Raw genomic sequence first — 72,089 nt, 5'->3', positions numbered from 1 at the left:
AATAACGTCATCGACTCGGATACAATTCGAACACAACAATGACTATGCATATGTATGTGGTACCAACAGGGCTTCAGCCCTCATCACTAATTGCCAATTATTGGAGGCACAAGGCATAAGCCTTCATCACAAATCGCCAATACAGGCCATCACAGAGTATGCAGATGCTATGCGACTCAAAAGGACGTATACATCTCATAATCATCACTTCAACATGAGGCATTGCGCCTATATCACTACATCACTAACATCGCTTAAAACAACACAATTCAGCACACATGCATTTTTATCAACTATTCAATTACCCAGACATCTTAGGCAATTTTGGCACCAAATCAATGAAACAACTCACTTAAGCATGCAATCATGGAAGAAGCTATCACATATGGTAAATAAATTATGGATTTCATGCTAAAGGTGTTCAGCCACATGCATCATCCTCATAGCTAATACATGGCACATAAAGACATTAACTTTCATACAACATGTAAGCTAAATCTAATTATATTTCCAAAACAATCAGAATTTCCGTAATCTGGAAAAACTGCAGGAACACCAGCCACTAAAAGCGGTCTCCTGAATTCGTTACTGAACCAAAAATCATGTATTTTATATGCCTAGAAAGCTAACTTAAAGTCCTACAATTTCTTAGTTGATCACATCTTCATTTGAGCACTCTAACTGGGCGAAAACAGGTCTCGAAGTGTACTGTCCAGCCCAGGAAATTTTGGACAGCAGCACAACATCATCAAATCCGTGCATAAATCATATAGCAGTTCAGGAATTACGCTCACAGCAGAAACATATTTCAGTAGAGATAACCTACAGGATTCGTTACTTGTTCAAAAATTACAAATGACCTCAATTTGAAAAGCTAACAGAAAACTCTACCACTTTCTTGTTCATCAAAGAATTTTCTGGGCACATTAACAAGGTGAAAAATCACGTTGAAGTTCACTGACAGAGATAGCAGATACAGAGCGCAGAAAAACATGGTTTACTAAACTGAACTTACAGACCTCGTCTCTCAAAAAAAAATTATGTACCATATCATTCCAGAAAGCTCTTTCAAAGGGCTACACTTTCTCAGTTCAACGCAACATTATTCGAGCACTCTAAACAGGCTCTAAAAGGCTTCGAAAGTCACGGTTCATACCAGGAAAATGACCAGTCCGTTTTATGTTCCAAAATAAGTGATTAAAGTTGTTTCTCATCAAACAAGACACAAAACCTAACAAGCATGCTACCTAACAGTCCTTATGTGCGTGATCATAAAGAAAATCAAAAGGGAACCTCAACCCAAAACTCCTAGCATACTAAGGTTCTGCCCTCACCCCGTTCAATCACACAAAAGAAAATCCCAAAATCAATGGATTTCAAATCAGATTTCCAGAATATCATTAACAGAAACAATTCTACATCTCCCAAATCCCTAATATCATTCACCATAATTCCATTAGAAACTCAAAATCCCACCCTTACCTTTGGATTGAGTGCAGCTCCCCGTTCCCGATCGAATTCTCCGAAGCCGATCCCCTCTCCCTCTCTTCCTGCTATTTCACGCACAGCCTTCTTCTTCTTTTTTTCTCCTTCTTTCACGCGTCCTCTTCTTTCTTATCTTTTTTTTCTTTAGCTGCTTCCCCATCCTTATTAAACCATCTAAACCTAATTCCTCAAGGGCTAAACTAAAAATCCTAAAATCTCTCCTAGTCCTTGTCTCTATTTTTAATCGTAACTTTCACCCCCTAGCTCTCTTCCATTTCATAAAACACACCCAACATCACAAAAAAAATATTTTATTTCATTAAAGTATTATTATATCACCTATTAAACCACCATACAATAGAATCTTAATTAAATTAAAATACCAACCTTATTTTAATTAAAAACAGGGTGTTTCAACTCTCCCCCACTTAAGAATTTTCGCCCTCGAAAATTTCCTTAAACGAACAATTCGGGGTAGGACTCCCTCATCTGACTCTCAAGCTCCAATGAAATAAAGAATGCATCACACCCATAATAATAATGGCAATCAAAGATGTAAATTTAATAAAGCACGTACTTCGAATTAGTCTATCCTCAGCAGTAGTCTCAGCACCAGATAAAGCAAACACCTTCCCCCTTGCAGGATCCTTCTTGGGTTTGTCACAATTAGTACTGATGTGACCTTGCTCTCCACATCTGTAGCATGCCACAGTTTTACCTTCTAGGCACTCAAAGGATTTGTGGCCCAGCTTGCCACACTTAAATCATGTTGCTTCTGAATTGGGACATTCAGGAGAACGATGTCCTTCAACACCACACTTGTAGCACCTAACCGGATTAGGAGCTCCTCCCCCACTCGGCTTCTTGTCATGACCAGCTTCTTGTTTACCCTTATCAGCAGGATTCCCATACGGTTTCCCTTTGAATTGCCCCTTTTCTTTCTTCTCTTTCAAAGACTTCTAGTGAGCAGCACTTTCCCTGCTATCCTCATCATATATCCTACTCCTGTTAACCAGGTCAGAAAATCGGATAATCTGTTGATATCCCACAACCTTCTTGATCTCAGGTCTCAAACCATTCACAAACTTGTTACACTTAGATCTCTCAGATTCGGCAGTATTGTAGTGGGGACAAAACTTAATCAATTCCTCAAACTTTGTAGCATACTCCGCCACGGTTCCATTACCCTGCTTCAGTTCAAGAAACTCAATTTCCTTCTTTCCACACACATCTTCTGGATAGTACTTCTCCAGAAATGCACCCTTGAAAAGATCCCAAGTAATCACCATCCCATCACCTTCAAACCTCTGAACAGTGTTGTCCCACCAATCTTCAGCTTCTTTCTCAAGCATATGGGTGCCAAACTGCACCTTCTGCGTGTCAGTACAATTCATGACTCGAAAGATCTTCTCAATTGCTTTCAGCCATGCCTGTGCTTTGTCAGGGTCGTATGCTCCTTCAAAGGTTGGCGGATTGTTCCTCTGAAACTTTCCCAAAGCACAAAATTCATCCTGATTACGGTTCCCAAGGTTCGCTTGCTGACCTTGCCCAATGGCGCTAGCCATCATTGCCAATGCCTCAGCGATAGCTTCATCATTCCTTCCGGCAACCATTTTCCTGAATCTCCAAACAACCAACAACTCTTATCAAACAACAGCTCGATAATGCTACTTACACATATCGAGTATCAGTAAGTATTAGAATATATATTATACTAAAAACTTGGTCACTGACCAACCATTGCTCTGATACCACTAATGTAACACCCCAATTCTAAACGGCATATGTATTGCAAATATCAGAGTGATAAAAATTTTAACACTCATGAGGCATTACATAATCACTTAAAACATTAACATAATGCTCTTGTAACAGATACATAGCACATAAACTTTGAGATGAACTCATAAATAAACTTAAATGCTCTTGTGACAGTTAATTAGTCTTTGAACTAGTTCACTTTGACAAATAGTTATGCAGCGAATCCAATGTCTTTAAAACTTAAAGAAAACATAGTATCTTGCCCACAACTTAAAACAGAAACAACTTCTCAAATAACAACTTAATTCAAATTATAACAGAAGGAAAACAAGCGTCCATTTCCCCCCCGAGTGCTACGTATCAGAGCAAGGACTCCAACTCGAAATAAAGGCTATAGACTACTCCTCCTGATTACCTGCACGTTACCAACAAGGGTAACATTCAAACAGAAGGGGTGAGATATCGAGTATCATAAATATAAGAATGGCAATAAATATGCTAGATTAATGTCACACCACTTCTTTTTATATTCATATAGCTCAGTTACTAAAACAGTCACAAATAACGTCATCGACTCGGATACAATTCGAACACAACAATGACTATGCATATGTATGTGGTACCAACAGGGCTTCAGCCCTCATCACTAATTGTCAATTATTGGAGGCACAAGGCATAAGCCTTCATCACAAATCGCCAATACAGGCCATCACAGAGTATGCAGATGCTATGCGACTCAAAAGGACGTATACATCTCATAATCATCACTTCAACATGAGGCATTGCGCCTATATCACTACATCACTAACATCGCTTAAAACAACACAATTCAGCACACATGCATTTTTATCAACTATTCAATTACCCAGACATCTTAGGCAATTTTGGCACCAAATCAATGAAACAACTCACTTAAGCATGCAATCATGGAAGAAGCTATCACATATGGTAAATAAATTATGGATTTCATGCTAAAGGTGTTCAGCCACATGCATCATCCTCATAGCTAATACATGGCACATAAAGACATTAACTTTCATACAACATGTAAGCTAAATCTAATTATATTTCCAAAACAATCAGAATTTCCGTAATCTGGAAAAACAGCAGGAACACCAGCCACTAAAAGCGGTCTCCTGAATTCGTTACTGAACCAAAAATCATGTATTTTATATGCCTAGAAAGCTAACGTAAAGTCCTACAGTTTCTTAGTTGATCACATCTTCATTTGAGCACTCTAACTGGGCGAAAACAGGTCTCGAAGTGTACTGTCCAGCCCAGGAAATTTTGGACAGCAGCACAGCATCATCAAATCCGTGCATAAATCATATAGCAGTTCAGGAATTACGCTCACAGCAGAAACATATTTCAGTAGAGATAACCTACAGGATTCGTTACTTGTTCAAAAATTACAAATGACCTCAATTTGAAAAGCTAACAGAAAACTCTACCACTTTCTTGTTCATCAAAGAATTTTCTGGGCACATTAACAAGGTGAAAAATCACGTTGAAGTTCACTGACAGAGATAGCAGATACAGAGCGCAGTAAAACATGGTTTACTAAACTGAACTTACAGACCTTGTCTCTCAAACAAAAATTATGTACCATATCATTCCAGAAAGCTCTTTCAAAGGGCTACACTTTCTCAGTTCAACGCAACATTATTCGAGCACTCTAAACAGGCTCTAAAAGGCTTCGAAAGTCACGGTTCATACCAGGAAAATGACCAGTCCGTTTTATGTTCCAAAATAAGTGATTAAAGTTGTTTCTCATCAAACAAGACACAAAACCTAACAAGCATGCTACCTAACAGTCCTTATGTGCGTGATCATAAAGAAAATCAAAAGGGAACCTCAACCCAAAACTCCTAGCATACTAAGGTTCTGCCCTCACCCCGTTCAATCACACAAAAGAAAATCCCAAAATCAATGGATTTCAAATCAGATTTCCAGAACATCATTCACAGAAACAATTCTACATCTCCCAAATCCCTAATATCATTCACCATAATTCCATTAGAAACTCAAAATCCCACCCTTACGTTTGGATTGAGTGCAGCTCCCCGTTCCCGATCGAATTCTCCGAAGCCGATCCCCTCTCCCTCTCTTCCTGCTATTTCACGCACAGCCTTCTTCTTCTTTTTTTCTCCTTCTTTCACGCGTCCTCTTCTTTCTTATCTTTTTTTTCTTTAGCTGCTTCCCCATCCTTATTAAACCATCTAAACCTAATTCCTCAAGGGCTAAACTAAAAATCCTAAAATCTCTCCTAGTCCTTGTCTCTATTTTTAATCGTAACTTTCACCCCCTAGCTCTCTTCCATTTCATAAAACACACCCAACATCACAAAAAAAATATTTTATTTCATTAAAGTATTATTATATCACCTATTAAACCACCATACAATAGAATCTTAATTAAATTAAAATACCAACCTTATTTTAATTAAAAACAGGGTGTTACAGTAGGTCCCCGACCTTTAGCTTTTTGTGTGGTTCTCTTTACGGGAGTCACAGGGAGTTGGTCGGATTAGGAGGTCTTCGGACTGTTTTGAGCTGACCTATTTTCGTTTGGAGGACTGTATATCAGAATACTGACCTTATATTTTGTCTCTGTACATATTTGCCGACAGGCACTACTTTTCCATCATTGGAGGTTACTCGTGACGTGGCATGTTGTTTACTGTGGGGAGTGTATATATGTTGTATATTAGTCTTGTTTATCTTTCGTCGATACGTCTTTAAATTCGACACGTCTTTTATTTACTTAAAACAAATATCGAAAAAAAATATTCCCGTTTTTCCGTTTTATTTTCTTTTTGGTTACTAAAGTGACGCCACTGAAATCGGGGTGTTACAAAAAAGGAGGAAATACCAAGGGAAATGAGGACAAAGAAAAATGAGCGGGATTGTCAATGTGTAGGGAGGCGATGGAGAGTCCACCCGACCAAAACATGTATCTAGGTCAAGAGTGTTAGAGAGGGAAAGTTTTTAGATAGAAACTATCCTTCTATTTTATTTACCCTTAATTAACATATTGGGTGGCGTTAAGAGAATTAATTACTAGTGATAGTCAAATTTTGGAATTATAAAAGTTTAATAAATGTAAGGATATATATGAAAATGACTAATGAATTTTTCTAAATTTATTAGGGAGTCTTATATAAGGAGACACCAAAAATATCCTTAAAATGTCTTATAATTATGAACATATAGAGTATAGATAACACTTGGAGTTTCTTCCATGCCATCTCTGAGACACTAAAAGACAAAAAATTATGATTTGCAACTTAAAATATAAGTAGAGTAAAAGAATCAACAAAAAATCATCATTAAACTATGAAAACTTAGAATGTCTAATAACTTGCAAGATGGTACCGATGTCATAAAAAATTCCTAGGAATGGAAGAAGCTCCACAATTATCACATGTCATTCCACACAAAAAATCGTACTTGATTATTTAATAATTTTCTATGAAGAAAGAATTAATTACATTAATGGTGTACTTGAAATGATTTATTATGATTGTGTGATTTGACTCCATTATGTTTAAAATAAACAATTTAGGTCCTTAAATTTTTAATTTGTGCAAATTGGGTCCGTCCGTCAATTTATCATTCAATATTAGATAAAATTTTCTATCTGGACTTAGTTTATGACATTGACCTTCTAATTACACCTCTAGCACGTCATATGATACCACTTAATTAAAAAATAAATTAAAAAATATAATTAAATTCAAGAAAATACCCCTTAATTATTATCTTAATAAGATCTGCATATACATTCTTTTTTTTTTCCTGTCACATCACATGTTGGTAGCCTCACAGTTCGCACATTAAGCGTTTAATAGTTGGCTAAAGACTTTTTTCATTTCTAAGAGTTATAAATCAAACTTTTATCACCTGATTAAGGACGAAGTGATGAATCACACTAACACACTTGGTTCATATCTATTATTTAAATTATAGTAAAAAGTTTAAAAAGAAGAAAAAAAAACTATTTCCGTTTATTTTATTTCACAATCGAGTTGAATTATATATAGGTACGTGCGAAATATACTAATATAGTATTACTCCTCAAGTTTTCTGTTCAATTAAACTTCATATTCGCTCCAAATTTACCCACGCCTAGAGGGAAATGAGAAAAAGAAAAAAGAGATGTGATTACTAATATAATAAGATTAAAATAAATATTAAATATAATGAAAGTAAATGAAAATGAGATGAGTGAAAAAATAGAGTGTGAATTAATCAAATCATTTTCTATCACTAAAATCTGAATGATGGAGGAGAGCTGGGCCTTGCTACTTGTTTTTATTGGCGGTTCATGCAGAGTTTGGTTTGTATTTTTATGCTGGTAGGAGAGGAGTGATCAACTTTTCTTCTGCCAAAATCGCATCTGTCTTCTCAATCTCACGTGCTTGCTGAGTGCTGACTAGTCATTATCTGCCATATGCCAACAACCTATACCTAGTCAATTTCTTTGAGTCCGACAAAAGTTTCATTCTATTATTTGTTTCTTATAAGAAAAAAAATTATGATACATACACATTTTCATTTCTTTTCCACTTTATTTTTTATTTATTTCTTTCTTGTGTATCAATCGAATGACCAATCATATTTTTATTTTCTCTTTTTTTTTTCATATATCTTTTCTTCCACCTTTTCACACCTAAAAAATAGGTGTAAAGATATAATTATTCGGAAAAAAAATCAAGATATGCTAATAGAATGAATCTCGTGTCAGCAAAGACTTACTTTTCTCTCTAAATTTCAAATGTAGCAAGTAGCAGCAAATTGTGTCAAAGCTGGCTGATGTTCTGCAATAGGATTATCGAACCTGTGTATAATGTGTATAAGACGTACGTAAATATGCTGAATAGAGTCTTCATCTTCTCCAGTCTAGTGAGGTTAATACTCGAGGTGAGGACATACAAGGCATTTTGAAACTTAAGTCAACAAGTCTAATAAAAAATAAGAATTAGAGTTTAAAAGATAGCTAGTGTGTTTGAAATGTGTTCATTTAGGTAGCGTTTGACAGATAGATGGAAAGAAAAAAGAACATAACATTTAAGTTTTGCTATGTGTTTGTCAGGTTTTTAAGATGGAACATAACATAACATAATGCTTCAGGATCGGGAGACTTTGGCCCCGTGGAAAATTGTGGAATGAAAGTGAACGAAACGCACTTTTAACACTTTTATAAGGTAAAAATACCTCTAATTTATATTTAAAATCTCTAGTATCTAAATAGTTTAAAACCACTCATTAAACTTAAAAGCTCTTATTATATTTATAGAGAAGCATAGATAAATTTCTACTTTTCGAAACATCACTTAAAATATAATCAATTATTTTTAAAAAAACTAAAATCACTTTTTTAAAGCAATGACAAACGAGTCAATGATATTCACTTGAAAAACATTAAAAATAATTGATTATTTCAAAAGTTACAACGAAAATGCGTTTGTTTCAGCTTCTTGTGTTTCATGTAGTGTTTCATGCATTTCCATGCATTTTTATCTTTATTAGTGTTTTTGCATTGCTTTGGTAGTTTCATAGTTTTATAAGGTCTTCAATGGTATTTTAGTAGAGTTTAGGGGTCTCGTTTAATTCCTAGTTCATTTTATACTTTTGTGCAATTTAACCTTTGAGTTTCTTGCTTTTGTTCCTAGTCTTTATATGCAAGTAACCAGGTTGTAACAGCTGAAGGAAGAAGGCCGAGGGGTTTAAAGACTTGAAGGAGGCATTAAAGAGGAGTTAAAATGAAGATTTAAGGTTTTTTAGGCGAGCTGGGGCGCTTGAGCGCCCCACAATGGCGCCTGAGCGCCAGGATGGCAGAAGACACTTTACATTCTGAGTTTCCAGCTCAGATAATCTGATCTTATAGATGTTGTTCCGCCTCTTGCTGTTAAACAGAACTGAGCCATCTTTCTGACTAATAGCCCTACATGACTTTTGATTAAAAATGATGTCATAACCCTTGTCAGCTAATTGGCTTATCGACAATAAATTATGCATCAAACCATCAACCAGAAAAACATTATTAATAGCAGTGTTGTTACCAGTACTAATGGTTCCATAACCAATGATTTTTCCTTTCTGGTTGCCTACAAAGCTCACTTCGCCTCCATACTTAAGTTTTAGCTGTTGGAACATACACCTCTCTCCCGTCATGTGTCGTGAGCATCCACTGTCCAGATACCATGATTGGTGTTTCAGTGGAGCTGTTAAGGATATCTGCAACATATACAATCTTATCCTTAGGTACCCACTTTCTGGGTCCTCTCTTGTTAGTTACCCCAGAAGTTCTGACAACTTTGGATGCTAGTGCAACAGGATAATACGAAGGTATTTGAGCAAGATATTTAGACCTTGAAAACTTCTGTTTCTGGGGTTTTGCAACCTCAAAGTGTTCTGGTTCAGAACTTTATATCACAGTACCAGAAGGTACAAAGTGCTCATAGCGAGCTTTTGGTTTAGGTACATGAGTCATGCCTTTTCTACAAGGTCCAGAATACTCGATACCATCCTTCCCGTTTCTGCCTACACCATAGATCATTGAAGCCATCTTGCTTCTATCTATGCCTTTAGCTAGAAATTTTTAAATGCCTTTTCATACTTGGTTTCATTATCTGAAACAGATGAACTTGAGGCAATTTCTTCTTCTAACTTAGAGATTTTACTTTTAAGAGCAAGGTTAGAATTAATTAAAGCAAAGTTCTTTTAATTTAGCTCAGAAATGATTTTCTCATGTTTAGCAGAGACTTTTGAAGTGGTTGAGAATTTCTTTTTCAGACACTTATGTTTACTCATAAGAGAATCATATTTTTCCATTATCTCAAATTAGACAGTTTTAAGTTTAGAAGGAGAAAATGATGCGAATACCTCATTTTCTTCCTCAGAGTCTGGCTCAACTTCTGGTTCTGCTTCCTTGTCATTTGTTGTAGCCATGAATGCTGCAACTTCTGGTTCATCATCAGAATCTTCTTCTGAATCTGAGTCATCAAAAGTCACCATGAGCCCTTTCTTAGCCTTGTAAGTCTTCTTAGGCTTTTTGTCTCTTTTCAGCTTTGGACATTTATTCTTGTAATGTCCTGGCTCCTTGCACTCAAAACAAGTGACTTCCTTTTCAGAAGGTTTTCGTTGATCGGATGAAGACTCCTGTCTTCCTTTCACTTTATTTGGCCCTTTGAACTTGTTTTTCCTATGTTTTCATAGACGGTTGATTCTTCTGGATATCAAGGAAAGCTCATCTTAAGTGTGGTAATCAGAACATGTGCTCTGATACCAATTGAAGGTATGAAAAACACTATAGGGGGGGGGGGGGTTTGAATAGGGTTTTGCAATAAAAACGTTTCCTTTAAGATTTCACGTAAATATCTCGGTATCAAAGAATAAAGATGAAAAAGATAAAGAGAGAAGGACACGGTGATTTTATCCTGGTTCACTTGAACAAATCCTCAAGCTACCTCCAATCCACCCGTTAAGGTGATTTCTTCCTTCGTTGAATGAAGGTAAACCACTAATTGAAGGTTGTTACAACTGCACTAGCACAACTTGCTACGTGACTAACACACCTAAGAACTAGCAACCACTAAGACACACAAGTCCTAGTCTTCTCAAGGATCCTGACCTAACCGGTCCCTTAAGGAAATACAAACAGTATGATCAAAGTTTGGCTTTACAAGGAGTGCTTCTAAACAAGCAAGGTGTAAACGGATTTAGAAAAATGAAGAAATAGATTGTTAAGGTATTCGCTTGAGTGTAAGTTGATTGCAATAAGTGTCTTAGTCATTTCTTCCTTTCTTCAGCCTTTATAAACTCCAAGCCTTGAGTGATAATTCCGTTGTGAAATTCTATCCGTTTGAGGGTAGTTCTGGAAATTCCAGATCGTACAGTGGCTGATCCTCGTTAGGTGGCGGTCAAGATAGTACACTGCACTTGTACTATTTGATAGTGACCCTTGCCTTTTGCATTTGACTTCTAATCTTCAGAGGCGCTTCATATTGGAACTTGTGAAGCTTCTAATCAGAGTCACAAGGTTGCTTGGATCTTCAGAACTTCAAGTCTTCAGCATCTAGACCGTTCACTTCAGAACTTCTGGTCTTCAGTGTATGAAATTCTGGTAACCGTACGACAGATGTTTTACCAGATGTCTGAGACATCTTGTACAACATTACACAAAACATAGCAAACACTTAAGCAAGTTAAACAACAGAAAAACTAAAAATCACACAAGAGATTGTTAACTCAGTTCGGTGCAATATCACCTACGTCTGGAGGGTTTTCACCCGAGAAAGATAATCCACTTTTATAGAGAAATTGTACACAAAAGGTCTTACATGAACTGCCCTGGTTCAACTACCTTTTCTACATATCTCTACCCGTGGCTTATTACTTAATCCTCCCCCTAAGTATGAGAGCCTCTCACTTTCTCAATCTCAATCACTGTCATAGTGATTGAACTCTAACAAGAGTACAAAGACAGATCTCAAGATCACACAGAAAAAAACTCAACTCTTAGCTCACAACAATGGCATATAGCTGCTAAGAGAACACTCAGTATGAACTCAATAAACCCTAATACAAAACACACGCTGAGTATCTACAAACTAGGTCTTGGGTCTTCATAAGAAATAGTCTTACTGGCATTGTCCTCGTTGGGCTTGAAAGAGCACAGAGTCCACACACATGTGATCAGGAAGTTGCTTCAGAAACAAATACGTAACAAATATGCACAGATCTTCAAACCGTGATTTAAGGTGCAGCTACAAACTTCCACAAATAACTCCAAATCAAACCCTGGTGAACCGGGTTTGACAGCACTAAATATCTTCTTTGACTATGCACAGAAGCTTCCAGCAATAACCTAACTTGATCACAAAGTAATCAACACAAAAATTGTCATGTTACAGATTGTCTCCCAAGGACAAATGTCATAGCACGATGTTACAACATCTTGGCCCACTCAAACATTAGCTAAAATGCAGACAACCATAACAAAGGAACAACAATCTCCCCCTTTGTCAAATTTTAGCTGACAAAGGAACATCCAAGTGCAGTATCAAAACTAGATCAGAGTTCAGCACAGTTCGGCACAATTCGGCAAAGGCTCAATGAAGATCAATGAAGAACTATCATACTAATTCATAGCAGCCATAGTAGTGAACCAAAGTGCACAGAAATCAAATCTAGACTTATGACAGACCAGGAGAGTAAAAGTCATAGAGCCAGCATGCTTCACCAAATACATCCAAAAAGAAAACAAATTAAAGAGATTCACTAGCAGTGGCAGAACTGGTAGAACCAGTTACATCCTCCTTTCCTTCTCCATCAGACACTTCTTCTTCTTTTTTAGAGTCACCATCATCTTCTCCAACAGTCTCATATTGAGCTTCCTCTTCTTCAACAGCAGCATTGTCATCCTCAGCATTCTCAGCTTCCTCTTCAACCTCTTCTTCCTCAGCAGCAGCAGGAACCTCAGTCAAGGCTTTGATCAGTTGATCAACATTAAGTTTCTTCACCTTGCATGCCTGTATAGTTTCTTGCAGAGTCTTGGAAATTTCCTGCAATTCAGCCACAATGTCTTCCTTGCCGGATCCAGGTGCCTTAGTACCACTGGCATTGGTAGTTTCTCTAGTAGCAGACAACACAATGTCTGGAACATGTGATCCAGAAAACAGTCGATAATCAAATTTCAGAGGTTGAGGCTTCTTACCTAAAGGTTCATCAGCCCTCAGAATAGTGGGATGTTGTTGCAAAATAAGTTCAGAGAGAAGACAAGGAAATAGAATATGTAAATTCACAGAAAAGAACCAGCATGCTTGAGAGTCTACTCATAAACAAAATTACCAAAATCAAATTCTCCTCTTGTGCCAATCAGGTAAAGCATTCTGGCCAGGGGTGGAGTCACTCCAGAGAGATGTTGAGTAGCCATCCAGTTTGCAGTGCCTATTTTGTAGAGCACAACATACTTAGCAGTCAGCTTTCCATAGGGTAACAACCCTTTTCTTTGGCCACTTCTTGACCAACTTCCCAGTAAGGGTGTTAGCAACCCTATCCAGGTCAGGCTCCTCCTCAGTCATAACATTAGGGCTTCTGCCCAAATAAGTATTGATCACTTCAGGAGAGAAATCAATTCTTTTTCCTCTCACAAACACCTTCATATACTCAGCATTATCCTCATTATCACAATCAGAGTGAATGTTTACAATGAATTCCCTTACCAATTGAATATAGAACTTACCAATTCGAGTCATAGTGTTCATCAACCCAGCATGTTCAATGACAGCCATGATCTCCATACTTTCAATACAGCTCTATCCCTTCGTATGTTATGTCTTGCTTTATGCTTCCTAATGGTCTTTGTGTAGAGATTGAGAGTATGATTTCCAGGTTCTATTGGGGTGGATATGTTTCAAAAAGAGGCCTCCATTGGACTAATTGGAGTAAGCTTTTCCGCTCCAAGTGTGATGGCGGTCTTGGCTTCAGGGATCTCCATGCTTTCAATACAGCTCTATTAGCCAAGAACTGGTGGTGGATTTATTCTCACCCTGAGTCCCTATATGCCCTTATATTTAAGGGAGTGTACTTCCCTCATGGGACTCTTCTCAAGGCTAATAAAGGTTGGCATCTAAGCTATGCTTGGTCTAGCATATGGAGTACAAAGTGGATTTTTGAAATTGGTGGTCGTTGGAAAATTGGTAATGGCCAAATGGTTGATGTCCGACGTGACAATTGGTTACCACATGGGACTCCTATTATATATAGTGGGGATCTCTTGTTGGATTTGAATATTAATACTGTTTCTGATTTACTCATTAAATCAAGGAAAGAATGGAATAGGGAACTTGTTGAACATGTTTTTTGTTCTAACACTGCTTTGCAGATTTTGTCCCTTCCATTGTCTATGCATGGAGGTGTAATGACTCTTTTTTGGCCCGGTTTTCCCGATGGTACATATTCTTCTAAGTTGGGCTACTCTTTTGTTAGAAATCATGAAGCACACGCTCTCACGTCGGCTTCCATAGCGACGTCCCCCTTGCCCGCAAAGCTTTGGCAAAGTTTTTGGGAAACAAAAGCCCTTCTGAGGTGCAATGATCTTGCTTGGCGTGTGTGTTGTTCCCTCCTTCCGGTCCGTGAGTCTTTATGGCAGAAAGGAGAGAACATTGATCCATCTTGCCCTCTATGTGGTCACGAGTTTGAAACTGTAAGCCATCTTTGGTTACAATGTCCAGTTTCTAAATGTTTTTTGTTTGCTCACCCACTTGCTTTGCGTTTGGACAATTTTTCCACTGTTGCCAAATTTTTATAGCAGTTTTTAGTGGAAGCAGACAATGATGTTGTGGCGAGTTGGAAAATAACTTCCTACGCCTTATAGGAAGCACGTAATAAGCAAATTTTCCAGGAGGTTTCGTTCTGATGTGAGGCCGCAATCCAGCGGGCAGCTTCGATGTTACAGGTGGACGTTTCGACGGTGGATCCCTGTGCTAATGGTCCGGTGCGCGACGCGATTTGAAGGAGATCACCGCAAGGAGTCTTGAAGGTTAACTTCAATGGGTCTTGGAAGTATGACCCCCCTTAATAATGGGCCAACGTGTTGGGCCCATCATTTTATTTTGTAACAATTGCCTGATTCGAGATTTGAAGCATTAGGAATGTCAAAGATTCGAGATTGTTCTCTAGTCTGGAGAAATGCGATTCTTGATCTGCCTCTTATGTTATACTCGTGGTCATAGATGAGATGAACTAGATGCGTCTTTGAGTAATGTAAGGAAATAAGGTAGAACCCATACCAACAAGTATAGTTGTTGGTCAAGTGGTAGGCGCTTGATCCAACAATTTTATTGAAATATTAAGGCTTATGAAATATTTGAGAATTGTTCAGTCTTATGCATTAGAATATCCAACATAAAGAATGGGTCTCTCCAAGTGAAAACTTCGTCTTGAACGTTTTTTTTATAAGTTATTACGACTTATAGAATATCCGAAGGTTAGATGGTTTTGTACATTAGAACACCCAGCGCAGATCATGAGTGTCTCCAAATGAAAACTTGGACGTCAACATTATTTTTCTCATTAATTACGGCTTATATAATATCTGAAGGTTAGATGGTTTTGTACATTAAACACCCAGCGCGGAGCAAGGCGTCTCCAAATGAAAACTTGGACGTCAACATTAATCTACTCTTTAATTACAACTTATAGAATATTTGAGGGTTGCTCGACCTTGTTCATTAAACAACCAAAGCAGAGTATAGGTGTCTCTGAATGAAAAATTGGTCTTCAACATTATTTTCCTAAGTTATTAAGGCTTATAGAATATCAGATGGTTGCTCGGTCTTGTAAACTATAACACCCGACACTGAGGAGTGTCTCCAAATGAAAACTTGGTCTTCAATGTTATTTTCCTATATAAAGGAGGATGCATGAAAATCTCTCTGAATTGTCATTTTTCATTTACTGGGGGCCTTGTTTTTTTTTTTTAATCGAACAAATTTCTCCCTCATGATTGATCTATGGACCTTCCCTCGCCAACCCATATGTTCCTAAGCTTTTACCACTTGAACTATCTTCAGGGATTTATTGGGGACCTTGTTAAAACCATGCATGAGTATATACACTAGGTAAATTGTACCTTTTGCATAATACATTTAAAAACTGCACAAAATGACAACAATGATGGTAACATAAACCGTAAGTTCTTAAAGGGTTATGTTTTCCTCGTATCCACTTCATTTAGCATTGTGCTTTCTTGTCAAAGGAATTGTGGTCGAATGAAGCTCTTCACTCTTATTCTCATCCAAAGGACTTCAAAGGATGCCTCGAGCTATAATGATATTCTTCATGAAAATTGCTCGTTAGCTCTTATGACACTAACTCCTCCACCTCCACCTCCGACCAAGAATTTGATGGTTAGGTGATCCGCGTCTAAAATGAATACCTTTTCCTATGTTTTCATATGACTTTGCACCTTGATATTGCACTGAATTTATGGAAATCATGTGGTTTACGATGTGTATTCCCAATAACTTGTCAAAAAGGAACAAGTGAAATACAAGAACATCAGCTCTGTCAAAACACTCCCATAATCATCAGCTCTGGAGCCTAACTCTAGACTTGCGACTATCACTGGTCTATATCTCAATGTCCATCTTTGTATCTATGTAGTCAATAGATAGCTCTCACATAAGATAGGAGAAAAACCCTCCTAAAAGGGTAGAAATGAACTGATTGGGGAAGAAGTCCTTCACATGCAGGGAGGTACGGGTTCTGACTGTTGATCTTTTGCTAGAGTTTCAAGGATTATGATACTCATTTGACTTGAGTATAAACTAAACATTTGAAAGTTTATTTATTTTATGCATGTACAACGACTTGCTCCAGCAAGTCCAAAAAACTTATTAAAATTAACTTATCACGTGTAAAGTGTAAACTATTTGTACATTTTAAAATTACAACACGTTCTGTCATTTTCATATTGATTAAGTTTAAAATTAACTTTTGGAATAATGTTTAAATACTAATATTTATTTCTATTCAACATATGGAGAAAAATATGTTTTTTTTTTATACATCGGAAAAGTGCAAAAACAAAAACAAAACTAAGGAGCTCCTAAGGAATCTTGGAGCAACATCACTTGAAGATCTTGAGAAGGATTGACCAACAACTGAAGTGTTAGCGTTCTATCTCTGTAACCTTGCCTTGCCAACCGAAAAATATGTCAATATTAACTATAACTTTATCTTTTTTAGAAAAAAATAATATAGCGATCTAAAGATAGAAACATTAAAACTGCATCATAAGGGGAGAAAAAACAAAAAAAATAAAAAATAATGGATAGACATCTCTCCTCAAAAGCTAAAAAGCAACCACAATTGAACATATGCTTCAAATTGTTATGAAACCATTACAATAATGTTTACTCATTCTCCAAAAAAAAAACTGGTCATATATTATATTTTGCATTTGGGAAGAGGGAGCCGATATATTTTAGCGTAAACGTCACTCCAGCATCCACATGAACAAGGTACACCAAAGGGTGAGGCTAAATGTAGCAGCAGTGTATGTCCATATCATGATAAAAGAGCATTCACTCTCAACAATTCCAAGCAACTGAGCAATCGTCCCTACCAAGTTAAGATGACCAATATTACATGCAAAGTCTGCCTTTTAAAGTAGAAATATAATTAAGAAGAAAAAAAAAACTAGACTTGACTTATGAAAGAAATAAATTAGATGTTAGTTTAGGTACAAATTGAGCATACTTTTGGACCAAAACAAGGAAAAAATTTCTTCTCCCTTTCTCAAATATTGACCAATAAGTTATGGCTTAGTGTAATATTTAAATGTCATGTTCATGAACGATAATGATAAGAGTAAGAAAGCTATTGAATGTTTACAAACCATAAAAATGTTAGATAATGGACTAACATAAAGCAACATGTCATAAGCATAATTAAGGTAAGATGAAGCAAAACAAAAATATTTGTGCAGTTATCCAATAAAAACGTGACATAAGATACAACCATATTTCATGTATAAGCAACTACTAAAGCAAAGGAACCCATGTAAAATTGGAACTTAATACAATATGCATGCAAGCTAGAAAACTTTAAATACATTAGATTTTAATTGAAAATATAATATAAGGTACAACAGTTTTGAAACATATCATGTTGAATAAGCCTTACATCATTGAAGAAAAGTTTAAGAAAGTCATCTTACCTATAGCTGTTGCAGGTGGCAATGCATATTGAAGCATAAGAACAAATTGATACAATGAATACGACCCGACAAATCCCCAATAATGCGCAACCTTAACAATCAAAATACCCAGTATAGGTGATATTATGAACCGCACTCCCATAATTCCCATAATAAGGGAAACGCTTATTCCTGACTTTTTTAAACCTGGAAAATTGGTACAAACAAACTTAATGAAATATAGAATAGCATTTAAATAATACTTCTAGTTTTAAAATGTTAGAAGCTAGAGTCAACTTCACAAATAAAAACTAGAAAACAAATTAATTAACTATGTACCATCAAGAAGATTGGCTCCCACAATCAAAGTCATAGATACAATTGCGCCCTCCCTACAATTTTAAAAATACAAATAAGATTGATAAATGATATTGCATATTATATATTTTCATTAAAGTATTCTCTTTTACAAATCAATTATTTGTGTTAAACTGTCTCTTCATGGCCCTCTTACTTAACATGCACCACCTTTGAAAATTGAAATGGTGTGAGACGCACTATGCTCATAAATTATTGAGTCTTGATTTTTGAACATGTGAACAATAACTTATATATTATAAGTAAAGTTTATAATCATTTTTTACAGCGATCACGAGTGTCCTTAGAAATTAAAACTAAATAAGTTATATGCATGATTTGTTCGGGTGCGAGATCGATTCATCCATGTACCTCTCATCGTAGAAGCTTTATTAGAAGCCGCTCCTCGTCCATGCCTCATTCTACCGGCGTTCACTCCCCGCCCTAATCGGCTCCGAGTGTTACAAGAATAGATATGTTACTAATCACAATTTACACCGGCCTCTTGGTGTTAAACTATGGTTTGTGTCAGAATATTGATGTCAAATTGAGGGAATCCGTAAGAGAATTGGTGTTGAACACATTTTTAAGAATAAAATAACGCATATTTTTTGTTCATCCATAATGGCGTTGATGTGGAGGTGTTGCAAATGAAAACTTAGGAAATATTGTGGTTGTATGCATTGCAACGTCAATTGACTTGAATTGCAATGGAACTCTTAAGAGGGTGTAAAATTGCAACTCATAAATGGAGAAGAGAACATGTAGCAGAATAAAATATTATTTCAAGATTAACTTGAACTCAAGGTGGAAAAGAAGATTACCCTGTTGATATATGATTTCTCATTCATAGAAGAACAATACAAAGTTTTTTTTTTTTTGAAAACAAAGGATATATATTTATATATATAAGGGTTAAAAACTATAACCGTCCCTGAACTTTAAGCGAGATTTAAAAACCGTCCCTCGCCCAAAAAATATCTGAAAACCATCCTCAGACTTTCAAAAACAAATTTGACCCGTCCCTCTGGCAGCCTCAGGTCCGGCCAGTTGCTTACGTGGCTGTCCACGTCAATTAATGAGCCTACGTCTTCTTCTTCTCTACCTCTTCATCTGCAAACCCAAAACTCCAAACCCACTGCACCCAACACCCAGAAATCGCCCCCCAACACTGAAACAACCCCAACCCACACTATCCCCCACCTAGAAAACCTATCACACCTCGAATAAATCCAATCAAACACACCCTTCACACCAAACGAAAATGAAACCCACAAAATCTAAAACTGAAGACTCGGTGCACCGAATTGCCAACCTTTAGATTAAATAAAATCAAAGTGGGTTAGTTGTTGTATGTATTAAATGTGCAATTTGAAACACTCGATCGAGGATATTTGCCATAGCTGTGCAGAAAAGGGCAAGTGATGGAGATTGCAGAGCAAATTTTGGAAGCATCACCAAGTCCCAATGCAATAATCAAACCCAGATCTGTAAAGTTGAAACCCAAAGTAGCAAAATTGCACCAAATCCAGCCCTATCGTACTGCTTGAAGAACTCGAAGGTGGGGTTCATAGCAGCGAGGACTTCGACCCTGATTCTCGATCTGTTCCTCCTCTTTCAATAGATCCGAATGTTTCGCCGCTGCATCCCGATCTGTTTCGCCACTTCTTCACGACCCTGGGTTCTTGGTGGGTGGCGGGTTAGCGATGGGGATGAGTGGGTGGGTGGAGGATGGTGGGTGAAGGAGATGAAGTGAGAAGCGTGAAATTTTTTTCTGGAAGATGATGTGTTTTTTTTTTTTAAAGAGAAGATTTGTTGTTAATTAGTTTTAATTTGGTTTTTGAAAAAGTAGTTTTAAATTTGTTTAGGTTAAAAAAAATTGTTTGATTGAAATTTATATAATTTAATTAGGATAATTTAAATCAAAATAAAAAATATCCCAACTAGATTCTTTAATTGATGTGGCGGTGCCACATAGGATTATAGGCTCTACATAAGCACATTGGCAGGACCTAAGGTGGTCGGAGGGATGGGTCCAATTTGTTTTTGAAAGTCTGAGGATGGTTTTCAGATAATTTTCCGGCGAGGGATAGTTTTCAAATCTCGCTCAAAGTTCAGGGACGGTTATAGTTTTTAACCTTATATATAATGATGAATGAGTAAAATCATGATAACAACTCTCTCATAAATATGACAAATAACTTAAACCCCACCTAACAAACCACCCCAAAGACCATTTCCAAGGAACGTGCCTCATTAAAACCATCCTAGGAAAAACCGAGTGAGAAAAACCCTAGTGAAGAAAAAAAGAGTACAACATTCCCGAGAAACGCCTTTGAGGCATACAAGGCAAAAAATACAAAAATAACAATATACAACATTTTGACAAAAAATAAGTAGAGTGATACTTAATCAAAATAACAATATCAAGTAGATTTCAAACTTAAAATTTTGATTGTAACCAACATTAATTATTGAAATCATGAAATAAAAAAAATCGCCTAAAATATATTTGTTTAACAACTTTATTATTCCATTGTCTTCAGTGGCAAAATATTTTCTAGATTCTCAGGTTTTCCTTGACTCTTGATATACACTAAACTCAGTTGAAAATTGTTGATGAAATGATATAATATCTCTTCCTCAATATATCATTGCAAGTCATATTAGTAGAAATCGTTATATTGTTCAATTTTTTTATTTAGTTTCATTGGATATAGTTCTCCTAACAACTTTTTTTTATAATCTTTTTCTTCATTCTTACGTAAGTTTTGTGATTTGTTTATTATTTGGTTTAATATAAGTGGTGAAAAGCATCTTGAATAGGGATCCTAAGCGATAGATAGAATCCCCATAAAAATACCACTAGATCGAGCGCCGGTGATTTTGTATCCGGTTAAAATCTTGGCTAATTGATCGAAGTGGGTAGCTCCAGTAGACCCATAGATCATGGAACAAATAGGGTGGGTAGGCCCAACCACCACACTACACGTATAGACGCGAACACCCTCGTTACTGTACGTGCGACTCTCACCGCATACGGCTCACACAAAGACTCATAAATCCATCCCGAGCCTTTTAATTTCTTCCACCTCTCCTCTCCAATCCTGGATCAAACTTGCGTTCCCCAGGCGTTATGAAATGACTTTTACGTAGTCCATTCAAGCCATAAAGGATAGAAAAATTCAGCGGTCCATATTTTTTTAGTCAAAGCATGTATGAGAGGAAAGGATAATTCTGAAATGCACAACATGTAGCAACGAATGACCAGACAACATTGTTGGTTTTGGAATAATTAGTATCTCATTCTTATATTTTATTTTTAATAAATATGATTTCTCATTTAATATATTGAATCGTGTGATGTAATGCTTTTTAATGTCATGTGAAATAGCAGAATCTGGGAGGAAAACATATAGCCTATTGATAAGGCACATTAATGTGTAGTTAATGGATAACAAAAGAACCAATGCTAGTAAGATTTAAGGATTTTTGGATACGTATGTGTTTTAAGAAAGCGTAATGTGGAAATGAAACATTAGGCAATCCTCGCATGGTGTTGTGCTAGGGTTTCAAACCCTCTTGTTCCTGCTAAGCGGCGATGGCCGATCAGGGTTGGGGCGGCTTGGTCTTAGCACTAACCACCACACATCAGACTCACTCCTTCGCTCCTCTTCTTCTCTAAGCTTTATTCTCATTCACGATCTTAGTTACAGAAAACCAGTCTTCTCTTCCTCTTCCCAAGGCGACGACAGTTGTTTCAGCACATTAGAGGATAGGTTTCAGGTCCAGGCCACCAACCCAATTTGGCCTCAAACCAATTATTTGTACCTTACTCCTATTGGTCCTTCCTTTCACAATATGTGTCAAGATGCCATTTTCTTCTTCTATTTCGTTGACACACAACCATGAAATAGGACCTTTATGGCTCTGTGGCTGATCTGGCATCGGCCTGTGGTGGTGAGGAACAACGATCGGTGGAGGAAATAATAGATAAGGACGGTGAACGTGAGCTTGATAAGGATGGTGATGGGAAAAGTTTTGGGGTAGATTGCATCTCATCATTCATGTAAGTCGTTGTTTTTTAGGACAAGGTATCACCATGTTCGATGTCGTTTCAAGCATATGGGAAAGTTGACGAATGTATTTTTTCAACAGCTGAAGGAACAACGTCAGAAATTTCGTTTGGGTTCGTAAGATTCTCATCTAGGAAGAAGACCATGGAGGCTATCATATTTGTAGATGTGTATCAAGTTGTAGGTGCAGTTCTGTCTGTTTCGTTGGCTAAGTCTCTGATCCTTGTCGCTTCAAAGGTGGGTATTCAAAAGGCCTTGGTCAAGGATTTGACTACGAATATATGGGCTGTTGGAATCAAGTGTTGGAGTCAAGTCCCACATCGGAGAAGTCAAGGTGAGAGGGAGATTTTATAAGAGATGTGACCCATAAACCTAATGCCTTAAGGTTTTGGGTTAAGATGTGGCGTCGAGATCTCTTGGTGTCTTGCTCCTCAGCCCATGGGCTCCCCTGTCTCCCCCAACAATTGGTATGGCTCCCCTGTCTCCCCCAACAATTGGTATCAGAGCCGATGGTTCGTGGGACCATAACGGCTCCTTGTGTTGAAAGTCTTCCTAGCAGTGTGGCTAGGCGGCGGGTTCCGTTGATGCGGTGAAGTGAACAGCGGTGCAAGGGTGGATATGCTTCTGTGGAGGGGGGCCATGATATTGTGGAGGTGACTCGCACTTGAGGGGGAGAGTGTTGAGAATTTAAGTGCGGAGTTAGAGTCCCACATTGGTTAAGTATGGGTGAGGAGAAGACTTTATAAGAGATGTGACCCATGAACCTAATGCCTTAAGGTTTTGGGTTAAGATGTGGTGTCCAAGATCTCCTTGGTGTTTCCCCTCGACCTTGCCCCACGGGTCCTCGTCGTGGCTCTCCCCAACAAGTGGTATCAGCGATGGTTCGTGGGACCAGACGAGTGGACCATGGGTGATGTGGTTGAGGGTCTCACACTTGAGGGGGAGATTGTTGGAATCAAGTGTTGGAGTCAAGTCCCACATCGGAGAAGTCAAGGTGAGAGGGAGAGGTTATAAGAGATGTGACCCATAAACCTAATGCCTTAAGGTTTTGGGTTAAGATGTGGCGTCGAGATCTCTTGGTGTCTTGCTCCTCGGCCCATGGGCTCCCTTGTCTCCCCCAACATGGGCTAAGTTCAGTGTTTATGTTGGCAGGTGATTAAGTTATTGTTTCAAAGCCTTGGAGAGAGGTTTTGATGGGGAAGAAGATGGATACCAACATGTTGCTTTTTGTTTCCTTGAGAAGTGGAGATGGTTTCTGATTTGTGTAGGTGTTGCCACAGGGGCACTTGGGTGTCTAATGTAGTTTTGTTTCTTGAACTTGATGCTCTTATATGTCGGGTTAGTCTTGGCCTGATGACGATTGACGATGTAAGGACACCCGCCAAAGTTTCTATTGCTGAAAGTCTTGTCTTTGGGTTGAGGTCATTTCGTTGGCGTTAGGGTGCTTCGTTGCAGACTTTCAGGGGGAGAGAGAGAGAGAGAGAGAGAGAGAGAGGCTCGTGGCGTCCCTCCCCTGTGATCATTGTTTCCTTCTGATCCTTTACCTCGTGGTCGAGAAGTAAAAGCCTCTAGGCCTAAGGTAGACCTAGGAACGTTGAGAAGAGAGGAAGGAAGAAGAAGGACCAAGATGAGTTCTCCAAAGGCTTTGTTGTAATGGAAGACTTGACTTCTTTGAATGCACACTAAGGGAATCAATTGATGATTTTTTCGATGGTGTTTTCGGAGCAAAGGGTGTTATGACTAGGGAAAGGAGTGCCCTTTGTAAGATCAAGTTTTGATCTAGTAGTACAACTCTATGTTTTGATGATTACAAGTTAACCTTTTGATATGAACAATTGTGGTACTCTAACGTGTTTTTCTGAGTGTGCTATTTACAGGCTCTGACCTCAACTCAACCTCACACAAATCAGAAGCACTGTGTATAAAGAGCGACCCAAGCAACGCTTTCGCATTCACCATGTTCAGTATGAACAGTGGAAAAGCTTCAGAAGTTCTGAAGTTATACAAACTCTGATGTGGACTCAGTCACTAGAAGTTCTGAAGATCCAGAAAGTCTGATAACCAAGAAACACTGAAGGCTCAGATATTCTGATGGTGTAGAAGACTCTGAAGATCCAGAAGCTGATTAGTGAAATTCTGATGTCCAGAAGCAAGATACTCTGAAGACCATGTACTTCCCTCTGAGTTCAGAATCAGAAGAAACAATGGTCAGAGGATCTGGGCTTTCCTTCTGACTCTGATCAACCGGCTTCACAAGTTCCAACATGAAGCTTTCTCCTGATCAGAAGTCTCCTAGGTTTAAAGGTCAAGTCGCTATCCAAGTACAAAAGCAACTGTACCTTCCTGACGACCTACCTAATAGTCTCAGACACAGCAGAAGCTGGATTTTCCAGAACTGCCCTCCAACGGTAGCATTTCCCAAGCAACGCTCAACCCTAATCCTTGGAGTATATAAAGAGGCTGAAGACTGAAAGAAGCGGCGAGAAGCATTCACATACGCGCAAGACAAATTCAAATTCTTCTAAGCTTTCTTTCATCTGAAATTCATTGAGTTTACTATTAGCTTTTTAGAAGCAAATCTCTTGTAAACAATTCTTTGATAAACAGTTTGTTTAGTTCCTTTAGGAGATCAAGGTTGATCGGATCCTAGAGAAGACTAAGAGAGTGAATCTTAGTGTGAGCTAAGTCAGTGTAATTGTTAGTCACTTGTAGGTTTCAAGTGCAGTTGTAACTCTTACCTGATTAGTGGATTGCCTTCATTCTAAGAAGGAAGAAATCACCTTAACGGGTGGACTGGAGTAGCTTGAGTGATTTATCAAGTGAACCAGGATAAAATCCTTGTGTGCTTTTCTATCTCTTATCTTTGGCACTTAAGTTCTCGAAAGATTTGTCAAAATCTTTAAGGTGGAAGCTTTATCTTGAAAACGTTATTCAAACCCCCCCCTTTCTACCGTTTTTCATACCTTCAATTATTATCAGAGCGCAAGTTCTGATTACCACACCTAACAGTGTTCAGTGATCCGGGCCGGTGTGAAAAACAATGGCTGCCACCACCAGTGAAACTCAAAGAGATGGTTACAATGCAAAGCCTCCTATGTTCGACGGTCAAAGGTTCGAATATTGGAAAGATAGACTGGAAAGTTTCTTTCTGGGTTTCGATGCAGATCTCTGGGATATTATTGTGGATGGCTACGAGCGTCCAGTTGATGCAGATGACAAGAAGATCCCAAGGTCAGAGATGACTGCAGATCAAAAGAAGCTGTACTCACAACATCACAAAGCAAGAGCAATTCTTCTAAGTGCTATTTCCTATGAAGAGTACCAGAAGATTACAGATCGTGAGTTTGCGAAAGGCATTTTCGAATCTCTGAAGATGTCTCATGAAGGAAACAAGAAAGTCAAAGAATCAAAGGCATTGTCTTTAATCCAAAAGTATGAATCCTTCATCATGGAGCCAAATGAGTCCATTGAAGAAATGTTCTCCAGATTTCAGTTGCTTGTAGCTGGCATACGACCTCTCAACAAGAGCTACACAACAAAAGATCATGTCATAAGGGTCATCAGGTGTCTTCCTGAAAGTTGGATGCCTTTAGTGACTTCAATAGAGCTCACGAGAGATGTTGAGAATATGAGTTTAGAAGAGCTCATCAGCATTTTGAAATGCCATGAGCTGAAGCGCTCAGAGATGCAAGATCTGAGGAAAAAGTCCATAGCCTTGAAATCTAAATCTGAAAAGGCTAAGGCTGAGAAGTCAAAAGCTCTTCAAGCTGAAGAAGAGGAATCTGAAGAAGCATCAGAAGATTCTGATGAAGATGAGCTGACTCTGATCTCCAAGAGACTCAATCGCATTTGGAAGCACAGGCAGAGCAAATACAAAGGCTCTGGAAAGGCAAAAGGAAAGTCTGAATCCTCAGGTCAGAAGAAGTCCTCACTTAAGGAAGTCACATGCTTTGAGTGCAAAGAATCAGGGCACTACAAAAGTGACTGTCCAAAGTTGAAGAAGGACAAGAAGCCAAAGAAGCACTTCAAGACAAAGAAGAGTCTGATGGTGACATTTGATGAATCAGAGTCAGAGGATGTTGACTCTGATGGTGAAGTCCAAGGACTCATGGCTATTGTCAAAGACAAAGAAGCAGAGTCAAAGGGAGCTGTTGACTCTGACTCAGAATCAGAAGGAGATCCTAACTCAGACGATGAAAATGAGGTATTCGCTTCTTTCTCTACCTCTGAACTGAAACATGCATTGTCTGATATCATGGATAAGTATAACTCCTTATTGTCTAAGCATAAGAAGCTGAAAAAGGACTTATCTGCTGTTTCCAAGACTCCTTCTGAACATGAGAAAATTATTTCTGATTTGAAAAATGATAATCATGCTTTGATCAATTCTAACTCTGTGCTTAAGAACCAGATTGCTAAGTTAGAAGAAATTGTTGCTTGTGATGCCTCTGATTGTAGAAATGAGTCTATGTATGAAAAGTCTTTTCAAAGATTCCTAGCTAAAAGCGTGGATAGAAGCTTAATGGCTTCAATGATCTACGGCGTAAGCATAAATGGAATGCGTGGCATTGGCTATTCTAAACCAATTAGAAATGAGCCCTCTGTGTCTAAAGCTAAATCCTTGTATGAATGCTTTGTTCCCTCTAGTACCATATTGCCTGATCCTTTACCTGCTAAAGTTGCTAAAAACCCTCTTAAAAAGGGATCTTTCTCTATGTCTAAATATCATGCAAATATTCCTTTAAAATATCATGTTGAGACACCCAAGGTGATCAGAACCTCTGGGGTAACTAACAAGAAAGGACCCAGAAAGTGGGTACCTAAGGACAAGATTATCTATGTTGCAGATATCCTTGATAGCTCCACTGAAACACCAATCATGGTATCTGGACAGTGGATGCTCGCGTCACATGACGGGAGAAAGGCGTATGTTCCAAGAGCTAAAACTTAAGCCTGGAGGCGAAGTTGGCTTTGGAGGAAATGAAAAGGGTAAAATTGTTGGTACTGGTACTATTTGTGTAGATAGTAGTCCATGCATTGATAATGTGTTATTGGTAGACGGCTTAACACATAACTTATTGTCTATAAGTCAATTAGCTGACAAGGATTATGATGTTATATTCAATCAAAAGTCCTGCCGGGCTGTAAGTCAAATCGATGGCTCTGTTCTGTTTAACAGCAAGAGGAAGAACAACATTTATAAGATCAGATTATCTGAGTTGGAGGCTCAAAATGTGAAGTGCCTTCTGTCTGTTAATGAAGAGCAGTGGGTATGGCATAGACGGTTAGGGCATGCCAGTATGAGAAAGATTTCTCAGCTGAGCAAGCTAAACCTTGTCAGGGGCTTACCCAATCTGAAGTTCGCTTCAGACGCTCTTTGTGAAGCATGTCAGAAAGGCAAATTCACAAAAGTCCCTTTCAAGGCAAAGAATGTTGTCTCAACCTCAAGGCCGTTGTAACTTCTGCATATCGACCTTTTTGGACCAGTGAAAACTGAGTCTATAGGTGGCAAGAGATATGGGATGGTTATCGTTGATGACTATAGCCGCTGGACATGGGTAAAGTTTCTAACCCGCAAGGATGAGTCTCATGCTGTGTTCTCTACCTTCATTGCCCAAGTGCAAAACGAGAAGGCTTGTAGGATTGTGCGTGTCAGAAGTGACCATGGTGGAGAGTTTGAGAATGACAAGTTTGAGAGTCTGTTTGATTCCTATGGAATTGCACATGATTTCTCTTGTCCCAGAACTCCTCAACAAAATGGTGTTGTTGAGAGGAAGAACAGAATTCTTCAGGAGATGGCTAGAACCATGCTCCAAGAAACTGGCATGGCTAAGCACTTTTGGGCAGAGGCAGTAAATACAGCATGTTACATTCAGAACAGAATCTCTGTGAGACCAATTCTGAATAAGACTCCCTATGAATTGTGGAAGAACATAAAACCCAACATTTCTTATTTTCATCCTTTTAGTTGTGTTTGTTATGTTCTCAATACTAAGGATAGATTGCATAAATTTGATGCTAAATCTTCTAAATGTCTATTACTTGGTTATTCTGAGAGATCTAAAGGTTTTAGATTTTATAATACTGATGCTAAGACTATTGAAGAATCTATTCATGTTAGATTTGACGATAAGCTTGACTCTGACCAGTCAAAGCTAGTTGAGAAGTTTGCAGATTTAAGCATTAATGTTTCTGACAAAGGCAAAGCTCCAGAGGAAGCTGAGCCAGAGGAAGATGAACCAGAGGAAGAAGCTGGTCCCTCTGACTCACAAACTCTGAAGAAGAGCAGAATCACTGCAGCTCACCCTAAGGAATTGATTCTGGGCAACAAAGACGAACCAGTCAGAACCAGATCAGTCTTCAGACCCTCTGAAGAGACCTTGCTCAGTCTGAAAGGATTGGTGTCCTTAATTGAACCCAAGTCCATAGATGAAGCTCTTCGGGACAAGGATTGGATTCTAGCCATGGAAGAAGAATTGCATCAATTCTCCAAGAACGATGTTTGGAGCTTAGTGAAGAAGCCTGAGAGTGTCCATGTAATTGGAACAAAATGGGTATTCAGAAACAAGCTGAATGAGAAAGGAGATGTAGTCAGAAACAAGGCAAGGCTAGTTGCTCAAGGCTACAGCCAGCAGGAAGGAATAGACTACACTGAAACATTTGCTCCAGTAGCAAGACTAGAGGCAATCAGACTGTTGAACTCTTTCTCAGTGAATCACAACATAGTTCTACATCAGATGGACGTGAAGAGTGCCTTCCTAAATGGTTATATTTCAGAGGAAGTCTATGTTCATCAACCCCTAGGTTTTGAAGATGAGAAGAAGCCAGACCATGTGTTCAAATTGAAGAAGTCACTCTATGGTCTGAAGCAAGCTCCCAGAGCATGGTATGAGAGACTCAGCTCATTCCTTCTGGAGAATGAGTTTGTAAGGGGTAAAGTAGATACAACTCTTTTTTGCAAGACTTATAAAGATGATATCTTAATTGTGCAAATTTATGTTGATGATATTATATTTGGTTCTGCTAATCAATCTCTATGCAAAGAATTTTCTGAGATGATGCAGGCTGAATTTGAGATGAGTATGATGGGAGAATTAAAGTACTTTCTGGGAATACAAGTTGATCAAACACCAGAAGGAACATATATCCATCAGAGCAAGTACACTAAAGAACTTCTGAAGAAGTTCAATATGCTGGAATCTACAGTGGCCAAGACTCCAATGCATCCTACATGCATTCTGGAGAAAGAAGATAAAAGTGGTAAAGTATGTCAGAAGCTCTATCGTGGCATGATAGGTTCACTTCTATACTTAACTGCATCTAGGCCAGACATACTATTTAGTGTTCATTTATGTGCTCGTTTCCAATCAGATCCAAGGGAAACCCACTTAACTGCTGTTAAGAGGATCCTAAGGTATCTGAAAGGCACCACTAACCTTGGCTTGATGTATAAGAAAACATCAGAGTATAAGCTTTCAGGTTATTGTGATGCTGATTATGCTGGAGATAGAACAGAGAGAAAAAGTACTTCTGGAAATTGTCAATTTCTGGGAAGCAATCTAGTCTCATGGGCAAGCAAGAGGCAATCAACCATTGCACTATCAACTGCAGAGGCAGAATATATCTCAGCAGCAATATGCAGCACTCAGATGCTCTGGATGAAACATCAGTTGGAGGATTATCAGATCCTTGAGAGCAATATCCCAATCTATTGTGATAACACTGCTGCAATCTCATTGAGTAAGAATCCTATCTTGCATTCAAGGGCAAAGCACATTGAGGTAAAGTATCACTTTATTAGAGATTATGTACAGAAGGGCGTACTTCTTCTGAAGTTTGTTGATACTGACCATCAATGGGCAGATATCTTTACAAAGCCCTTAGCAGAGGATAGATTTAATTTTATTCTGAAAAATCTGAACATGGACTTTTGTCCAGAGTGAAGATGGATCAGAACCTCTGACTATGATACTTCTTGATCAGAAGATGTCTAGTCCAGAAGGTAACTCAATCAGAGTGTGTGTACCCATTGGTACTGACTCTGAAGCTGAGATAGCAACACGTGTGTCAGTATTTCTGATGCATAGTTCCTTGTGCCCGTGTGACAGTCTGTCATGTTGCGTGTAGATGTGCTTCTCTCCTGTGTGTGATATGTGTATTTACTGTTACTATCTATCTTTAATTTTCAACCGTTGATTTTAAATTGCTTTTTGAATCAACAACGGTTATTTGTCAAAACCCACTATACACACACGATCTCCTTCACTTTCGGTTTTTACTCTCTCTCTCTTCTGCAATTTCAAAACCGCTTACCCTCGATTTCTCTCTCGATCTCTCTTCATCTTTCAACCTTCATCTTCTACCTAAACCTTCAACCGCTCCAAAAATGGTGAGTCAAACCAGAAGAGCTACTGCAGATGCAACCCAATTCCCTCATATGGTAGTTGGTCTAGCAACAGGTCAAAGGGGTCCTGAGAATCCGAATCAAGATCAAGGTCAAGCTCAAGAGCAGATTATTCCGATTGCAGAACGGGGATGTGTCGTTCACTGCGTATATGCTCCTGAGGAACTTCAAGTACTGGCAGAATGGAGATTCGACCTCGACAACCTTGCTACAAATGGGTATGATCTTCGTCCTGAAGTCCAAGCTCAAGGTTGGGAAAATTACTTCAACAGGCTTCGAGGACCGGTGTATGACAAACTGATCAAGGAATTCTGGAAGCACGCCGACTGCGATGATACTCAGGTGGTATCTCACATTCTTGGAAGGAAGATCATCATTACAGAGAAGTCTTTCGTGAATCTGCTGGGTGCAGAAACTGCTCTTGGGTATCGTTTCCAATTCACTGAATCGAAGCTGAAACCCAAGACGAAGGATGAGACCAACAAGGCCATGTACACCAATTACAAACCGGGCAAGACTAATTACAAAGTGATGGACCTTTATCCCAAGCTCAGGATCTGGCACAAGATTCTGCTCAACTGCATAAACCAGAGACCAAAGGGCAGTTCCCCAGACTACATCAACTTCAACCAGAAGGCGATGTTGTTCTTCATCCAAGACAAGAAGAAGATCTGCCTTCCCTACTTCCTATTCTCCTACTTGAAGGAGTGTATCCGGAAGTCTAGGACTACTGCCTCCATCAAGTCAGCAATCAAGTATATCCCCCTTGGGAGACTGTTGTCTGATCTCTTCATTGAGAGTGGCCTCATTCAAGATCTGGTCAATGCTGGATGCACAGAGGATCTGACCACCATTGTCAGTGATGTCTTCACTGCGAATTCTCTAAAGAAAATGGGCCTAGTCAAGAAGAAGATTGCTCCAGCCCATGAAGACACATCTTCTGAAATCAGAAGTAGAAGGGTGCCTCTGAATGACTACCCTCTGTGGACACAGGCAGACAATCCTGAAGCCATTAGGTGCTATGTTGAAGACCTAAGGGCTCAAGGCTATGAAATTGATCTTGATGAATTCTTCAGCAGACTGCCGCCAGCTCCAGAGTTTCCTTCTCCTATCAAGAAGACAGTTCAGAGGAAGATGATCCTAGAAGAATCTTCTGAGGAATCAGATGTCCCTCTGACCAAAGGGAAGAAGGCTGGTCAATCCAAGAGAAAACATGATGAAACCAGCAAGCCAGATGATGGTGATGATGGTGATAATGAGGATGGTCCTCCTTCTCCTAAGAAGAAGAAGAAGCAGGTCAGAATTGTGATGAAGCCTACTCGGGTGGAACCAGCTGCTGAAGTGATCAGAAGGATTGAAACTCCTGCCAGAGTGACAAGATCATCAGCACAATCAAGTAAGTCTGCAGTTGCTTCTGATGATGATTTGAATTTATTTGATGCACTCCCCATATCAGCCATGCTCAAACAATCTTCAAATCCACTCACTCCCATTCCTGAGTCCCAACCAGCTGCACAAACCACCTCTCCACCACATTCCCCAAGGTCTTCATTTTTCCAACCTTCTCCTACTGAAGCACCTCTCTGGAATTTGCTCCAGAACCAACCCTCTAGGCCAGATGAACCAACCTCTCCCATTACCATCCAGTACAACCTATTAACTTCTGAACCCATCATCCCTGAGAAACCAGAGCCTAACCAAACAGAACCTGGACCCAGAACCTCTGATCACTCTGTCCCAAGAGCATCAGAACGTCTGGCTCCCAGAACCACGGATACAGACTCTTCCACAGCCCTTACACCTGTATCCTTCCCAACAAATGTTGATGACTCTTCTCCTTCCAACAACTCTGAATCCCTTCGAAAATTCATGGAAGTTAGAAAAGAAAAGGTGTCTACCTTAGAAGAATATTATCTCACTTGTCCAAGCCCTAGGTGATATCCTGGCCCTAGACCTGAACGTCTAGTTGACCCAGATGAACCTATCTTGGCCAATCCTTTACATGAGGCAGACCCTTTGGCTCAACAAGCTCACCCTGCCCCTGACCAACAAGAGCCTGTTCAACCAGAACCTGAACCAGAACAATCTGTGTCTAACCACTCCTCAGTTAGATCACCCCATCCTCTGGTTGAAACTTCAGAACCTCACCTTGGAACCTCACCTAGGAACGTTGAGAAGAGAGGAAGGAAGAAGAAGGACCAAGATGAGTTCTCCAAAGGCTTTGTTGTAATGGAAGACTTGACTTCTTTGAATGCACACTAAGGGAATCAATTGATGATTTTTTCGATGGTGTTTTCGGAGCAAAGGGTGTTATGACTAGGGAAAGGAGTGCCCTTTGTAAGATCAAGTTTTGATCTAGTAGTACAACTCTATGTTTTGATGGTTACAAGTTAACCTTTTGATATGAACAATTGTGGTACTCTAACGTGTTTTTCTGAGTGTGCTATTTACAGGCTCTGACCTCAACTCAACCTCACACAAATCAGAAGCACTGTGTATAAAGAGCGACCCAAGCAACGCTTTCGCATTCACCATGTTCAGTATGAACAGTGGAAAAGCTTCAGAAGTTCTGAAGTTATACAAACTCTGATGTGGACTCAGTCACTAGAAGTTCTGAAGATCCAGAAAGTCTGATAACCAAGAAACACTGAAGGCTCAGATATTCTGATGGTGTAGAAGACTCTGAAGATCCAGAAGCTGATTAGTGAAATTCTGATGTCCAGAAGCAAGATACTCTGAAGACCATGTACTTCCCTCTGAGTTCAGAATCAGAAGAAACAATGGTCAGAGGATCTGGGCTTTCCCTCTGACTCTGATCAACCGGCTTCACAAGTTCCAACATGAAGCTTTCTCCTGATCAGAAGTCTCCTAGGTTTAAAGGTCAAGTCGCTATCCAAGTACAAAAGCAACTGTACCTTCCTGACGACCTACCTAACAGTCTCAGACACAGCAGAAGCTGGATTTTCCAGAACTGCCCTCCAACGGTAGCATTTCCCATGCAACGCTCAACCCTAATCCTTGGAGTATATAAAGAGGCTGAAGACTGAAAGAAGCGGCGAGAAGCATTCACATACGCGCAAGACAAATTCAAATTCTTCTAAGCTTTCTTTCATCTGAAATTCATTGAGTTTACTATTAGCTTTTTAGAAGTAAATCTCTTGTAAACAATTCTTTGATAAACAGTTTGTTTAGTTCCTTTAGGAGATCAAGGTTGATCGGATCCTAGAGAAGACTAAGAGAGTGAATCTTAGTGTGAGCTAAGTCAGTGTAATTGTTAGTCACTTGTAGGTTTCAAGTGCAGTTGTAACTCTTACCTGATTAGTGGATTGCCTTCATTCTAAGAAGGAATAAATCACCTTAACGGGTGGACTGGAGTAGCTTGAGTGATTTATCAAGTGAACCAGGATAAAATCCTTGTGTGCTTTTCTATCTCTTATCTTTGGCACTTAAGTTCTCGAAAGATTTGTCAAAATCTTTAAGGTGGAAGCTTTATCTTGAAAACGTTATTCAAACCCCCCCTTTCTACCGTTTTTCATACCTTCACCCTTTTGATGGGGCATATATGACATCTTTAAAACATATTATTTTCCGAATTCAAGCACGAAAATCTTCTTAAGGGTGGTGGCCATATGGTTTCTTATTGGACTGGTTTGTAGGTTTTTGGGTTTTCTTCTTTGGTGGCTTCTTTGCTGGTTGATCTATCTCGGTATTTTATTGTCTTTTTTATGCTTAGGCTTATGTCCTTCTTTGATATGTTGGTTGTGACTGTTGTGGGGTGTGTCCTTCTTTGATATATTATGGTCTTGGGGGGTGTGTGTACGGGTTTTTTTGCTGGATTGGCCTATAGGTTTGGTTGAGGTGTCCTTTTCTTGTTGGTCTTTGTGTTCTTGCCTTTCATCATATACATCCTCCAGTCACAATTATAAACAAAAATCAATTTTTTAGATTCATTGAATAAATGATGTATGTTATTCAATGAATCTAAAAAGCTAACTTTTGCTTATAATAGTGACCGGAGGATGTATATACCATTTTTTCTTTTGAGAAAAAAGAAAGTGTATTGTGTCCTCCTTCAGTAGCTCAAGTGGTAAAAACTCGAGGACAAACTTTAGGTGCAGGGTTCAAACCCTGCAAACCTAATCCCTGCCCCTAATCCCCTCCCTGGATTAAGAAAATGTAATAGGTTTTGGTTTATGCTTGATGCTTTTCTCAAGTTTTAGTTCATGGGGTGTAGTTGAGTTGGATGATGTAGTTTAAGACTTTATGTCATAATTTTTGGTGGACTGATTAGAAGTATTATCTTCTTATTCTTATAATTTATAACTTCTTAGTCTCTTTACAATTTAGGTAATGACTCCGTATAATTTAGGTGTATCATCTTGTCAAATTTACAGGTTTTATGTTGCTCTAAATTATTTTTGAGATATCATTTGGCATGTTGTTTCTCTTCGGATCATATGTTTTCTCTTCATAACTAAGGGGATCTAATTTAAAGTTCTAGCATTTGGGGTTGTTTTTATGCCTTTTTTCCGAGTATCGAGCTGGGATTAGATGTTGTGCATAACAATTTGAAATATTTTACACATCCTTGATTCGATATTAATAATTAAAGACTTCTTCATCACCGAAAGCTTTATTATTTGATGGGTCTCTTCAAATAGAACAAGATGTGTTTAGGTTCATGATCATTTGGATTTCATGGGTGTGATTGCATAACTAAGCAATACAGTTTTTAAGGTTTTGGGTGCAATGGGTTATTGGTTAAGAGTACAATTGTTCAACCTTAGATGTGTGTATAATTTTAAATATGTTTAATAAATAACTTAGTTTAAAATCCTAGTTGAGAAGATATTCTTGATTAATTTCTATATTTATATTTACTTCATTCTACTTTAGCAATACTTAAAAATAAAGATTGATGAATTAAAAGATACATTTTCATTTCATATGATACAATATAGTGGTTTTTATTTTTATTTTAAAAAAATAATAATTCTAAGTCTTCCAGGAATATAAAGATTCATACCCCACTAAAGATGCAGAATTGATGATGACACGAAGAGGGGCACTATCACCAACCATGAGATTTTGCATCGGGGTGACTGCTCCAATGGTAAATCCAATAATCTGAAAAACGAAAAAGAATATTCAAATTTAAACACACATTAAAATACAAAAACTAACAAATTAATGTTAATTATTCAATGATTCCATGATAGATTCGAGAATGAAAAATGTACAATGGATAACAAACTTAGAGAATTTAAGTGCAATATTTTCATAGAAAGTTAAAAATAACTTAGCAAAAGGAGAAAAAAAAATATGGCTAGTCTGATAAAAAAAATGGACTTTGTCCCTTCGCCTAAGCCCCTCAATATATTTTTTATTTAGTTACTATTATTGTTATCCGAAGAGACTCATATAACCTCCCCTAGCCCAATTATATCCTTCTCATTTTCCTCACTTCTCTCTTTTCTAACATGTAAATTTGATACATTTGGATGTGTAAGGTTCCCAAGGTGTGTTTTTTTTTTGGAATAGTGTCATTCAGTATGCCCAGGTACTCAAAAGGTGATCGGAGTGACCAAGCTACCCAGTGGGAGGGGGTAGCGAGGAGAAGCGGGGAAGTGGTGAGTCGGCGAGCTGGACGTTCCCGGGAGGGGCTCTTGCAAGGGACTCTGATGCCAAAGTAAGTAGAGGAATGAGGAAATAGTAAGTGAAGAAGTGAAGTGAATGGGTTACCTTAGCATGGAGGAGAAGCCCCCTTATATACAAGTAGGGGAATTAGGGTTGGAGCCATGCAACGTCATGCATGACTCGTACTTGGTTTATCCTGGGTCGTTAGATTCCCTGCTTTTCCTGCCGCAAAGCAGTAATCTAACGGCCCAAGTTACCTCGGGATATGTGCCCAACCACTAGTTCCGTAGGGTAGTTGGCCTAGGTCAACCCCTACGTAGTGGACCGCATGTTGTACTGAACTAAGGGGTGGGCCCGGTCGTCAGCTCCAGCGGGGGTATGGGAATGGGGATGGTCGTCCCTTCTCGGAGCTCGTTCCCCATCACGGTGATCGTCCCTTCTCGGAGCTCGTCCTGGACCGTCCCCAGTTAGGGTTTCCCGGAATAATAGTCCCCCAGCTCTGGTCCACTTATTCAGTGGGGCATGAGCTTGAGGGTCCGAATCGTCCCTAGTTAGGGTTTCCCGGAACAGTAGCCCCCCAGCTCTAGTCCACTGATTTAGTGGGGCATGAGCTTGAGGGTCCGAATCGTCCCTAGTTAGGGTTTCCCGGAACAAAAGGAGTGCTCATTGTTCCCATCTTGTTCATTGTTCTCAATTTTTATGATATGTAAAGGGCTAAAAGCTAAAGTTTAGATAATAAATTTGTGAAATAAAATAGATAAAGTAAGGTGAATAATGATCAGTATACTATTAAGATGACATATTTATCAAATGATATTATCACTTAAAACATTTTATATGACAAAAAGTTAGCTTACCCCTGCAATTGTTATTGGTGTAAACAGTTTCTCCATCTTCACATATCCAAAACATTTTGTAATGGGCCATGTAATATGATTCAAAATTGACACCTACAAAAGAAAATGGAAAATGATATCCAACAATTTACATCTTCCTAATAAAAATCTATCTTGAGTCAAGTTTAGTATTTAGGATCAAGTGGTTATTGTACATGGTAGAACATTTTTTACTACAAGATAGTCATCTTCAATGCTTAAAGAAATTCTTTTTGAAAGCCCAAGATTTATATAATAACGAAATCGAGAATAAACATTCTCAAGTTGAAAGAGTATATTCAGACCAATTACAACAGGTCAAACTAGCATCCAAAGGGGTTCCACCCTATTACAACTTTTCTTTGTCAAATAATCAGCTATGGTTTTTTTTTACTATAAATTAGCTATGGTATTGTACTCTCTAAAAATGTGAACAACCCAATACCTTCTACCTCCACCATAATCATATCAATCAAATTCAAGGCATTTAACAACTTCCAAGTCTTATTTACCTTGCATCTTACCCTTCCTACCGCAAGAGATGAATCGCTCTGATCAAGATATTCCTCAACTTAAACGATTGGGAAAATAATAAGCATGCAGGATGGCTTGTACTCAATCTTCTAAAGCCTACATAACATCCATCAATTTGGAGAAGTAATCCTTAATTTCCTTACTGTAATCATATAGGACACCTTCAATCCTGCTTATTCCCGGAGTACCCTTAGATTGGTCATCCACATTGAATTTCGACCTCTGGTGGAGAAGGGAACAACAAGTTTAACCTATGCCTCATGACATAATTCTTCGCATGAATATCCATAAAGTTTTTAGAAAATTCGTAAAGATAATATGGGCACTACCTCCACTACACATACACCCAACACAAGATCTTCAAAATATGCAAGTCACATACTTTGTCGCATGAAAAATCATTTGTTTGAAAAACAACATCATTGTGTGCCAAAAAACAAACCAACACACCAAATACAAAATCAACTCCCAAAGTATCAAATCTGATTATATCTCTCTAGGAGGACCATTCTAAATTCAGACAATGAAGGTTGTTTGAGTTGCACTAAACTACATGTTCTCTATTCAAGATAACAACCCATTAGTCAACAATGTGTTCTCTAAGTGTGAGACATCAATATGTTCTCTGAGATTTTTTCCAATAGTCAGCACCTGCTGCACACACCCTCATCGACCAAAACAACTCCCTTCTTCAAGAGATTAACCTTTATTGTGATCATATTTTCCATAGCTTGCCAATGTAAAAACCACCTTTGGTGGTATAGTCTTCCTTGCCCACTGCATCAAAACCCAACCTAGAGTGGCAAAAAGTTGACTCTTTGTCATTGAACATAGCGTCCTGACTGTGAAACAACCATTATGTTCACTGGTCCAAATTACATCGTCGTTGCCAGCATTGGGAATGAGCGAATTAATGACTGACATAAACTAATATTGCTTTTCTACCTCCTAACGAAGCATTGACGTCTAAACTTGCGTCCTAGCACCATTTACCACTAACAAATAACCTCAAATCTGCATTTTTGGCAAGTTCATTTACAGCCAAAGCAAACATACGAGGGAACCTACTATGGAGAAGACACATCTCAGGCTAAAGATCCAACCAGAACCGGAAGAGTGACATGTTCCGATACTTTAGAATTTGATATCCCTGAAAGCCTCTCTGATTACCGAGTCCTCCAGAATGGTTTTCAAGATATCTTGCAAAACATGAAAAATGAGCAGGAATTTTCCACCAGTAGATGCATCAATAAAAACCCTTCATCCAGCCCATATTTTGGACTCACTGCCTGTTTCTGGAAAGCCCACTTCTCCCCTCGAACCTCCAAACCCACTTGATGAGCATAACTAATCCTTTAGCCTAAGAAGTCGAGGCCAAGCCACCTGGTTGCGTTCTTTTACAAACCTCCTCCCAAGAAATCCACGAAATATGACGCCCACTATCCCTCATTACCCAAAGAAATGCCCGCATGAGTTTCTCAAACTCACCAACCACTCCTACTGGTGCCTTAAAAAGTGTCATGTAAAACATCAGAATAACACTTATTATTGCTCGCAATAGTATGAGCTTCCCACTAAGGGACAAGAACTTGGGACTTTACATAGCTAATTTGTTTCTCTTTTTTAAATCAGCATAAACCAAAACCATTTCCTTCTCAGATAAACACCAATAGGAGCTCCGTGGTAGGAAAGTGGCAAAGCTCCCACACTCTCCTCCAACAAACTCATCACCCTCTCAACCACCTCGTCCTGCATATTACACAACCTATCAACATAGACTTGCTAAAATTCACCTTCGGTCCAAAGGTCACCGCGAACATTTGCAATACCTCAACGATTTTCTCCCACTTTACTGTGTCATTTTCATAAAAAAAAATGTGAGTGTCATCAACGAACTAGAGGTGGTTCATCCATAAGTTGTTCCCCACAAAGAAATCCATATCAGTTCTCCCACTCGAATAAAAGATTTAACAAGTAAGAAAGTATGTTGACACATAGATTGAACAACAAGGGTGATAACGGATTTCCTTGCTGCAAACCCTTTTCAATTTCAAAGAAGTTCGAGGGGGGCCCGTTATCCAAGACCACTAGTGAAGCTTTTGTGACACAACCTTGAATCCAAGTAACCAATTTGCTGCAAATCCCATTTACTTTAACTCATTTAATGGAAAGTATAAATTTATGTTATCATAGGTTTTAGTGAAATTAAGTTTCAACAAACACCCACCTTCTCTACTTTTCTTCATGGATTCCACAACTTCCTTTGCGATCAAAATGCAATCTGCAATCTGGCACCCTATGGTAAAATCAAATTAACTCTATGATAGGAGCACTGACATCACCCTTTTTAACCGAGCCTTCAAGACCTTGGCAATCAATTTATTTACATTTCCAATCAAGCTAATGAGGCAGTAATCAATTATCACACTACGATTCCGATTCTTCAGAATTAATGCAATGAAAGGCGCATTCAACCATTTCACGAACTTTCCATGCTTGTGAAAATCCTAAATCACCTCAATAATATCCTCTTGGACCAACGTCCAAAACTCCTTGAAAATTTTGATGTTGAATCCATCCGGACCCGAAGCCTAGTTCCAATCAAAAGATTGAATTATTTCCCATATTTCATGCTTAGTAAATTCCTCTTCCAAAATCGATCTATTAGCTTCAGCCACCTTTGCCAAGTTGCTAGACCGCATTGCTACCTTTATCCTTGTTTCCTTCTTAAAGAAGGCATGTAAATGAATGAAAACAGCTTGCTTGATGGCCTCTGCCCATCCAGACTTTTCCCATCTAACACCAACTGCTAAATAATATTTTTAAGTCCCCTAACGTTACATACCTTGTGGAAGTAACTGAAATTTCTATCCCCTTCCTTCAACCACTTCACACTTGCCTTCTAATATATAGCCACATACTTTCCTCCTTCCTATACTCCTTCCACAAATTGCAAGTGATCTCTAATCTCTTTCTTCTCATCTCCACAAAAAAATCATTCCCCCTCCATATGACCCAAGACACCATGCAACTGATCTTCTAGCCCCTTATTTTATTCAGAACCTCAACCCCCTCTATTCTTCCTCCACTCTCGGATCCTATCTCTTACGCCCTTCAAGTTTTGTTGCAGCACATATCTTGACTAACCCTCAACCATTTCCAAACTCCACCATTCCTCAACCATTTCTTTAAGTCCCTTCTCCATAAGCTAGTAGTTGAAAATGTAGAATCGCTTTGGCTCAATCACTTGATCCCAACGCTAAAATCGATGATCAGAAATTCCTCAATCCTTCACTTTTCGAGAGGCTCTATTGAACATCAATATTGTCTCATCATTAAGGAGTCATGTATACAATCTGCTGCTCAAGTCCTCATGTCTAGAGTTGTACCACTTGAAGTCCCATTTCAATAATGGTAAATTTGTTAGGGTATAGTTATCTACAAATTGCATGAATAGAGAATTTTCCACCTTAATGCTCCCACTCCCCCTCCTTTCTTCTTCAAAATTAAGAGTAGTATCAAAGTCCCCCCCCCCCCCACACCACAACATCTGAAAAAAGATCCAACTTTGCACCTATTGTAGCTAAAAATTCACCCCTACTCTTATCCTTATTAGGCCCATACATATTCCCTAACCAACATCCAATAGCATCTAAGAAATTAACTACTAGAAAGAGAAATCTGGTACTTTAACATACTAGAATGCATTCTTTCTCCACATGCTTACAAAGCCCTTTGCTGAACCTTTTGCACAAACAAACTCTAAAGCCATATCGAAAGACCTTGCCTAGCAATCAAAGATTTTCTCTCTTTTCGCATTCAGCTTAGTTTCTTGAAAGAGAAGCATCTTCGGTTTTACACAACTCAAAGCCTTCTTTACAACCCGTTGCTTTGTCTAGTTGCTCAAGCCCCGAACATTCGACGAGATCCACACCCTCCCCATCGCACTATAGTTCAGGTTTTGTAGTAGCTAAATTGGTCGGCTTGACCTTGAATCACCAATTCCTCTAGACTGCACATTGAAAGATCATTCCCTAGGTTTTTCATGTTCTCAGTGCCTTTGGCACCCTTTTCAAAACTCCCTGTGGCCCTTATTGATCAAAGATAAGGGTATCAGTACTTTCAGTCTCAAGCGAATCTGGGACATTGTTGGTGACCTCTCCTTGGATCTTCTTTCTTGTTATTGCCATTTTAAAAGTCCATCATTCTTTTCAAAAATAAAAGAACAATTCTCATTCCAAGCATATTAACATAACACCAGTGGAAATTGTTCGATAAAAATGAATAGTAAAGTATACTAGTTTATTAAAGTTAGGAGTAGTAATCAACCTTGCTCTCATTTTTATCATGTGGTGACTCATGTTGAATTGAAAGATTGTCTGTGCTCGAAAAGTTTGTTGAAGGAAGCAATGGTTCCTTGACATTTGCCGGAAATATTTCTGGTGTTGTAGTAAAATGTGTAGTGCTGGTTGTGGCATCAATCGTATTCATATTTTGAGTGTCCCTATCCACACTTGACTCCATGAGGATATACAAATATGAGAACGTCAAAAGTGAAGATACCTGAAATATCATAAAATAGATAAACTTTAGCAACTAACTTAGTATATAAGAGACTGAAAGAAATTCTCAATACATTGCATTTTTGTGATTAATAAAATACTTGGCAAACAGACAAATTTAATAAATAAATAAAATACTTTGTTGTTTGGTCTTTCGAACATTCCAAAAGTCCCTGTTGTGGAATTCAAGCTCATGAGCAAACAACGTTCAAAAAAAAGCTCATGAGCAAACATTTCATAGGTAATTAACTAATTACTCAGGTTTTATATAATTATACCACCTATATATTTTTAATAGTGTATATTAGAATTACCCTTGCAAAAAGCAAACATAGAACATACTCCCATAGAAATGGATGCGTAAGCTTCCCCATAAGTTGAGCAGGTGGATGTATCTCCAAATGGACTGTCGCTCTCTTTACAAACTGCTGGGACAATAATAATAGGCAAATTCCCCAAATTCCCTGTGCACAATGCAGAATCACCCTCAAAAATAAAATAAGTGGAATAAGTTATCAAAGTCAAATTTAGTGTTTTATATAAATTCAAATCAATAATAATAGTTAGACATACGAAAATTCTCAAACATTTAACAAATATACATTTTGGCAGGCAGTTTTTAACCCCTTCTTACAGTTGCGTGGTTTAATCCCCTTAAACATGTATATCTGTTGAATGTCCGGAATTTGTGTATGTCTACCTATCATTACTCTATATAAATTTAGAGTAACAACCAGCAGCACAGCAACCACTAACAAGGCCTCGAAGGTGTTTAGGGGTTCTAGCCATTTTGTTAAGCATCCAACCCAAAACAGAGCCAACTATGAATGTTAACAAGATATTCACCACCATAAACCACCTGAACATACATAATTATGATCATATATAAACACATGAGAAGCAAATATGATGATGATAAACAACATTAGTGAAATCAGAAATGGTGATTGAAGTACTTACATTTCAACTAATTGGTCAAAAGTGATTGTTTTGGCCAATTCGGCAATGAGCAGCGCCGGAGTGAACACATAAAACACAAGCTGTTCAATGAAGCAGTGTGTAAGGGGTTGATTTCCTTTTTCTTATATTGATGTGCCAAAAAAAGTAAATAACATAAGTTTTTTTCTTTTTTAATTAAACTGTATTGTAACTCAATTTTAAATATGAATAGGATTATTATAATACTAATATGACTGAGTTTATAAGATTGTTCTTGCATAAAACAAATAATTTAGGTATGGAAAAAAAATTGGTGTGTTCAATTCACATAATTTTATATCTGGTTGATAAAAAAAATAGAAGAGGCTATTAATTATGGGTTTTGATTCATCATCCCATTTTCTCTACCATATTATTTTCTCTCACTTTTTCAATCTATTTTTCTCTGGAATAATATTTCGTGTACACCATGTGAGTGCATACTACTAAAGAGAGATAGGTAGGGAGAAGAGATAAATAATAGGTGTGATATGTGAGGTAATGTAATGGGAAAATAGTTAGAGAGAAAAATGGTGTCCCAATGTGTTTGCATTGTTTGGTGGGAAACATGTCTTTAATGTTCTCTCTTATTTTCATATCACACATAACATATTATATTTCTCATTTCTCTCTCTTTTAATCATATCTCTCTCATAGAGTGTAAGTGGGCTGAGTGTGAATGTATTACACTACAAGCTAATGACTCATTGGAGCACCAAAATTTAGAGTTGGCCTCGATTGTGATGCTAATTTTCATTCTTCAGCGTCGGCCAAGACGACGCAAAGTGTCAAATGGAAACTTAAGTTCAACAACGGATTGGCCGACGCTCATTAGCGTTTGCTAGGATAATTTTAGCGTTGGCTAAAGCAGACACTAAAATTACCGACCAACTCAGTGTCCGCCCAACGTCAATTTAGCGATGGTTCACCATAGATACTAATTTCAAAGACTAACTTAGTGTCGGTTATGACCGAGGCTGAGATAAACTCAGTCAGACTCAATTCGTAGGTCCATGACTTAGTGTTGGTCTGGCCAACGCTAAGCTTCGATTGTATCTCATCCACAACGACTTTATTAGTCTCTTCCCCCCTCAAACCAATCACATTTCTCCAGTTCTCCTTAACCATCACCCATTGCACCGCAGTAGTCGCCCCGTTGCCCGACGCCCTTCCTCTCCCCTCGCCCTCAGCTGCCCCTCACAAACAAAAATGGACCCATGTAGTCCTCTATGGATGTCGCCCACTAAAGTCTTGAATTTTCTCATAAATTACATATTTGTTAGTTTCTAAGGTATCCCACGATCGATAGTCATGAAATTAATCACACGAGACTTAGAGATTACGTTAAGTAGGTAGGTCACTTCTAAAAAATGTTTCTTCTACGCACTATTCAGATATCGAACCCTAAACTAAATACTTAAAAAGTCAAACTACCTACCATTAATTGTGTTACACCTTATTGGTTCATATAAATATGTATGGCATGTAAAACTTGCCCCATATTGTTTTAATGTTGTTTAATTAATTTGTTTTCTCACTATGTAAATAAAAAATTGGTTCATAATAGAGTCACATAGATGCATAACATTTAAGCATCGGGTGGGAGGAGTAGCTCACTTGGTTGAGTTAAGGGTAGAAATAGGTGTTCGAGATGGAGGTTCAGGGTTCGAACCCTGAGGAGGAGCATTTGTAACTACTAACAACTAACCACTAACATTTGCCTATAAAAAAAATAATAACATTTAAGCATATATCGCACTATTATTCTATCAACTCTTAAAGTAATAAACTGCTTCTACTTTTCAAAAAAACAAATATATATACTGCTTCTATTATAAATATTTCTCATATATATTTTATTTTTGTTTCTTATACGCTCCTATTCATTACATCCAGGTTTAATTTTTTATTCACACAATTTTAAATGATTTTATGCGTACGTAAATTTTTTTTTGGTTACAACAAGGAAAGATGCGTACGTAAATTGAGAAAGAAGATTCTTTTCCATTAAAAAAAATTGAGAAACAGATCAAATTCACCTAATTTTAAATGTAAACGAACTTGATTAGCTCAAAAAAAAACCCTAAGGAGAGTAAATTCACAGTGTCTTAACTATGGGGACCATAAATATAATTTAACCTTAGTAATAATAACGATTATTTAGTTTTCACTCAATTTTATTTACACTAATAAAATAGTGCCCCAAGTAATTGGTAGAGTGTTGCATCTTTAATAGTCTTCTATAGCTGCATTTCTTATGAGTCTCAAGTTACTAGGCCAATTATAGTCAGATATTATTATTTTTATGTTTATTGCTAGTTTATTATTTAGATCCATGTTCTAGAATATTTCGGTGCAACAAGATCATGCCACTTGTATGGCATTGTTTAGTCCTAGCTAGGATCACCTTCTTCAAGTGATAAAGGGATAATAAGAATATTGGCAAAACCTCTTTTTATTTTCTTCTCTTAATTTTGCTTTTATTTACTCTCTTAAATATTATGTCTCTTCTCTCTTAAAACTCCTATGATTCAAGAAGCTAGAGGACAGGAGGAAGTAAATTCATAAGAAATGAATTTCCAAACGCAATGGATCTAGCTCGCATAGTCATAGCTTAATGAAAAATTATCCAATAACACCTTAATATAATGGTATCTAGTGTACTTAATTAAAAACAGAGTGAACTCACACTGTTCAAACAATTCTTGGCTTCAACTCCTCGCAGGAAGTTGAAACGTTCAGTAGCCATCAATGCACCAAGGAGAGTAACCAAGAGTGTCTCCAACACTGGCATCAGTGCCACCACGAACAAGTTCCAGAATGCCATTGCTATGTGACCCGGCCCCCTGTTCTGCTCACACCAAACTTGTGCAATTAAGCATATTAGAAAATGGTTATGCTGTAGAATCTTATCATATAATGTGTAACTTATGGTTTATGAAAGATAAATCACATGCTAACGTGGATGAAAAAGAGCCATACCAAACACCCACAATCTGCTGTCCAGAAACTGATGATAACCACCAAACAGAGATCAAAATTCCATATACAAGGGGGAAAGCATGAACAATGGGATTGGCATATGCCGTTTAGGATAAGTTTATATACAACCTATCATGTCTTTATCAATTTTTTGATATGGGTTTCGTGCACTATTAGAATTTGATTTTTATTGTACTACTCATTCTTTTCACATCTTTTTTTTTTATACTTCTTTCTTTTATATCCTTTTTTATATTGAAGTTCCAGGACAGAAATATATTAAAATTTAGTATATTTCTATTTATAAATACTAAGGATAATAAAACTTTGTTACATCCAAGATTGTAAGACCATTGGATAGAGATAGAAATTGAATAGATATATGTGAGATGTGATATATAATTTTAGGCTTAATCCTCAAATTGGTTAATTAGGGTAATTTTAGTTAATTGATTAATAAACCTGACATGTTATTTTATTTTTTATTTTTTTTAAAAAAAATTACGTCAGCTCATTTGTCCCAATCAGCGATCCAAATTATCATTCGCTAGAGCTTCGGGCTCCGGCGAGGACCGGCTCCACACGTTTTACAATGATGAGGACCTTTTCCACAATTTTTTCCGGAGAGGGACTTAGTTCAAATGGCGAGACAAAAACAGTGACCAATTTGAGGATTAAACCATAATTTTATGTAACTGAAAGAGATAAAGAGAGAAAAAAGTGTGATAAAGTGTATGCATTCTTTTGTAGTACACGTATACATACTTTTGTACAGAAATGATGAAATATAACCAATCAAACTTACCCAAGTAGCTCGCAACCTGCGGTAGAGTTGGTTTGGCCAATAGTTGCTATAAATATTTCAACAATACCAATCATTAGACCAAAAATAATAATAATAGTAATTGTTAACTGGAGCAATACCTAGCTACCCTAGCAACCTTCCGTCTAACAATTGACACAAATCATAACTGAAGAGTGAATGTGCTGTGCTGGTTTCAATTGACACTTCTACGAGCTGATGAATGCTTTGTTTGGATGCAGAGATAAAAAAATTGGGTTAATCATCTAATTGATCCCTGTCTTTGTCTCACCGTCTGAAATTGGTCCCTTTCCGGAAAATTTACAAATCTGAATCCTCTCGTTTGCAATAAGTCTGGAGCAGGTCCTCACCGGAGCCCGGAGCTCCGGCGAGTGATGAGTAAGCATGCTAACTGGATAAATGAGGCTGATGTGTCAAGGAAAAAAAATTAAAAAATTAAAATAAAATACAAATCAGTTTTATTTACTTGAAAGTCCCTAATTAACCCTAAAAACTAACTAATCATGATTAAGGTCCAAATAAAAAAAACTCTTTCCAGAATTCATCTTCTTCTCTTTCAAAAAAAATTATCTTTTGCTTTCATCTTCCCTGAACCCTAATTCTCTATCCTTCTTCCCATAGCCTCCAACCATTTTCTCCCCTTAATCCTTTAGCTGCCACCCCTTCCTCTCCACTCACCTTCAAAAACCTTTTCCTCTTCCTGAACCCATCATCTCTCTCTAAGACCAAACCAAAGCATTCACCATCGTGGCCGGATCCACCCCCCATGGCAACCTTAAAAACTCGAAACAAAGCCATGGTTAAATAACCGTGGTGACTTCGACAGAGCCACCACCAACAGCAAACCCAACAACAGAGATGAATGCGTGGTGGCCTCGATTGGTTTCGATTTGGCTTGATCTGGGTTCATTTGGTTCGATCTGTGTTCTCTTGGTCTCAATCTTGCTCGATCTGGCTTGATCTGAGTTCTGGTACGACTGGATCTTGCTTCAGATTGAGCTCGAATGGTGGTTGTGGCTTGTTGGTGTCGCTGGGCTTAGGGTTGGTGTTGATGTCGCTGGGCTTAGGGTTGCTGTTTGTGTAGGTGGGGTTATAGGGTTAAGGGTGGTGGTGGGGAGTAGGTGGTTTGGGTTTCGATTGGGGTGAGGTTGGGGTTAAGGGTGGCGGTGGGGAGTGGGGAGTGGATGGGTATGGTGGCGGTGGGGTTGAGGTTAATGGTGGCGGTAACGTGTGGTGGAGCAGGGGAATACGTGCGGTGGGGTTGAGGTTCATTTGGGGTGTTTTCATCTTCTGGGTTTGGTGCATAAGTGCTTTCTGCAATTCTCCTTCTGTTGCAGATTCTTGTTCAGTGAGAGTGAGAGAGAGACATTTTGCCAGAAAGAAAAGGGGAGAAGGAGAGATTCGCAGAGAAGGTGTGTGGAGGAAGAAAGGAAGAGACAGAGGTTGAAGGATGAAGATGATGAGATGGAGATGATGAAGATGATGAACTGAGATGTGAATTTGGGTTTTTTTGGGTTTAACTTCAGCGCATGTTTTTCTTTTGATTTGGGTTTTTTATTTAATTTAATTTTTATTAATTAAACTAGGGTTATTTTTGTTAATTGATTTTACTTTTTTAATTAAATTTAAATTTCTGACTTGTTATTTAATTTTATTATTTTATTATTTTTTTAATCCACGTCAGCATACTTAACCCAGTCAGCAAGCCAAATTATCACTCGCCGGAGCTCCGGGCTCCGGCGAGGACCTGCTCCAGACTTATTGCAAACGAGAGGACCCAGATTTGCAAATTTTCCGGGGAGGGACTAATTTCAGACGGTGAGACAAAGACAGGGGCCAAGTAGACGATTAACCCTAAAAAATTGGAGGAAAAAATATTTAAGAAAGGAGTGAAGGAGTATAAGAAGAATGAATATAAAGAAAAAATGAGTGGATATTTATGTTTTTTCGATTGAGTGAAAAGGAGATTTCTTTAAAGTAGTAATTTTCACCTCCCACATCTAGTTCCACCTTCCTTTAAATGGCGAAAAGACAAAATTACCACTTTTAAAAAAAATAACTTCCCCCTTCTACCCCCTTCCACCCACCACCCCTTATTCTCATATCTTCTCTCATCTTTCTTCTTTCTTTACCAACATCATCCCTTATCCTCAATTTCTCTATCCAAACTCATCCTCCATTTCTTCCTCCTCTTCCCTCCCGTCGTCATCGCGATCCGTCCTTGTCTCTGTCGTCGTCGCCCTCACCTTCACCGTCCTCGTCTCCGTCGTGTGCGTGGTTCGCGAACGCCGTCTCCGTTTAAGGTACTGTTGTCACGTTCGTTACTGTTCGTTTATGTCATGCTTCGCACCTTAAAGTGTGTAATAGTGCGTAGTTACGCACTTAAAGTTTGATAGGTTTGAATGTTATATTGATTTAATTATGCACGTTAACACACTTTAAAGTGCGTTCTATTGCAAAATGCAGAAAAAAATTGTATGTTTGTTTACAATTTTCTTTGACCATTGTAAAAGCTATTACCATGAGTCGAGTTAAGTCTTATGAGGTTGGCAAGCTGGAAGAGAAGTCATCATTTAGCAAGTTAGTAAACGCAGAAGATGTGCAAGACGAGCCACTTTATGTGAACTATAAAAAGACATTCACCACAGATAAGGTAGCTTACTGTCTATATCCATGATAATAACAAATTTAGGCATCAATGACCTTGTAATGACCAATATTTTTGCGGTTGTAGGTGTTTGCTTCTCGGGATGAGGTCTTGGAATGGGCTTGTAATCTTGAAAAGAAATTAGACTTCGTTGTTGTTATTATCAGGTCTGATAATGGGGGTGTTAAAAGGAAGACGCTTCTGACATTATGATGTGAGCGGAGCGGCAAATGTTTTGTACAAGTCTATCTTAAAGCGTCAGGGCACTTGAACTAGCAAGTCTAACTGTCCTTTCAGGTTGTTGAATATTATTATTAAGATTTAGTTTAGAAATAGAGATATGGTTCAAATATAGGTTTCTATTATGGATAATGATATAAGGCACGATGGGAGCACGAGGAAATTTCTGGCGGTTTGAAACCGCCAGAAATGTGTAACGCTTACGGTTTTTTCTGGCATAACAAACTAGTGGCGGTTTATAACGGCCAGAAAGTTGTAAACCTTGTGTTTTTTCCTGGCACCGTATATTAGTGGCGGTTTGAAACCGCTACTAATTGCTTCTCGTGCACACTCGTGCACAATTCTGTCGGGCTAAATAGCACTGCTCTTCTATTATAGATTAGTATCTTTTAGATTTAGAAAGATATAGTTCTGATATCTTTTACATCTATATATACTGTACAAGTTTATCAATATATCAATATTAGAAATTATCATATTCAACTTGGTATCCAAAGCAAGGTTTTTTAGGTTTCTTTTTCTCTTTACTGGTTTGTTGTTCCGGCAGCCACTGTGTTGTTGCCGCTCGTTTTTCTCGGTGGTTAAGTGACTACACGACCACCACCATCAGAACCAGAGGCCGCCGATCTACTTTCCGACGAAATTTCAACTTCGACCAACCACTCACGCGCCGCCACAGCAGCACAGCATCGCCGGCGCGTGAGTGTCACGCGCCACCTTCCAGGCCGCCACGTGTCGTTTTTTCCGCCACCGGAGTGATCGCCCGACCTTCCTCTTTCCCTTTTGGCCATGTTTGGTTTGTGGGTCTTCTGTTTTGACCCTATTTGGACGTTCTTCGTGCCACCTCTCATTGTTGGCAAAGTTTGGTTTGGTTTGGTTTGTTTTTTAGGTGTTGTTTGCATTTGTTTTGACATCCTCCTTGACGTCTCTCATCGTTTGCCCAATTTTGTTTATTGGTGCTTTGTCTTTTTGGTATTTTTCCTCTTTTCTTCATGGATGAAGAGAAGAAGAGTTTGGTGTCTTATGCTTTTTCCGGATCTCCTAAAATTACCTCGGAAAAGCTTAATGGGAAGAACTATTTGAGTTGGCGTGATGCTGTTGACATTTGGTTTGTTGGTCAAGGATTATCTGACCATCTTTCTTCTAAGGTTTCTGACATTGATGTTTCTAAAAGAGACGACTGGAAGAAAGTTGATGCTCAGCTCGTTTCCTTGTTATGGCAGTCGATTGAACCGAGTTTGATGCTTCACTTTCGAACTTACAAAACTTGTTATGATATTTGGAAGACAGCTGAAAACTTTTATGTGAATGATGTTCAAAGGCTTTATGAGACAGCTCGAGGTATATCGTCTCTTCATATGACAGATTCTGACCTGCCCTCCTATCTGAAGAAGGCTCAGTCTCTTTGTGATAAAGTCAAACTGATGTTGGAAAATGATGATGTGAAGGAAATGAAAAAGAAGAATGATAATTTTCTCATGGTACTTGTTCTCCATGGCCTTCATAAAGACTATGAATCTATTCAGAATCAAACTCTGACAAATCCTGCTATCCCTACAGTTGCAGAGCTTATTGGTCGTTTAATTAAGGTTCCGCCAGCAGAGATGGATTCTCCCACCCCTTTTGAGTCATCTGTTTTGGCCTCAAACTCCTCTGGTCGGGGTCGAGGTCGTGGAGGTAAAGATGGAGGTAGAGATGGAGGTCGTGGAAGAGGAAGAAGCAATCTTCATTGTTCCTATTGCGATATGGACGGCCACACTCAGGATCATTGCTACCATTTAGTTGGGTTTCCTGGCAAAACTGCCACGGTTGCTCAATCTCCGGTACATGCTACTGAACAAAAGCTCGAATCTTAGGAACATCGTCTTTCTGCTAGTGAATACAAGGAATTTCTTCAACTTAAGGCAGCTCAACAATCCTCTTCCTCAGCCACCGTAGCACATGCTGGTAATTCTACCCTTTGTCTCTCTCCATCTGCAGGATCGTGGATTTTAGATTCTAGTGCTTCTGATCATATGGCTGGTAATCCTTCCCTTTTCAATAATTTGACACCTCGTAAACCACCTCATAGTGTTACTCTTGTTGATGGATCTAAAGCACAAGTCAAGGGCATTGGTCAAGCTTCACCCATTTCCTCTTTATCATTAGATTCTGTCTTATTTGTACCTGGTTCCCCTTTTAATTTAATTTCCATAAGCCGACTTACTCGTGCTTTGAATTGTTCCATAACCTTTTTTTTCTGATTCTTTTCTCATACAGGACCGAAGTACCAGGAAAACGATTGGAGTTGGATATGAATCACGTGGTCTCTATTACATACAACCTTATCTGTAACACCCCAATTCTAAACGGCATATGTATTGCAAATATCAGAGTGATAAAAATTTTAACACTCATGAGGCATTACATAATCACTTAAAACATTAACATAATGCTCTTGTAACAGATACATAGCACATAAACTTTGAGATGAACTCATAAATAAACTTAAATGCTCTTGTGACAGTTAATTAGTCTTTGAACTAGTTCACTTTGACAAATAGTTATGCAGCGAATCCAATGTCTTTAAAACTTAAAGAAAACATAGTATCTTGCCCACAACTTAAAACAGAAACAACTTCTCAAATAACAACTTAATTCAAATTATAACAGAAGGAAAACAAGCGTCCATTTCCCCCCCCCCCCCGAGTGCTACGTATCAGAGCAAGGACTCCAACTCGAAATAAAGGCTATAGACTACTCCTGATTACCTGCACGTTACCAACAAGGGTAACATTCAAACAGAAAAGGTGAGATATCGAGTATCATAAATATAAGAATGGCAATAAATATGCTAGATTAATGCCACACCACTTCTTTATATATTCATATAGCTCAGTTACTAAAACAGTCACAAATAACGTCATCGACAATGATACAATTCGAACACAACAATGACTATGCATATGTATGTGGTACCAACAGGGCTTCAGCCCTCATCACTAATTGCCAATTATTGGAGGCACAAGGCATAAGCCTTCATCACAAATCGCCAATACAGGCCATCACAGAGTATGCAGATGCTATGCGACTCAAAAGGACGTATACATCTCATAATCATCACTTCAACATGAGGCATTGCGCATATATCACTACATCACTAACATCGCTTAAAACAACACAATTCAGCACACATGCATTTTTATCAACTATACAATTACCCTGACATCTTAGGCAATTTTGGCACCAAATCAATGAAACAACTCACTTAAGCATGCAATCATGGAAGAAGCTATCACATATGGTAAATAAATTATGGATTTCATGCTAAAGGTGTTCAGCCACATGCATCATCCTCATAGCTAATACATGGCACATAAAGACATTAACTTTCATACAACATGTAAGCTAAATCTAATTATATTTCCAAAACAATCAGAATTTCCGTAATCTGGAAAAACAGCAGGAACACCAGCCACTAAAAGCGGTCTCCTGAATTCGTTACTGAACCAAAAATCATGTATTTTATATGCCTAGAAAGCTAACGTAAAGTCCTACAGTTTCTTAGTTGATCACATCTTCATTTGAGCACTCTAACTGGGCGAAAACAGGTCTCGAAGTGTACTGTCCAGCCCAGGAAATTTTGGACAGCAGCACAGCATCATCAAATCCGTGCATAAATCATATAGCAGTTCAGGAATTACGCTCACAGCAGAAACATATTTCAGTAGAGATAACCTACAGGATTCGTTACTTGTTCAAAAATTACAAATGACCTCAATTTGAAAAGCTAACAGAAAACTCTACCACTTTCTAGTTCATCAAAGAATTTTCTGGGCACATTAACAAGGTGAAAAATCACGTTGAAGTTCACTGACAGAGATAGCAGATACAGAGCGCAAAAAAACATGGTTTACTAAACTGAACTTACAGACCTTGTCTCTCAACCAAAAATTATGTACCATATCATTCCAGAAAGCTCTTTCAAAGGTCTACACTTTCTCAGTTCAACGCAACATTATTCGAGCACTCTAAACAGGCTCTAAAAGGCTTCGAAAGTCACGGTTCATACCAGGAAAATGACCAGTCCGTTTTATGTTCCAAAATAAGTGATTAAAGTTGTTTCTCATCAAACAAGACACAAAACCTAACAAGCATGCTACCTAACAGTCCTTATGTGCGTGATCATAAAGAAAATCAAAAGGGAACCTCAACCCAAAACTCCTAGCATACTATGGTTCTGCCCTCACCCCGTTCAATCACACAAAAGAAAATCCCAAAATCAATGGATTTCAAATCAGATTTCCAGAACATCATTAACAGAAACAATTCTACATCTCCCAAATCCCTAATATCATTCACCATAATTCCATTAGAAACTCAAAATCCCACCCTTACCTTTGGATTGAGTGCAGCTCCCCGTTCCCGATCGAATTCTCCGAAGCCGATCCGCTCTCCCTCTCTTCCTGCTACTTCACGCACAGCCTTCTTCTTTTTTTTTTTTCACCTTCTTTCTTTTTCTTTAGCTGCTTCCCCATCCTTATTAAACCATCTAAACCTAATTCCTCAAGGGCTAAACTAAAAATCCTAAAATCTCTCCTAGTCCTTGTCTCTATTTTTAATCCTAACTTTCACCCCCTAACTTTCTTCCATTTCATAAAACACACCCAGCATCACAAAAAATATATTTTATTTCATTAAAGTATTATTATATCACCTATTAAACCACCATACAATATAATATTAATTAAAATAAAATACCAACATTATTTTAATTAAAAACGGGGTGTTACATTATCTATCAACACTATGTGCAGTCTCTGAGTCTCCTGATCTTTTACATCGTCGGTTAGGTCACCCAAGTCTTGAAAGGTTGAAGCAAATGGTTTCGAAGCTTTCTCACTTGAAGACATTGGAGTGTGAGTCATGTCAACTTGGAAAGCATGTTAGAGCATCATTTCCATATAGTATTAGTAGTCCCACTGTATCACTGTTTGACCTCGTTCATTCTGATGTTTGGGGTCCAAGTCGTGTTACGTCAGTTTTAGGATTTAGGTATTATGTTACCTTCATTGATGACTTTTCAAGATGTACTTGGTTATTTTTAATGAAAGATCGTTCTGAGTTATTTGATGTTTTTAAGACTTTTTGTTTTGAGATCAAGAACCAATTTGGAAAGATTGTTCGTGCTTTACGCAGCGATAATGCAAAAGAATATTTCTTTGCGCAGTTTACTTCATTCTTGGCATCTCATGGCATCATTCATCAATCCAGTTGCCCTCATACACCACAACAAAATGGTGTGGTTGAACGTAAGCATCGTCATTTGGTAGACACAGGCCGAACTTTATGAATCACTACTAAAGCACCATTGAAGTTTTGGAGTGATGTTATTCTTACTGCATGTTATTTAATCAATCGCATGCCATCTGCTGTTCTTGGTAATAAGGTTCCTCACAGTATTTTGCACCCTCAAGACACTCTTTATGTTGTTCCTCCCCGGGTGTTTGGCTCTACCTGCTTTGTTCATAATCTTTCCCCTGGATGTGACAAGTTGACTGCACGAGCTATTAAATGTATATTTCTTGGATACTCTCGCTGTTATAAGGGATATCGGTGTTACTCACCCACTACACAACGGTTCTATGTGAGTGCGGATGTTACTTTCTTTGAGGATACACCATTCTTTGACTCAGCATCCGACGTGGCTTCGCAGGATTTTATTGACTCTGGTATTGCATCTCCGGTATTACCTGTGCCACTCGCTGACTCTCGTCGATTTGGTATTACTTATGAGCGACGACGATCAGACACATTAGGACCTTCTCCTACAGTTGAGACTCGTGATTCAGCTCCAGCTCCAACATTTCCTCCTGTTGTGGTCCTCTCTGATCCTCTTGATGACCAGCCTATTTCTCTTCGTAAAGGTAATCGTTCCACGGCTAATCCTCATCCCATTTATAATTTCCTAAGTTATCACCGCATATCACCTTCGTATTGTTCTTTTGTGTCTGCCTTGTCTTCTATTACTATCCCTAAAACAGTTCATGAAGCACTTTCCCATCCTGGATGGAGACAAGCTATGATTGATGAGATGACTGCCTTAGAAGCCAATCATACGTGGACACTTCTTCCACTTCCTCATGGTAAATCTACAATTGGATGTCGATGGGTCTTTACCATTAAGGTTGGCCCTGATGGACAGGTGGACCGCTTAAAGGCCCGACTTGTTGCCAAAGGGCACACTCAGATATATGGTCTAAATTATGGTGATACTTTCTCTCTCGTTGCTAAGATGGCATTTGTTCGTTTGTTTTTAGCTATTGCTGCCATTCACATTAGCCATTGTATCAACTTGATATTAAGAACGCTTTCTTACATGGTGATTTGGAGGAGGAGATTTATATGGAGCAACCACCTGAGTTTGTTGCTCAGGGGGAGTTATGTAAGGTTTGCCAGTTGAAGAAATCTCTATATGGTTTAAAGCATTCACCTCGAGCTTGGTTTGGGAAGTTTAGCAAAGTCATTCAAGAGTTTGGCATGATTCGTTGTGAAGCCGATCATTATGTGTTTCTTAAATGCTCATCATCCAATCAATCCATTTATCTTGTGGTGTATGTGGACAATATCGTTATTACAGGTGATGATCAAAAGGTATTGAGGAGTTGAAACAACACTTGTTTAAGAACTTTCAAACTAAAGATCTTAGTCAGTTACGATACTTTCTTGGGATTGAGGTGGCACAATCAAAGGCAGGTATTGTTATTTCTCAAAGGAAATATGTTATTGATATTCTAGAGGAAACCGGAATGCTTGATTGTAAACCTATTGACACACCTATGGACCCCAATGTGAAGCTTCTTCCTAATCGGGGGAGTCATATCCTGATCCAGGGAGATACAGAAGGTTAGTTGGGAAATTGAATTATCTTACAATGACTAGACCTGACATTGCCTTCCCAGTTATCATTGTGAGTCAGTTTCTTAATTCACCATGTGATAGTCATTGGAATGCAGTCATCCGGATCCTAAAATACATTAAAGGATCACCTAGAAAGGGGCTTGTCTATACAGACAAGGGTCATACTGATGGTATTGCATATACTGATGCAGACTGGGCAGGTGATGTTAGTGATAGAAGATCCACTACAGGTTATTGTGTTCTTATTGGAGGAAATCTAATTTCCTGGAAAAGCAAGAAACAAACTGTTGTAGCGAGGTCTAGTACAGAAGCAGAGTATCGTGATATGGCTAATACTACGTGTGTGCTCTAGTTAAAGCACTTGCTCCAGGAGTTGAAGTTTTGTGAGTTAGGTCCAATGGAGCTTGCTTGTGATAACCAATCAGCTTTGTATCTTTCCTCAAATCCAATTTTTCATGAGAGGACCAAACATATAGAGGTTGACTGTCATTTTATCAAAGGGAATATCCTCTCAGGCTTCATCAAGACTTCCTATGTTCAATCTAGGGATCAACTTGCAGATATGTTAACTAAGTCTTTACGAGGTCCTAGGATACAATATATATGTAACAAGCTGGATGCATTAGATATTTATGCTCCAGCTTGATGGGGAGTGTTGAATATTATTATTAAGATTTAGTTTAGAAATAGAGATATGGTTCAAATATAGGTTTCTATTATCGATTAGTATCTTTTAGATTTAGTAAGATATAGTTTTGATATCTTTTACATCTATAAATATTGTACAAGTTTATCAATATATCAATATTAGAAATTATCATATTCAACTCAGGCTAAGAGCGAGACCAACCGAGGAAGGCTGGAGGGTCAATGAGAAGGATGGACGCCACAATCATGAGAGATCAGAGACGTTGTTTGGCCATCCATATGTCAGTCATCTATCTAGTTAAGTCAGGGAACATGCTGCTCGCATTGAAGAATGTCAATCCTGGTAATCTCACCACCATCAGACAAGTGTACAATGAGCACATGTCATACATAAAGTCAAATAAGGGGGCTCTAACATAATTACAACTGAAGGTATGAAAAACGGTAGAAAGGGGGGGTTTGAATAACGTTTTCAGTACAAAACTTCCACCTTAAAGATTTTGACAAATCTTTCGAGAACTTAAGTGCTAAAGATAAGAGATAGAGAAGCACACAAGGATTTTATCCTGGTTCACTTGATAAATCACTCAAGCTACTCCAGTCCACCCGTTAAGGTGATTTCTTCCTTCTTAGAATGAAGGCAATCCACTAATCAGGTAAGAGTTACAACTGCACTTGAAACCTACAAGTGACTAACAATTACACTGACTTAGTTCACACTAAGATTCACTCTCTTAGTCTTCTCTAGGATCCGATCAACCTTGATCTCCTAAAGGAACTAAACAAACTGTTTATCAAAGAAATGTTTACAAGAGATTTGCTTCTAAAAAGCTAATAGTAAACTCAATGAATTTCAGATGAAAGAAAGCTTAGAATATTTTGAATATGTCTTGCGTATGTGAATGCTTCTTCTAGCCGTTTCTTTCAATCTTCAGCCTCTATATATACTCCAAGGATTAGGGTTGAGCGTTGCATGGGAAATGCTACCGTTGGAGGGCAGTTCTGGAAAATCCAGCTTCTGCTGTGGCTGAGAACGTTAGGTAGGTCGTCAGGAAGGTACACTTGCTTTTGTACTTGGATAGCGACTTGACCTTTTAACCTAGGAGACTTCTGATCAGGGGAATACTTCATATTGGAACTTGTGAAGCCGGTTGATCAGAGTCAGAGGGAAAGCACAGATCCTCTGACCATTGTATCTTCTGATTCTGAATTCAGAGGGAAGAACATGGCCTTCAGAGTTTCTTGCTTCTGGACTTCAGAGTTTCCACTATTCAGCTTCTGGATCTTCAGAGTCTTCTACACCATCAGAACATCTGAACCTTCAGTGTTTCTTGGTTATCAGAACTTCTGGATCTTCAGAGCTTCTAGCGACTGAGTCCACATCAGAGTTTGTATAGCTTCAGAACTTCTGAAGCTTTTCCACTGTTCATACTGAACATGGTGAATGCGAAAGCGTTGCTTGGGTTACTCTTTATACACAGTGCTTCTGATTTGTGTGAGATTGAGTTGAGGTCAGAGCCTGTAAATAGCACACTCAGAAAAACACGTTAGAGTACCACAATTGTTCATATCAAAAGGTTAACTTGTAATCATCAAAACATAGAGTTGTACTACTAGATCAAAACTTGATCTTACAATCTCCCCCTTTTTGATGATGACAAAACTAAAATTTTTGATGAACAATTCTTAAACATTAAACTGAATTTACTCAGAGTTTAGAGATATAGAATAAGACTTATCCTGATGTGAATAGTTTATCTTGCTCATTCTGAATTCAAGTCACTGCTTGATTCTGAGCTTAGCTCCCCCTGAATCTAATACTTGATGAAAACGTTAGTAAAGTCTAGATTCTGAGCTAAATAATATAAGAGTTCAGAGTGAAAAACTTATGACATAGATGAAAATCGAGTAAACAGAGCGCATAAGTAATCAGAGTCATGAACAAGGTATCAGAGTCTTGGGTATCAGAGTCAACTTAGAATCACTTCAGAAGAAGTGAAATGTATTCCTTGTATTTGCCCAGTGACACATCTATGGTCATGAAGGTGGAACTCTTAAAATCTCCAAAAGAAAAATAAATCACACTAACACATCTTACACATCAAAAACTGGGTTTACTCCCCCTTTTTGTCATAAGCAAAAAGCCTGGGGTGTGAAAAACTTAGCTTGAAGTACAAGGTACTCCCCCTTAGAGAAGGTCTAAGTTTAAAGAAAACGAAAACGATGTAAGAATCAGAGTTAGGCGAAATAAATAAAAGAGTTAATGCAAGGGATGAACGTTTACCACCGGTCAAGTGAGTAAATAGAAGGGTCAGTTACCAAGAACTTAACCTCGAGAAACTGTAGGAGCATTAACTTACAGAGAGAAAGTGAAGCCTATAAAAAGCGTTGGAGAGAAAGGTAAGCTTCACACCTCGAACAATTTTCAGTAAAAAAGAATGGCATCATACAACGTAGCACTAGAAGAGCTGAGGAAGAAGGCCTTTGAAGAGGACTTGTTCCTGAACATCAGGCATCCAGAGGGTACAACGACCATCTCGGAGCTAACACGGACACTGCTGGAAGAGGACCTGCGTCCAGAGTTGGAGAGAGACCTGAAGGAATTTCTTGCCTTCGTGGAGGAGGTGCAAGAACTCAGCCGGCTTGAACTCAAGCTGCTGGAAGAGAAAGAGTGTTTGGAAGAGAAGCTCAAGACTTCAGAAGAGATTCTGGAGAGGGATGAGCTAAAGAACAGGCTCAGCAACATCCAGCATGTACTGGAGCATCTGGAGAAAGATAGGTCAGAGCAGCGCCAGGAGTGCAGAAGAATGAGGAGAGATCCTCCATTCTAGACTTTATAGGGAAGTAATGTATGATGTAAACATAAAAAGATTATGAATAAAACGAGTTTAGCAAACATATGTGACATAAGTAAATAGATATGCATATATAATCACAAACGAACAAATTAAAAAGGAAACAGAGTTTAACAAAGGAAAACAAAGTTAACGAAAAAGAAGAAAAAGAAGAGATCCTAAAACTAAGGTTTGTCAGTGCGTCGCAGAAGTTCCATCATCATGTGCTTCATCTCAATCAGCATGGATTCATGAGTGTCAAGACGTTGTTCCATGATGTCGAGTCTGGATGAGCTTGGCTGAGTAGAACTGGAAGGAACATTCTGAGCAGCTTGAGGATCTGGAATGGAAGCAGAAGCAGCAGGAGTAAACACAACTGGTGCAAGTGCTTGGCATCTAAGAGCTTCAGCCTCAGCTTCAAGTCGCTCTGCCTCAAGTCTGGCTTGTTCAGCTTGAGCTGCTGCAAGACGCGCAGCTTCTTCTGCTTGAGCCTTCTTTCTCTTGGCTTCTTCAATGGCTTCAAGAAGCTTATTTCTCTGTTCTTGTTCATGAAGAGCCACCCTTCTAGCAAACCTTTGCCTTGCAGCCTCAATGCTCTGACTTCCCTCTGCATGCAGGAGCTGCATCATAATTGGAACTTGAGCCACTAGCCAAGTGCTCAGATTGTTCCACTCATCAGCCACACTTTCAGCATTCTCACTGAGGTCAGTCTGACCGTGCACATTGCGGAGCCTCAAGGAGGCTTCATGATAGAAAATATTGATGCACTCAGAGAGAGAGGTGGGTTGAAGGTGAGTATAGGGAATTATGGAGAGGTTGGTTTCAGGAGAGGCTGGGTGATTGCTGCTATGAGCTTCAGAGACACCTTGTGGAGAACCAATGTTAATCATGGGAGCATTGGGTTCAGAGGTTCCAAGGTGAGGGTCTGAAGTTTCAACCAGAGGATGAGGTGATCTAACCGAGGATTGGTTAGACACTGAATGTTCGGGTTCAGGTTCTGGTTGAATAGGCTCTTGTTGGTCAGGGACATGGTGAGCTTGTTGAACCAAGGGGTCTGCCTCTTGTAAAGGATTAGCCAAGATAGGTTCATCTGGGTCTACTAGACGTTCAGGTCTAGGGCCAGGATATCTCCTAGGGCTTGGACAAGTTAGGTAATATTCTTCCAAGGAAGACACCTTTTCTTTTCTAACCTCCATGAATTTTCGAATGGATTCAGAGTTATTGGAGGGAGAAGAATCAGCAACATTGGTTGGGAAGGATACAGGTGTAAAGGCTGTTGAAGAGTTTGTATCCGTGGTTCTAGCAGCAGGACGTGCTGATGCTCTGGGAGCAGAGTGATCAGACGTTCTGGGTTGTGGTTCTGTTTGGTTTGGCTCGGGTTGTTCATGGATGATTGGTTCAGAAAGTAATGGGTCGTACGGAATGGTGAGGAGAGAGGTTGGTTCTTCTGACCTAGAGGGTTGGTTCTGAAGCAAATTCCAGAGAGGTGCTTCAGTAGGAGAAGGTTGAAAGAAGGAAGATCTTGGGGAATGTGGTGGTTTGTGCGGCTGGCTGGGATTCAGGAATAGGAGTGAGGGGATTTGAGGAGTGTTTGAGCATAGCAGAAATAGGGAGTGCATCAAATAAATTCAAATCATCATCAGAAGCAAGTGCAGGCTTACTTGAATGTGCTGATGATCGAGTCACTCTGGCAGGAGGTTCAGTCCTTCTGACCACTTCAGCAGCTGGTTCCACCCGAGTAGGCTTCACCACGATTCTGACTTTCTTCTTCTTCTTCTTGGGAGGACCATCCTCACTATCACTATCATCACCATCATCAGGCTTTCTCTTCGTCTTCTTGACCAGAGGGACATCAGATTCCTCAGAAGATTCGTCCAGAACCATCTTCCTCTGAGCTTTCCTCTTGGGAGGAGAAGGAAACTCTGGAGCTGGCGGCAGTCTGCTGACGAAATCATCAAGGTCAATTTCGAAACCTTGAGCCCTGAGGTCTTCAACATAGCATCTGATGGCGTCAGGATTGTCCGCTTGTGTCCACAGAGGGTAGTCATTCAGAGGCATTCTTCTTCCTCTGATTTCAGAAGATGTGTCTTCATGAGCAGGAGCAATCTTCTTCTGGACCAAACCCATCTTCTTCAGGGAGTTTGCAGTGAAGACATCACTGACAATTGTGCTCAAATCCTCTGTGCAACCAGCATTGATCAGATCTTGAATGAGGCCACTCTCAATCAAGAGATCAGACAACAGTCTCCCAAAAGGGATATACTTGATTGCTGACTTGATGGAGGCAGTTGTCCTAGACTTCCGGATACATTCCTTCAAGTAGGAGAACAGGAAGTAGGGAAGGCAGATCTTCTCCTGATTTTGGATGAAGAACAACATCGCCTTCTGGTTGAAGTTGATGTAGTCTGGGGAACTGCCCTTCGGTCTCTGGTTTATGCAGTTGAGCAGGATCTTGTGCCAGATCCTTAGTTTGGGATGAAGATCCATCACCTTGTAACTCGTCTTGCCCGGTTTGAAGGTGGTGTACAGAGCCTGGTTGACTGTGTCCTTGGTGCTGGGTTTCAGCTTCGATTCCGTCAGTTGGAACCGATACCCATAAGCAGTTTCTGCACCTAGCAGATTCACGAATGACTTCTCAGTGATGATGATCTTCCTTCCAAGAATGTGAGAGACCACCTGAGTATCATCGCAGTCGGCGTGCTTCCAGAATTCCTTTACCAATCTATCATACACCGGTCCTCGAAGTCTGTCGAAGTAATTTCCCTAACCTTGAGCTTGGACTTCAGGACGAAGATCAAACCCATTTGCAGCCAAGTTGTCGAGGTTGAATCTCCATTCTGCCAGGACTTGGAGTTCCTCAGGAGGATAAACACAGTGAACGGCACAGCCCCGTTCTGCAATTGGAACACTCTGTTCTTGAGCTTGAACTTGTTCTTGAGTTGGATTCTCAGAGGCCCTCTGACCCGTTGCTAGACCAACTACCATGTGAGGGAACTGAGGTGCATCTGCAGTAGATCTTCTGGTTTGTCTCACCATTTTGAAGAGGTTGAAGGTTTGAGGTAGAAGATGAAGGTTGAAAGATGAAGAGAGATCGAGAGAGAAATCGAGAAAAAGGCGGTTTTGAAAAGCAGAGAGAGCGAGAGTGAAAACCGGAAGTGAAAGAGAACGTGTGTGTATAGTGGGTTTTATCAAATAACCGTTGTTGATTCAAAAAGCACTTTAAGATCAACGGCTGAAAATTAAAGATAGATAGTAACAGTAAAATACACAATCACACACAGGAGATAAGCATATCTACACGCAATCATAACAGACTGTCACACGGGCACAAGGAACTATGCATCAGAAATTCTGACGCACGTGTTGTTGTCTCAGCTTCAGAGTCAGTACCAGTGGGCACACACACTCTGATTGAGTTACCTTCTGGACTAGACATCTTCTGATCAAGAAGTATCATAGTCAGAGGTTCTGATCCATCTTCACTCTGGACAAAAGTCCATGTTTAGATTTTTCAGAATAAAATTAAATATATCCTCTGCTAAGGGCTTTGTAAAGATATCTGCCCATTGATGGTCAGTATCAACAAACTTCAGAAGAAGTACGCCCTTCTGTACATAATCTCTAATAAAGTGATACTTTACCTCAATGTGCTTTGCCCTTGAATGTAGGATAGGATTCTTACTCAATGAGATTGCAGCAGTGTTATCACAATAGATTGGGATATTGCTCTCAAGGATCTGATAATCCTCCAGCTGATGTTTCATCCAGAGCATCTGAGTGCTGCATATTGCTGCTGAGATATATTCTGCCTCTGCAGTTGATAGTGCAATGGTTGATTGCCTCTTGCTTGCCCATGAGACTAGATTGCTTCCCAGAAATTGACAATTTCCGGAAGTACTTTTTCTCTCTGTTCTATCTCCAGCATAATCAGCATCACAATAACCTGAAAGCTTATACTCTGATGTTTTCTTATACATCAAGCCAAGGTTAGTGGTGCCTTTCAGATACCTTAGGATCCTCTTAACAGCAGTTAAGTGGGTTTCCCTTGGATCTGATTGGAATCGAGCACATAAATGAACACTAAATAATATGTCTGGCCTAGATGCAGTTAAGTATAGAAGTGAACCTATCATGCCACGATAGAGCTTCTGACATACTTTACCACTTTTATCTTCTTTCTCCAGAATGCATGTAGGATGCATTGGAGTCTTGGCCACTGTAGATTCCAGCATATTGAACTTCTTCAGAAGTTCTTTAGTGTACTTGCTCTGATGGATATATGTTCCTTCTGGTGTTTGATCAACTTGTATTCCCAGAAAGTACTTTAATTCTCTCATCATACTCATCTCAAATTCAGCCTGCATCATCTCAGAAAATTCTTTGCATAGAGATTGATTAGCAGAACCAAATATAATATCATCAACATAAATTTGCACAATTAAGATATCATCTTTATAAGTCTTGCAAAAAAGAGTTGTATCTACTTTACCCCTTACAAACTCATTCTCCAGAAGGAATGAGCTAAGTCTCTCATACCATGCTCTGGGAGCTTGCTTCAGAACGTAGAGTGATTTCTTCAATTTGAACACATGGTCTGGTTTCTTTTCATCTTCAAAACCTGGGGGTTGATGAACATAGACTTCCTCTGAGATATAACCATTTAGGAAGGCACTCTTTACGTCCATCTGATGTAGAACTATGTTGTGATTTACTGAGAAAGAGATCAACAGTCTGATTGCTTCCAGTCTTGCTACTGGAGCAAATGTTTCAGTGTAGTCTATTCCTTCCTGCTGGCTGTAGCCTTGAGCAACTAGCCTTGCCTTATTTCTGACTACATCTCCTTTCTCATTCAGCTTGTTTCTGAATACCCATTTCGTTCCAATAACATGGACACTCTCAGGCTTCTTCACTAAGCTCCAAACATCGTTCTTGGAAAATTGATTCAATTCTTCTTCCATGGCCAGAATCCAATCCTTGTCCTGAAGAGCTTCATCTATGGACTTGGGTTCAATTAAGGACACCAATCCTTTCAGACTCAGCAAGGTCTCTTCAGAGGGTCTGAAGGCAGATCTGGTTCTGACTGATTCGTCTTTGTTGCCTAGAATCAATTCCTTAGGGTGAGCTGCAGTGATTCTGCTCTTCTTCAGAGTTTGTGAGTTAGAGGGACCAGCTTCTTCCTCTGGTTCATCTTCCTCTGGCTCAACTTCCTCTGGAGTTTTGCCTTTGTCAGAAACATTAATGCTTAAATCTGCAAACTTTTCAACTAGCTTTGACTGGTCAGAGTCAAGCTTATCATCAAATCTAACATGAATAGATTCTTCAATAGTCTTAGCATCAGTATTATAAAATCTAAAACCTTTAGATCTATCATAATAACCAAGTAATAGACACTTAGAAGACTTAGCATCAAATTTATACAATCTATCCTTAGTATTGAGAACATAACAAACACAGCCAAAAGGATGAAAATAAGAAATGTTGGGTTTTATGTTCTTCCACAATTCATAAGGAGTCTTATTCAGAATTGGTCTCACAGAGATTCTGTTCTGAATGTAACATGTTGTATTTACTGCCTCTGCCCAAAAATGCTTAGCCATGCCAGTTTCTTGGAGCATGGTTCTAGCCATCTCCTGAAGAGTTCTGTTCTTCCTCTCAACAACACCATTTTGTTGAGGAGTTCTGGGACAAGAGAAATCATGTGCAATTCCATAGGAATCAAACAGACTCTCAAACTTGTCATTCTCAAACTATCCACCATGGTCACTTCTGACACGCACAATCCTACAAGCCTTCTCGTTTTGCACTTGAGCAATGAAGGTAGAGAACACAGCATGAGACTCATCCTTGCGGGTTAGAAACTTTACCCATGTCCAGCGGCTATAGTCATCAACGATAACCATCCCATATCTCTTGCCACCTATAGACTCAGTTTTCACTGGTCCAAAAAGGTCGATATGCAGAAGTTCCAACGGCCTTGAGGTTGAGACAACATTCTTTGCCTTGAAAGGGACTTTTGTGAATTTGCCTTTCTGACATGCTTCACAAAGAGTGTCTGAAGCGAACTTCAGATTGGGTAAGCCCCTGACAAGGTTTAGCTTGCTCAGCTGAGAAATCTTTCTCATACTGGCATGCCCTAACCGTCTATGCCATACCCACTGCTCTTCATTAACAGACAGAAGGCACTTCACATTCTGAGCCTCCAACTCAGATAATCTGATCTTATAGATGTTGTTCTTCCTCTTGCTGTTAAATAGAACAGAGCCATCGATCTGACTTACAGCCCGGCAGGACTTTTGATTGAATATAACATCATAACCCTTGTCAGCTAATTGACTTATAGACAATAAGTTATGTGTTAAGCCGTCTACCAATAAAACATTATCAATGCATGGGCTACTATCTACACAAATAGTACCCGTACCAACAATTTTACCCTTTTCATTTCCTCCGAAGCCAACTTCGCCTCCAGGCTTAAGTTTCAGCTCTTCGGAACATACGCTTTTCTCCCGTCATGTGACGCGAGCATCCACTGTCCAGATACCATGATTGGTGTTTCAGTGGAGCTATCAAGGATATCTGCAACATAGATAATTTTGTCCTTAGGTACCCACTTTCTGGGTCCTCTTTTGTTAGTTACCCCAGAGGTTCTGATCACCTTGGGTGTCTCAACATAATATTTTAAAGGAATATTTGCATGATATTTAGTCATAGAGAAAGATCCCTTTTTAAGAGGATGTTTAGCAACTTTAGCAGGTACAGGATCAGGCAATATGGTACCAGAGGGAACAAAGCATTCATACAAGGATTTAGCTTTAGACACAGAAGGCTCATTTCTAATTGGTTTAGAATAGCCAATGCCATGCATTCCATTTCTGCTTACGCCATAGATCATTGAAGCCATTAAGCTTCTATCCACGCTTTTAGCTAGGAATCTTTGAAAAGACTTTTCATACTTAGATTCATTCCTACAATCAGAGGCATCACAGGCAACAATTTCTTCTAACTTAGCAATCTGGTTCTTAAGCACAGAGTTAGAATTTACCAAAGCATGATTTTCATTTTTCAAATCAGAAATAATTTTCTCATGTTCAGAAGGAGTCTTGGAGACAGCAGATAAGTTCTTTTTCAACTTTTTATGCTTAGACAATAAAGAGTTATACTTATCCATGATATCAGACAAAGCATGTTTCAGTTCAGAGGTAGAGAAAGAAGCAAATACCTCATTTTCATCGTCTGAGTTAGGATCTCCTTCTGATTCTGAGTCAGAGTCAACAGCTTCCTTTGACTCTGCTCCTTTGTCTTTGACAATGGCCATGAGTCCTTGGACTTCACCATCAGAGTCAACATCCTCTGACTCTGATTCATCGAATGTCACCATCAGACTCTTCTTGGTCTTGAAGTGCTTCTTTGGCTTCTTGTCTTTCTTCAACTTTGGACAATCACTTTTGTAGTGCCCAGATTCTTTGCACTCAAAACATGTGACTTCCTTGATTGAAGACTTCTTCTGGCCTGAGGACTCATACTTTCCTTTTGCCTTTTCAGAGCCTTTGAACTTGCTCTGCCTGTGCTTCCAGATGCGGTTGAGTCTCTTGGAGATCAGAGTCAGCTCATCTTCATCAGAATCTTCTGATGCTTCTTCAGATTCTTCTTCTTCAGCTTGAAGAGCCTTTGACTTCTCAACCTTAGCCTTTTCAGATTTGGATTTCAAGGCTATGGACTTTTTCCTCAGATCTTGCATCTCTGAGCGCTTCAGCTCATGGCATTTCAAAATGCTGATGAGTTCTTCTAAACTCATATTCTCAACGTCTCTCGTGAGCTCTATTGAAGTCACCAAGGGCATCCAACTTTCAGGAAGACACCTGATGACCCTTATGACATGATCTTTTGTTGTGTAGCTCTTGTTGAGAGGTCGTATGCCAGCTACAAGCAATTGAAATCTGGAGAACATTTCTTCAATGGATTCATTTGGCTCCATGATGAAGGATTCATACTTTTGGATCAAAGACAATGCCTTTGATTCTTTGACTTTCTTGTTTCCTTCATGAGACATTTCAGAGATTCAAAAATGCCTTTAGCAAACTCACGATCTGTAATCTTCTGGTACTCTTCATAGGAAATAGCACTTAGAAGAATTGCTCTTGCTTTGTGATGTTGTGAGTACAGCTTCTTTTGATCTGCAGTCATCTCTGACCTTGGGATCTTCTTGCCATCTGCATCAACTGGACGCTCGTAGCCATCCACAATAATATCCCAGAGATCTGCATCGAAACCCAGAAAGAAACTTTCCAGTCTATCTTTCCAATATTCGAACCTTTGACCGTCGAACATAGGAGGCTTTGCATTGTAACCATCTCTTTGAGTTTCACTGGTGGTGGCAGCCATTGTTTTTCACACCGGCCCGGATCACTGAACACTGTTAGGTGTGGTAATCAGAACTTGTGCTCTGATACCAATTGAAGGTATGAAAAACGGTAGAAAGGGGGGGGTTTGAATAACGTTTTCAGTACAAAACTTCCACCTTAAAGATTTTGACAAATCTTTCGAGAACTTAAGTGCTAAAGATAAGAGATAGAGAAGCACACAAGGATTTTATCCTGGTTCACTTGATAAATCACTCAAGCTACTCCAGTCCACCCGTTAAGGTGATTTCTTCCTTCTTAGAATGAAGGCAATCCACTAATCAGGTAAGAGTTACAACTGCACTTGAAACCTACAAGTGACTAACAATTACACTGACTTAGCTCACACTAAGATTCACTCTCTTAGTCTTCTCTAGGATCCGATCAACCTTGATCTCCTAAAGGAACTAAACAAACTGTTTATCAAAGAAATGTTTACAAGAGATTTGCTTCTAAAAAGCTAATAGTAAACTCAATGAATTTCAGATGAAAGAAAGCTTAGAATATTTTGAATATGTCTTGCGTATGTGAATGCTTCTTCTAGCCGCTTCTTTCAATCTTCAGCCTCTATATATACTCCAAGGATTAGGGTTGAGCGTTGCATGGGAAATGCTACCGTTGGAGGGCAGTTCTGGAAAATCCAGCTTCTGCTGTGGCTGAGAACGTTAGGTAGGTCGTCAGGAAGGTACACTTGCTTTTGTACTTGGATAGCGACTTGACCTTTTAACCTAGGAGACTTCTGATCAGGGGAATACTTCATATTGGAACTTGTGAAGCCGGTTGATCAGAGTCAGAGGGAAAGCACAGATCCTCTGACCATTGTATCTTCTGATTCTGAATTCAGAGGGAAGAACATGGCCTTCAGAGTTTCTTGCTTCTGGACTTCAGAGTTTCCACTATTCAGCTTCTGGATCTTCAGAGTCTTCTACACCATCAGAACATCTGAACCTTCAGTGTTTCTTGGTTATCAGAACTTCTGGATCTTCAGAGCTTCTAGCGACTGAGTCCACATCAGAGTTTGTATAGCTTCAGAACTTCTGAAGCTTTTCCACTGTTCATACTGAACATGGTGAATGCGAAAGCGTTGCTTGGGTTACTCTTTATACACAGTGCTTCTGATTTGTGTGAGATTGAGTTGAGGTCAGAGCCTGTAAATAGCACACTCAGAAAAACACGTTAGAGTACCACAATTGTTCATATCAAAAGGTTAACTTGTAATCATCAAAACATAGAGTTGTACTACTAGATCAAAACTTGATCTTACAACAACACTTGATGTGGTTGATGAAGGCAGACAAGTACACACATTAGTCCAAAACTAAAGAGGGATCCATAGTGGTTAGATCATTATCCTAGGCACATTTAGTTGCAATCCACTTGTTTAATCAATTATCCTCTGTTGTGTTGATAGCACCTACAAATTAAACCAACAAGTATAAGATACAATTGCTGGATATGGTAGGTATGACATCAACTGGTTACAAATTCACTATAGGCGTTATATAAATTGAAAGGGTTAATACTTAAGGAAGATGATTTGCCAAAGGTTATAGTAACTGACAAGGACAATGCTTTGGTAAAAGAAGTTGCAACTATATTCCCTACCTCTACTCATTTTCTATGCCAATTTCACATTGCAAAGAATGTGACGACAAAGTGTAAGCTAACTGTCAAATCCAAAGAGCTCTGGGAAGAATTTGGGGATGCATGGAGGAATGTGATGTACTCAGTATCCGCTATTGAATTTGATGCTAACATGGATTTTCTGTGTTCTCTTTGTGGAGAGGATTCTAAGTTCATGCTCAACACAACTCAGTAGTTTCCTGAGAAATACAAATTTGTGAAGTATCACATTGATGAGTTCATGCACCTAGGGAACACAACAACTAACAGGTACTTTGCTCCTCTTACTTTTCTTTCATTTATTAATAATGTTCATCAATCATGTCATTTTTGTTAGTGTCAATTATGTCTTCTTTAACATTCAATAGGGTTGAAGGTGCACATTCAACTTTGAAACGATGCCTCAGAGATAGAAAAGATGATTTGTGTGCGGCTTGGAATGTTATACATAAGTGCATACTCCTGCAGCACACAAAGATCAATGGTAATTTTCAGAGCAGCATATTCATAAGAGAACATAGACTCAAAGAGAAGTTGTACGACAATTTGCGGGGCCTTGTGTCAAGGAAAACACTCAAGTTGATCGCAAAGGAGAAAGTGAGCGTCAGTCAATGCAATTATTCTATCAGGAATTAGACGGACGTTATTTTGTACTGTATTTTAGAATTCCTTTGTTTGTGGGATTATTTTCTCATGCGAGAAAGTACGAAAAATTGAGCGTTTTTTATCACAACCCTCTTTTGTAGCAAAAGTATTTACTGGTTCGTCGGGGAAATATGTTGGTGTAGCAGAAACAATTAGAGGGTTTAAATTGATTCTTTATGGTGAATTAGATAGTCTTCCTGAACAAGCCTTTTATTTGGTGGGTAGTATCGATGTGAGATTCCTGGGTGAGAGTCCATTTCACTTCTATCAGTAGATCCACATTGGAGGATACTTATAACAACAATTGCACCGAATGAATCAAAACATGTTTTGGGTTTGAGCATTATGACTGAGATAAAGGTGATATCAAAAAGGTTTGAAAAAGAAAATTCTTCCAAGAAGATATATTATAAAAGAAAAGCTTCGAGAGAATGTCTATCCAAATCAAACCTCCATGTGCCCTCCTCCTGATAAACTTAAAACAAAGGGGCGGAACAAAAAAGAACCCAAAGGCTCGACCAAACGCAATCTCTCACATTGGGAGCATGTTGATGCGCTTGTGGAGTCATTACAGGCTATCTTCTGAATTGGCCAAGGGCAAGGTCTCTACAGTAGCACGAGGAAAAAGGAAGAGACTAACCCTTAGCCCCACAGGATCTGCAGCCAAGAAGAAGGACAAGGTGATGCCCTCTCAGCCGGTTGATGAAGTGCTCAAATTCTTCTCAGTCCCTTTGCTTCATGATGTGCCCAAAGTCTTCCATGATTATCTGATTAACATTGTGGATGTTGATGATGATGGGAATTATGGATATAGGAGTGTTGATGCCTTGATGGGTATGGAGCAAGAAGGTTGTCCTAAAGTGCGGCGAGCAATGATAAATGAGCTCACCCACACACAATTCTACCTATCTGAAATTGTTTGGCACCAACAAATTGTACCAACACGTCCTACAAGGCCTGATTTTTGCTC

At 38.9% G+C, this 72,089-nt stretch overlaps 2 protein-coding genes and 2 long non-coding RNA genes across 5 annotated transcripts in view; all 4 read right to left on the bottom strand.

Annotated features, from left to right (window-relative positions):
* The window catches only part of LOC130714018 (uncharacterized), a 2,248-nt gene extending 410 nt beyond the window's left edge, over window positions 1-1,838 (bottom strand). Inside the window, exon 1 of the long non-coding RNA XR_009011106.1 lies at window positions 1,483-1,838. This is a non-coding gene — a long non-coding RNA (uncharacterized LOC130714018). The remainder of the gene's footprint in view (window positions 1-1,482) is intronic.
* A 606-nt stretch (window positions 1,839-2,444) lies between these two features.
* LOC130712473 (uncharacterized) lies at window positions 2,445-3,098 on the bottom strand. Its single transcript, XM_057562305.1, has one exon. It carries the CDS (start codon window positions 3,096-3,098, stop codon window positions 2,445-2,447), a length of 654 nt encoding a protein of 217 aa, XP_057418288.1.
* Window positions 3,099-16,832: 13,734 nt separating this feature from the next.
* LOC130715368 (protein PIN-LIKES 3-like) lies at window positions 16,833-46,440 on the bottom strand. Of its 2 annotated transcripts, none has more exons than XM_057565458.1 (11): window positions 46,361-46,440; window positions 46,068-46,243; window positions 43,361-43,440; window positions 43,135-43,259; window positions 42,743-42,864; window positions 42,168-42,401; window positions 37,287-37,379; window positions 35,819-35,919; window positions 18,295-18,347; window positions 17,977-18,162; window positions 16,833-17,378 (listed from the first exon to the last, which is right to left on the bottom strand). In XM_057565458.1, the coding sequence occupies exons 2-11, from the start codon at window positions 46,203-46,205 to the stop codon at window positions 17,254-17,256; spliced, it is 1,257 nt and encodes a 418-aa protein (XP_057421441.1). In that variant the 5' UTR covers window positions 46,206-46,243; window positions 46,361-46,440; the 3' UTR covers window positions 16,833-17,253. The 2 variants fall into 2 exon arrangements, with proteins under 2 accessions (XP_057421441.1, XP_057421442.1); XM_057565459.1 differs by having other exon boundaries at window positions 46,068-46,229; window positions 46,361-46,435.
* Window positions 46,441-52,552: 6,112 nt separating this feature from the next.
* LOC130714335 (uncharacterized) lies at window positions 52,553-54,552 on the bottom strand. The gene is made up of 2 exons (XR_009011250.1): window positions 54,448-54,552; window positions 52,553-52,820 (listed from the first exon to the last, which is right to left on the bottom strand). It is a non-coding gene; the product is annotated as an uncharacterized LOC130714335 (long non-coding RNA).
* Window positions 54,553-72,089: the final 17,537 nt, after the last annotated feature.

Source organism: Lotus japonicus, chromosome 4, assembly GCF_012489685.1.
Source record: "Lotus japonicus ecotype B-129 chromosome 4, LjGifu_v1.2".
Taxonomy (NCBI): domain Eukaryota; kingdom Viridiplantae; phylum Streptophyta; class Magnoliopsida; order Fabales; family Fabaceae; genus Lotus; species Lotus japonicus.
Note: the sequence above shows the minus strand (reverse complement) of the source record. Positions and strands in the feature narration are given on the sequence as shown.

Excerpts from the sequence above, each read along its gene's own strand:
- LOC130715368 (XM_057565458.1), bottom strand. The coding sequence starts at position 46,205 with ATGGCATTCTGGAACTTGTTCGTGGTGGCACTGATGCCAGTGTTGGAG. Across the intron at positions 42,402-42,742 it reads ACGCATCCATTTCTATGGGA|GTATCTTCACTTTTGACGTT; the intron begins GTATGTTCTATG and ends ATGATATTTCAG. Across the intron at positions 18,348-35,818 it reads AATTCTGCATCTTTAGTGGG|GGAGGGCGCAATTGTATCTA; the intron begins GTATGAATCTTT and ends TTAAAATTGTAG.
- LOC130712473 (XM_057562305.1), bottom strand. The coding sequence starts at position 3,098 with ATGGTTGCCGGAAGGAATGATGAAGCTATCGCTGAGGCATTGGCAATG.